The sequence below is a fragment of the Phyllobates terribilis genome, unplaced genomic scaffold (genome assembly GCF_046119375.1).
Source record: "Phyllobates terribilis strain yellow unplaced genomic scaffold, ASM4611937v1 Scaffold_7__3_contigs__length_470593459, whole genome shotgun sequence".
Taxonomy (NCBI): Eukaryota; Metazoa; Chordata; class Amphibia; order Anura; family Dendrobatidae; genus Phyllobates; species Phyllobates terribilis.
Genome location: NW_027362767.1, coordinates 193,540,138 through 193,612,226, shown reverse-complemented (window position 1 = coordinate 193,612,226; position 72,089 = coordinate 193,540,138).

The following is a 72,089-nucleotide window of genomic DNA, read 5'->3' as shown; positions in this document are numbered from 1 at the left end:
TCCCAGGGGTGCGGACGGGCGAGTCGCCACCGCACGCCCGAATCCACCTGCGTGGAGGGGTCAGGCCAAAGGGGGAGACCGGTCCCCGAACTAGTGGAGGCAGGAAACGACCCTCAGCTAGAAACCGGAGGCTCTGACATTTTATGTGGCGCAGCCCCTCGCTACACCCGCTAGGAAGGCACCACATAGGGTCAGGGAAACTGGCGCCAAGTTTACCAAGAGGAGGCCCGAGGCAGCCGGACAGAAGTGTTGGTAAGAAAGGCCAGACAAAGGACACACAAAGGGGGTCCTGTGAAGTGCTCCAAAGTTATCTGGGAGTTGTCTGAGCCCCTCACCTGGTGAGCACAGTACGACGTGGGCAGCCGTTACCTGCAGACGTGGTCTGGATAATAAGAACTGTGAGTAAAGGCCCTGAACTGCATCACTGACTCCGTGTCGTTACTGCTGCTGCCCTGCACCATCACCCCCATCCTCCGCATACACTGCCCTGAGGCTATACTCCTCCCGTGGGGAGTTATGCTACGCTCTGCTGCACCCACAACACCAGCCTCAGTGGTCTGCCCTGTAGCGGCGGTTCACTCTGACCGCAATCCACGGGTGGCGTAGTCGGACATTTAAACATGAAAACCACATAAATAGTTCCGCCACTGGTTTGACCGCCCTGAGCCACGGAACCGGGTCGCCGCCACGAAGACTACAACCACCAGCATCCACCAAAAAGGGTCCGGCTCCGGGTGTCCCAAGGCCCAGGGGGTGCGTCAGAACATTTTCATCACCTTTCACAATCACCAATGGGACAAGGCAGTGATGTCCTCTGTCCCCTCTCTTATACATCCTAGTGACGGAGCACCTGCTCTCATCAATTTGCCATAACCCCAATATTAGGTGGATTGAGGTGGGAGGCACCGAGTACAAGTGCTCTCTATTTGCTGATGATGTCCTAGTATATATCACTCAATCACATATATCCATCCATGCTGTTATGGCTGAAATAGATCACTTTGTTACATGGTAAAATTTTAAAATCAATGCAGCGAAGTCTGAGGCCCTCGATGTCTCCCTCCCCAAATCCATATAGGATTCCATCCAGTCCAACTTTCCCTTTGCCTGGCCCTCACAGGATATCAAATACTTAGGAATTCCTATTCATAGAGACCTCTCCCATCTATGTTATCTTAATTTTGGGCCCTTTATTGAACAACTCCATACAGACCACGGTTGGCAAGTTAGAACTGTAAGATTCACTACGTGAACCACTGGTGTTTTGTGGAAAAGCACATGTACACTGCGTTCCAAATTATTATACAAAAAGTGTTTAGGAGTGATAAGGGAAGAATTTGTTTGTTTGTCAGATAAACTCATTGATGGTGATGTGTGTCAGGGCTCTTTATATCACTGTAAGCAATTGCAGACACCTGTGCTAATTAGTTTGGCAGGTGTGTCCAATGAAAGGCAAGACTACTTAAGAAGGCTCTCTCACATTATTAAGCAGCCTACATTTTCTGCCAAAATGGGAAAGAAAAAGGATGTGTCGGCTGCTGAGAAGCAACAAATTGTGGAGTGTTTAGGTCAAGGCATGACTACAATCAACATTGTGCGATGATCAGGATGAAGTGTCTTGGCAATCAAGAAGTATGTAGCTGATTCACAGTACACACGTGTGCGTGCTGATAAGGGCAAATTGAGGACTCTTTCCTACAGGCAATTACGTCAGGTTGAAAGAGCAGCGGCAAAAAAGCCTTGTCATAGCAGCAGACAAGTTTTTGAAGCTGCTTGTGCCTCCAACGTCCCCCGAACAACAAGATGCAGGGTCCTTCAGAGGTTTGCAGCTGTGCATGCGCCATCCTGTCGACCTCCTCTATCCACTTCACACAAGCAGAAACGGCTCCAGTGGGCCAAACATTACATGAAGACTGATTTCAAAACTGTTTTGTTCACGGATGAGTGCCGTGCAGCGCTCGATGGTCCAGATGGATGGAGTGGAGGATGGCTGGTTGATGGACACCCCACGCAAACACGGCTACAGCGCCAACAAGGAGGAGGTGGAGTAATGTTTTGGGCTGGAATCATGGGGAGAGAGATTGTCGGCCCCTTTAGGATCCCTGAAGGCGCTAAAGATGAACTCCATAATGTATGTGGATTTTCTCAAACAGCACTTCCTGCCATGGTTCAAGAAGAAGAACCGTGTATTTCACAGCAAGATCATTTTTCTGCATGATAATGCACCATCTCATGCTGCACATAAAACATCTGCATCTCTGGCTGATATGGGCATAAAAGGGGACAAACTTATGGTGTGACCCCCATGCTCCCCTGACCTCTACCCCATTCAGAACCTTTGGAGCATCATTAAAAGGAGTGTCTATGATGGCGGGAGGCAGTTCACATCTAAGCAACAGCTCTGGGAGGGTATTCTGTCCTCATGCAAAACAATTGAAGCAGAAACCATCCAAAACCTGACAAATTCAATGGACGAGAGAGTTCAGAAGCTCCTTTCGAACAAGGGGTCCTATGTGAAAATGTAACATCACCTAGAATAAAGTTTTGAGTTGAAAACTGTTTGATTTCAGTTTCTAACAACCTGCTAATGCTTATAATTTCAAAAATGACCATTTCTTTGGTCTTTATTAAAATGAAAAGGTTGATCGAAAAGTTTGGGGGATCTAAGAGTGTGGCAACCCAGTAGTCATGATTACTTCGAATTCTGACAATATGAGGGTCATGCTGCAGGTAGTGCAGCAAGAAGGCACTTATGTGCCTTGCGCATCTCGGAGCCCCAAAATTATTTTCCGGGCTAGATGCAGCTAAAAATTATTTTTAATTTTAAATCTGGTGAAGCTTTAGTATAGATGGCCTAATAGGATCAGTGCTGCACACTGCTACAAAGCCCAAATTATTTTCCAGTCAAGATACAGATAAACATGATTAGTAATTTGAAAGCTTAAAACGGTTGGTAGGGTGATTTTAACCAATCATCAAGCTTTTACTCTCCCCAGGATGACACAGGGGTAGAAAAGTCGTTTCGGATCCATGATTTGTTCATCTTTATGAACGTGACTCTGTCTACATTATCAGTGGAGAGCCGCATGCGCTTATCTGTCAGCACACCACCAGCAGCGCTGAACACACGTTCAGACAGAACGCTGGCTGCGGGGCATGACAAGATCTCCAAGGCGTAAGTGGCTAGCTCCGGCCATTTATCCAGATTGGAAGCCCAAAAAGAGCAAGGGTCCAGTGACACAGTCGTGGCTTCAATGTTTACTTGGAGATACTCCTGTACCATCGTCTCTAGGCGTTGACTATGTGTCTGACTTCTTGTCTCCTGTGGCCTTGCAAAGGATGGGCTAAAAAAGTGGTGAAATGATTCCGCAAAATTGATGTTACCAGCAGATACTGTGGTTCTGTTACGGTTTGAGTGCTGAACACTTGACGGTCCCACGGTTGGCAAGTTGGAACTGTGAGATTCACTACGTGCACCACTGGTATTTTGTGGAAAAGCACATGTAAGATTCTGCAACAGTCTCTGCTGATACTCCTGCATGCGTGCATCCCTTTCTATGGCAGGAATAATTTCTGCAAATTTACTTTTGTACCGGGGATCTAACAGTGTGGCAACCCAGTAGTCAGGATTATTTCTAATTCTCACAATTCGAGGGTCATGTTGCAGGTAGTGCAGCAAGAAGGCACTCATGTGTGTTGCGCATCCAGGAGCACCAAGTCCCTGTTGTGTTGGTGGCGAGGTAACAATCATGCTTCCTTCCTCTGTCCTCTCCCCCCAACCTCGCACAACAGAAATGTGATCAAGGTCTCCCTCATCTGATGAGTCTTCCATCAGTTCGTCCTCCACTTCTTCCTGGGCTCCTGCACCTTCCTCACTAGTTTGGCTGCTACCATGCGCCCTGGTAAAACCATCTCCCCCACCCTCACATGCCTGCCGCCTTGGTGCTGCCGACCGTCTGGACCTTGCAGATGTTAGCCCTTCCGCATACAACTCCTCCTCCTCTACTTCCTCCACCTCCTCTTGTGCCACCACCTGACTCCGAATTCTGTTTAACATGTGCTCCAGCATGTAAATCACCGGAATAGTCATGCTGATAATGGCATCGTCAGCACTAAACATCTTCGTCGCCATTTCAAAACTGTGCAGAAGGGTGCATAGGTCCCTGATCTGAGACCACTCCTCCAGCGTGATTTGCCCCACCTCTGAATCTCGTTGGCCCAGGCTATACGTCAGAACGTATTGCACCAGGGCTTGTCGGTGCTGCCACAGTCGCTGCAACATGTGCAGAGTTGAATTCCACCGGGTAGGCACATCGCATTTTAGCCGGTGAAGTGGCAGGTCCAACGACTTCTGTAGAGATGTAAGTCGCTGAGCTGCGGGATTCGAACGGCGGAAGTGAGCACACAGCGACCGTGCCCTCTGCAGAAGGCCATCTAGTCTGGGATAGTGGGCTAAAAATTGCTGGACAACCAGGTTCAACACGTGAGCCATACAAGGCACGTGTGTGACATTGCCCCGGCGAAGGGCCGCACCCAGGTTTGCAGCATTGTCGCACACGGCCTTCCCTGGTTTCAGGTCCAGTGGAGACAACCATTCATGAAATTGGTTCTCCAGAGCTGACCACAACTCCTCAGCTGTGTGACTCACATTTCCCAGACATTTCAATGTAAAAACCGCCTGATGACGTTGAGCCCTACTGCCAGCATAGTAAGGAGGTGTGCAGGATCCCTTCTGCGCAGTTAGAAAGCTTGTGGCATGACCAGACAGGCTTTGGGTGCAGGTGGAAGACCGAGAGGAGGTTGAGGAGGCAGAAGCAGTGGAGGAACTTTGACATAAAGAGGATTGACGCACAACTCGTGGGGACGGCAAGACTTGGACAGCAGCCCCTTGTCCTGCTGTCACCATAGTTACCCAGTGCCCAGTCAGCGACATGTAACGCCCCTGTCCATGCCTACTCGTCCAAGTGTCTGTGGTGAAATGCACCCTGTCACACACAGAGTTTCTCAAAGAAGCGGTGATGTTGTGTGCGACATGCTGGTGGAGCGCAGGCACACCTTTCTTTGAGAAGTAGTGCCGACTGGGCATCTGGTACTGGGGCACTGCGACGGACATAAGGTCTCGAAAATCCTCTGTGTCCACCAGGCGGAAAGGCAGCATTTCTGTAGCCAAGAGCTTGCAGATGGTGAAATTCAACCTCTTAGCTTTCTCATGGCTAGGAGGAAATGGTCTTTTACTTGTCCACATCTGAGGGACCGAGGGCTGGCTATTGTGCTTAGACGGGGTTGATAAGGGTGTCCCCGGCAAACTGCCGGTCTGTGAGGAAGATGCAGGCGGACATGTTAGGTTGCCTTGATCCAAAGGTGGTGCTATCGATGTCGGACAGCGCTCAACACCAGCTGGTGTTACCACCTCCAAAGAAAATGATGACCTGCCAATCACGCTGGCTGTTGCGGGTAAAGAGGTGGCAGGTCTGCGCCCCAAAACAGGTGTGACTGCTGTCCCCCCAGTCACAGAGGATGAAGAGGCCGCGGATGCACAAGATATGGCAGACGGTGATTGGCCCGGCCGGCTAGGCCGCATTGTAGCACACTGAGCTTCCCACTGCAACTTATGCTTCATGTCCATGTGCCGGTTCATGCATGAAGTACTCAAACTATGTATTTTTTGGCCTCTACTTAGCTTTTGCTGACAAATGTTACAGATAACACGAGTTGGGTCATCTTTATCGATCTGAAAAAATGCCCAGGCTATGCAAGGCTTAGCACCCATGCGACCTGAAGAGCCACCACGACTTGTGGTGAGAGGCAGAGTTGTGTTTGAGGATGCAGTTGTTGACGTGCTTCCAGTACTATGTCTCTGTCCAGGAAGGCGCAACCTGACCTCGTCGTCACTAGCATCTTCCTCCACCTCCTCTGCTGACCTCATCTCTTGGCTGACTGTGGGTTGACAGTAAGTGGGATCTCCGACCTCATCATCATCACCCTGTGCGTTATCACACCCGTCGTCCTCAGAGCCAACCTGTTCCTGCCCTGACAAAAAACTAAAGTTGTCGCTCCAATCAGGTATTTGAGTCTTATCATCGTCTTCCTCATTGTCTCCACCAACAGGAGTTACAGTTTTGATTGAGGGTCTACATTATGGTCAGAACCTTCTGCGTCTGGTCCTGGATCCGACTCATAAAGATTCTGGGCATCAGTGCAGATCATTTCCTCGTCTGGATTCACAGAAGCGCTGGAGTCGACCTCTGATTCCCAGGCTATAGTATGAGTAAACAGCTCTGCAGACTCAACCATCTGTTCTACCTCATACTCAGACGGGCAGCTGGAGATTTGGGAGCTGTGAGGAAGCAAGTGCGATTTGGGTGACACCTTTGAGGACTGGAGTATTTGTGATGTTGAAGTTGATGTGGAGGAGAGCCCACTTAAAGGAGCACTTGATATCCGTTGAAGCACCTGCTGTTTTTGTGCCTCATCTGGAATTTGTAGCGATTGGCGTGGCCGTAAGAAAGGGATCTTATCACATTGTCCGCTAAAAGAAGTAGACATTTTAGTTTGGCTGGAAGATGGTCTTTCTTCTGCAGATGTTACTGTTGCTTTAACACCTACCCCACGGACACAACCTTTTTTCCCCTTCCCAACACGCCTATTCCCCTTTCCACCAGCAGCAGGCCTTTTTCCACTCATTTTGGTGCTTAACTAATTCACAACTCTGGAGTTGTTTGCACAAAAAAACAATGGATGGTAACCGAGCAGAGCTGAGTGGCCAAACTGTGGTATTAGGCCAAAACTATTGGCTGGGTTAGATGCAGAAAAAAATTATTTTGAATTTGCAACCTGATGGAGGTCAGTATAGATGGACTAATAGACCAAGTCCCACACACTACTAGAAGGCCAAATATTTTTTCAGAGGTAGATGCAGAAAAAAATTATTTTTAATTTGCAACCTGATGGAGGTCAGTATAGATGGACTAATAGACCAAGTCCCACACACCGCTAGAAGCCCAACTATTTTTTCAGAGCTAGATGCAGAAAAAAATTATATTCAATTTGCAACCTGCTGGAGGTCAGTATAGAAGGACTAATAGACCAAGTCCCACACACTGCTAGAAGCCCAAATATTTTTTCAGAGCTAGATGCAGAAAAAAAATATTTTTAATTTGCAACCTGATGGAGGTCAGTATAGATGGACTAATAGACCAAGTCCCACACACTGCTAGAAGCCCAAATATTTTTTCAGAGCTAGATGCAGAAAAAAATTATTTTTAATTTGCAACCTGATGGAGGTCAGTATAGATGGACTAATAGACCAAGTCCCACACACTGCTAGAAGCCCAAATATTTTTTCAGAGCTAGATGCAGAAAAAAATTATTTTTAATTTGCAACCTGCTGGAGGTCAGTATAGATGGACTAATAGACCAAGTCCCACACACCGCTAGAAGCCCAACTATTTTTTCAGAGCTAGATGCAGAAAAAAATTATATTCAATTTGCAACCTGCTGGAGGTCAGTATAGATGAACTAATAGAACAAGTCCCACACACTGCTAGAAGCCCAAATATTTTTTCAGAGCTAAATGAAGAAAAAAATTATTTTTAATTTGCAACCTGATGGAGGTCAGTATAGATGGACTAATAGACCAAGTCCCACACACTGCTAGAAGCCCAAATATTTTTTCAGAGCTAGATGCAGAAAAAAATTATATTCAGTTTGCAACCTGATGGAGGTCAGTATAGATGGACTAATAGAATGATGCTATGCCCAAAAGATTTTACTTCACTAGGTGCAGTAAAAAAATTGGTATTCTATACACAGGTGGTATATCTTGCAACACAGATAGGCTACTCCACTGACTAACACACTCTGCAATAGGCCAAAAAGGATTAGCTTTGCTAGATTCAGCCAAATGCTGTGAAAAAAACTTGCACAGCACTGGCACAGACCTGCCTGGCAAAAACTGATAGGAACTGATGTAACCTAGTCCTGAAAAGGACTGCAATTACAATTAGTCTTTACTCCCATAACCTATCTATTTAAGAGCACAGACCTGCCTGATAAAAGTCGTAGGAAATGCTGTAACCTAGTCCTTAAAAGGACTGCAATCACAACTATTCCCTACTCCCAAGCTATCTGTAGATTTGTGCGAAAATTGGCTTGAAATTAACAAGGTATAGCGCACACAGCAACAGCGGTGCCGTCTAACACGCAGCTGCAGCAGTGAGAAAATGGTGGCGACGGGGAAAATGGCTTGGTCTTATAGGGCAAGGACATGTGACATACACTGCCAATGACACATGCCCTTGCTTGTGTGAAAAAAAGCACTTCGCTCCGTGTGTGCGCTGCTGATAGGCTGATAGACTGCACCTCCCCACTGCAAATGCGGGAAAGAGAAAAAAAAATGGAGATCTTCATTGTTCCTGCAGAGATCCATCCCCTGCCCCTCCCCCCGCCCCGCTGTACACTCAAACTGCGGATTAACATTAATTTTCATCATTACTGAGAAAAAATCCAGTTATGATTTTGGTGCACGAACAGTTATCGAACATAACCTCGAACAGCCGAATTTTTCTCAAATTGTTCGTGTTCGCCGAACGGCTCGAACACCGCCCAAAACAGCTCGAATTTGAGATTGGCGAACAGTTCGAGTAGAACAACGCTCATCTCTACTTCTAACCTGCTGTCTTCATTTTCAGCTTGCTGAATTCTAACTCATTTACTGTCATTCGAGACGATGCCTTTGCTGGTCTCTTTCACCTTGAATACCTGTAAGTGCTCCACTTAATGTCATATTTTTGATTCTGTTCTTCTTCATCTTTTGGCATGTGCAATTGTATGAGCAAGTATTCATATGAATTTATGACCTACTTAAACCTTCGAGGACCTTAAATTTTATTCAGTCAAATTTTTTTCCAGTTTAAAACTATGGGACATATATGTGCCTTGGTCCTCAAAGGGTTTTTAAAGGGGCTGCAAACATAAATACGAAAAAAATAATTCAATTAGTGCTTTTTGTGTTCATTTAATTTTTATTTGAAGTCCATTTTTTTTATATACCTTGAAATTAAGCCCTACCCCATGGAATGAAGCCCTACCTACACGACATCTGAGAGCTACATGGATCCCGCTTGTGAGGTGCCTGTCCGTCACTACTATTCAGTTTTAGGGTCCACTCACTAAGCCATATATTCTCTCATGCAAGAGAATAGGGCCAATTATGCTAATGACACTCGACTCAAACTCTGTCAGAGCTTCAACTGAGTGTGATCCGATTCTCTCGCAGCACAGATATGGAGAAGATGGAGAACTTAATTTCTCCATCTTCTCCATAGTCTCTGTGAGTGTTCATCGGACTGCACTTGGATGACATCCGAGTGCAGTCCAATGTTTTACGTGCACCCATAGACTTGTATGGGTGCACATGGTCTGAATATCGAATGAGATTATTTTCTCATGCCAATAATCGCAGATCTGCACTGTCCCATAGTATAACATAGGGCCGAGTCCTATCCGATAAAACATCACATAGCATTCGGCCGTGTTATACGACAGTGTGAGCGAGCCCTTAGAGTCAAGGAATATTTACATGCAGATGATGATATTACTCTCCAAGTGTATATTTTTTTAGGCGAGTTCATAGTAAATGCTTTGCCTTTTTGACATGTGATCAACTAAAGAACAAGAAAGATTTAGGACCTCCCCTATAGAGAAACGGAAAATAGTTTGGAGGACTTGCATGTCCTTTTTTATTTATTATGAGAAAATCATAAAAGATCCCATTTTTTAACCAAGCTGTGACTTTCTGCTGAGGGAGAGGGAGAGAGCTGCCCTATTCAGAGTCTGTAATAAGACCTGCTGACAAAAGTGTTGAAGATACAGTCTAATGTGAATTAACAATGAAAAAAAGTTAATTTCACAAATGGCTTGTATTTTTTTTAATACAAACTTTTTTGTGTTTACAGCTCCTTTAAAGGGAATCTGTCATCAGGTTTTTGCCACCTAATCTGAGAGCAGCATAATGTAGGGTTAGAGGCACTGATTCCAGTAATGTGTCACTTACTGGGCTGCTTAGTGTTGTTTTGATAAAATCATTGATTTGTCAGAAAGTAATTATCGCTAGATGACTAGTAAGTTCTGTAGGACCCCACCCCCATCACTGATCAGTAGATTTCTGTGTACACTGAGCATGGGCAGAAAGCTGCCAATCAGTGGTGTGGGTGGGGCTATACAGAGCGCAGCATTCAGAGAGCTGCTAGATCTGCAGCAGATAAAACGGTGATTTTCTCAAAATGACAACAAGCAGCTGAAAAAGTGACACATCGCTGGAATCAGGGTATCTGCCCCTATATTGTGCTGCTCTCAGATGAGGCTGCACAATTAATATTGTGCCAAATTAACTTCCCGTGAACTATCACATGATCTATCACAGGGGATCATGTGACATGTCACGTGATAAATCGGGTGTGGGGGGGGGGCCCGCGCCTTCTAAACTGCCCGGGGCCCTTGCTACTCTTAATCCACCCCTGATTCTAGGACACAGTGGGGTGCAGTCTTCAAGGTTTACTCACAGTTGTTGCACTCCAGGTTACCAGCTCCAGGGTAACCTCCCACACTGTCCTGTGTTTACCAAGGCAGGGGTTCAGCAACTCCCAGGTGTTTCAAGAGTAGGTAACGGGACCCCAGTCTGTGTGCCTTCCTCAGTCGTCTTCCTGCGCTGGCTCTCACCCTCCTGCCCTGCTTCTCGCAACCTGTGTCCCAAGCCAGTAACCTCGGATTTTGACGTGCAACCTTAAGTCCCCTGAATCCTGTGTGGCTACCTTTTTAGCAATGTAGTTGCGGTTGTCAGCAGCTGCAGCCTGAAAGTACAGAAGTCTCCAGTTTCTAGCTGAGCCTTGTAGTTCTCCACTAGTTAGGGGCTGGTCCCCTTTGCGGCCTGATCCCTCCACGTTCCTGCAGACTCGGGCACACAGGTGGCTTCCGTACTTGCCATGCCCCTGGGATCCGCTCACTCCTGGAGCCTCCCTCTGCTACCTTCCTCTTCAGCCAGTCCTCCTATCCTTCTCACACTAGTCCCGCTTCTCTGAGTAGAGCTCCTACAGAGCTCCTGCTCCCACTACTTCTCCTCTCTGACTGTCCTGACCACTCCCAAGATGGCTCCCCTTTTTATACTCCTGCTGAAGTGCTCCCCATGTGCTTCTTCCTCCACCCACACCCACTACATGGTTCCACCCTCCAGCTAGGGACCAGGGACTGTGCTCTCCCTTTGGAGCAATCTCGCCCTTCCCTCCTGAAGTGTAATGGATGCAAATGTGTGGGTCCCAGGTAGTACTCTATCCTTACTTGAGAGCGGGGTACCACACCTCTGGGTGAGATGCAGTACCTCTGTGGCGACTGAGCCCGCAGGGGTGCCACAGCAGCAAAGCACCCGAATTTGTGGGCTGAACCCCAGGGTTCAGAAATAGTGTCTGCGGGTAACAACAGGGTAACAACACTGCTTCTTCCGCTGTTGTGCGTGCAAGCCAATCCCCTGTTCATAGTGCATGCGAAGATGCCTCCTGCCCTGCACCTGTCATTGCACTCTCTCAACTAGCACCATCAGCAAAGACGGAAGCTTTCCGCAACCTGATGGCGGCGGCCGTCCCTCGGTACTCGGTCCCCAGGCGCCACTATTTCTCCCGGTGACATTCCCCGCATTACACAAGCACGTGTCCCACAACATTAGCCGTGCCCTCAACAATGCAGTTACTGGGAAGCTTCACCTAACCACAGACATGTGGACAAGTGCTTGTGGGCAGGGACAGTACATCTTGCTGAAAGCACACTGGGTTAAGATAGTGGAAACCGGGACCCAGTCGGACCTTGGGATGGAACACATCCTCCAGATGCTGAGGATTTCGGGCCCTAGGTCAATCAGGGCTTCCCCTGCAACAGCTCCTGCACCTCATCAACCTCATCCTCCTCCTGTTCAGCCTCAGAAATAACCACATCAGTCACAAGCTGGAAGCACTGCAGCACTGCCTCGGCCAAGCGCCAACAGGCTGTGCTGAAACTAATATGCTTAGGTGACAAACCGCACAATGCTGAAGAGTTGTGGACAGCTCTGAAAGAGCAGGCAGATCTGTGACTCACACCGCTGAACCTACAGCCAGGCATGGTCGTCTGTAACAATGGCCGGAACCTGGTGGCTGCTCTGAGGTGAGCTCACACATGTACCATGCCTGGCCTATGTGCTTAACCTCGTGGTTCAGCGGTTTCTCACAACCTACCCGGAGCTGCCGGATCTGCTTGTCAAAGTAGCCGCCTGTGTGCCCATTTTAGAAAGTCTAATACAGCTTCCGTCGCCCTTGCCATGTTTCAGCAGCGTTTGCAGCTTCCGGCTCACCGACTGGTGTGTGATGTCCCCACGCATTGGAACTCTACACTGCAGATGTTGGGAAGGATTTGAGAGCAGAAGAGGGCAGTTGTTGACTACCAGTATCAACAAGGCCATCGGTATTCAGGTCAGACTCCACAGATAAGACCTCAGGAGTGGACATGGATGTCAGACATATGTACCATCCTCCAAAACTTTGAGGACTCCACCAAGATGGTGAGAGGCGATGATGCCATAATTAGTGTCACCATCCCACTTCTCTGTCTTCTGAAATGGTCTGTGCTCACAATCAAAGAGGATGCATTGCAGGCGGAGCACGATGAGATGGAGCAAGGAATCATACAGGGTGATTACACACAGCCCAGCCTCATCTCATCCCAACGTGGATTGGGTGACAATGAGGAAGAGGAGGAGTAGGAGGAGGAAGAAAAGGAGCTAGTTTCATGCGCTATAGACGGTACTACCTGCACAACTGTCATACCGTCTGTTCAGCGTGGATGGGCTGAGGGCAGGGAGGAGGAGGAATAATAATAGCGTAAAAATAGGCTTTGTGACTTTCAGAGTCTCTCCTTCATAAATGAAACAGGATGTGTCTGATGATATCTCACACACCACATGGCCAGATAAGGTTGTAAAATGTTAAAATAACATTTCTTGGTGAATGTATTTGTCTCGGTTGAAAGCAATGCAAAAGTGAAAAAACACCTCAAAAACGCTACACATGAATATAGCCCAAGGTGTGGAGGAGCATTTTTGTTTTTGGTTACTTATTTTGCCTTCTTTACAAGTCATTACCCTGGAAAGGATGTTCCTTAACATATTTCCCAGGAAAATCCATTTAGGTTTCGTTTTTGTATGTTTTATTGTGAGTACGTAAAAGTGGCGTAATACCTCTGACAACGTTGTTGACAGCAGTGACTTGGGAGTCAGAAATTCTTCCAGGGGTCTTCCCCATGCTATTCACATGTCATTTGAGCATTGTTTTCATTGATTTGGGCAATTTTTAGGCCCTCTGTAGACCGCCGGGGGGAGCCGCCTGAGAAATGCTCGAGTTTCCCCTAGACTTAAATTGGGCTCGTTACTAGGGTCGAGCACCCGAGCATTTCAATTTGCTCAACCCGGGCAACGAGTACCCGAGCATCGAGCACCCGAGCACTTTAGTGCTTGCCCATCACTATTATTTATCAGTCAAATTAAAGGCCTGGCTTGTGGGGTCCTCTCTCTTTGTTGCAGGACTTCGCCCACATGATGTATCCTCGCGACCTCCCAGAGAAAAAAACATTGAGCTAGCTGCTGCTGGAGCTCTTAACCCCTGTAGGTCACTCCCCCTCCTGCCTCCTGGCTGAACTTAAATCTCCACCCCTGGTCTCTCTCAACTAAAAAACGCCAAAAACTAAAATGGGCTATACTTCCTTAAGGGACGGTTCTACGGAGCCGGTTCTGGTGTCATCTGATCCAGCCGGGCCCCTGCTTCACTTGGAGAACATAGTAACATAGTTTATAAGGTTGAAGGAAGACTAAGTCCATCTAGTTCACCCCATAGCCTAACATGTTGATCCAGAGGAAGGCAAAAAAAACACATGTGGCAAACACTAAGCTCCACATTGGAGAAAAAAAATCCTTCCTGACTCCACTAACAGCAATCAGACTAGTTCCCTGGATCAACGCCCTATCAAGGAATCTAGAATATATAACCTGTAATATTATACTTTTCAAGAAAGGCATCCAGGCCCTTCTTAAATGTTAGTAGTGAATCCCTCATTACAACATCTTGCGGCAGAGAGCTCCAGAGTCTCACTGCTCTTACAGTAAAGAATCCACGTCTGTGATTATGATTAAACTTTCTTTCCTCCAGACGTAGAAGATGCCCCCTTGTCCCCGTCTCAGGCCTCACAGTAAAAAGATCTGTGTCACCCTGGCCTGGATGCCACAAGTGTAATAAAGCTGTGTCTGAGAGCAAGGGGGAGGTTCTCTGGTCAGGGGAACATTAGCATGCAATACCTCCTGTCTCAGGCCAGTAGGGGGAGCAGGCTGCCCCTATAAAAGCTGGTACTGGGGGCAGGGTTAGGGAGAACTGGATGACCTGTCTCAGCACTGAGACATGTCCCGGAGCAGAGCAGGGACAGAAAGTTGTATTGCACCTAAGAGGACGTGTGGCAGGAGGAGAGCCACAAGCCAGAGACAAGAAGCGAAGTGAGCCTGTCTTGGCAGATAAAGGACTTAATTTACCAGACTTTGGTGTCTGAGGCTGGGAGGATTCCACATTCTCCAGCAGATAACCAGTCCGCAGGGGACTGTATATTCCTTGGCCTAAGAAGCCTGAAGGCCCTGCCACAACAGAAGGACCCAGGAAAGCCGTACCAGGCCGGGAGCAGAAAGGAACCCACGTTGCAGGCCATACAGGCGAGAGTACATGGAGAGCTCGGAAATGTGGGCTGTTACCCTATAAGGAGGAGATAGCCAGAAGGAGCGCAGAAAGCACGGTAGGCCTACACCCTCACCCTGACCAGGGCCAATCTCCCAATTGCTCTCAGACATCCAGGTCCCCTCCTAGCCGGGACTGTTTATGGGTCAGTTTACCTGTTTTAGTAAAGACCCTGGACTGCAACCTGTTGTCTGTGTGCTCCTTTGCGCCTCCAGCACTACTGGTACTGGGACTCTCACCACCATCACTCCCACCATCCATTATACTGCCCTGGGGCCGCACTCTTCCCGTGGGGAGTCACACTACCCTAGCTGCACACCTCATCAGCCCCAGCGGTCTGCATGCAGCGGCGGTTCCTAATAACCGCAATCCACGGGTGGCGTAGTCGGACATTATCAATAGTGCATAGCAGACTACCATTGGTCTGACCACCCTGAGCCACGGAACCGGGTTGCCACTACTACCCCCATCATTTCCCTACTGCCCGGATCCGAGTGCCCCACGGCCCAGGGGGCGAGTCAGATCGGTAGAAAGGTCTTTGTGCTGCCCCCTCATATACTTGTACATAGTAATAAGATCACCCCTAAGCCTTAGTTTTTCCACAGTAAATAACCCCAAGTGTAATAACCTGTCTTGGTATTGCAGACCCCCAGTCCTCTAATAACCTGTCTTGGTATTGCAGACCCCCCAGTCCTCTAATAACCTGTCTTGGTATTGCAGACCCCCCAGTCCTCTAATAACCTGTCTTGGTATTGCAGACCCCCCAGTCCTCTAATAACCTTGGTCGCTCTTCCCTGCACCCGCTCTAGTTCAGCTATGTCTTTCTTATACACCGGAGACCAGAACTGTACACAGTATTCTAAGTGTGGTCGTACTAGTGACTAGTATAGAGGTAAAATTATCTTCTCCTCATGAGCATCTCTGCCTCTTTTAATGCATCCCATTATTTTATTTGCCTTTACAGCAGCTGCCTGACACTGGTCACTAAACGTGAGCTTGTCGTCCACCAATACACCCAGGTATTTTTCAGTGACAGTTTTACCCAGGGTTTTACAATTAAGCATATAATCATACATTTTATTTCCTCTGCCCAAGTGCATTACCTTACATTTATCCCCATTAAAGCTCATTTGCCATTTATCAGCCCAAGCTTCTAGTTTACATAGATCCTCCTGTACTATAAAATTGTCCTCCTCTGTATTGATTACCCTGCAGAGTTTAGTGTCATCTGTAAATATTGAAATATTACTCTGTATGCCCCCTACAAGGTCATTAATAAATATGCTAAAAAGAAGCGGGCCCAATACTGACCCCTGTGGTACCCCACTGTTAACTGAGACCCAGTCTGAGTGTGTTCCATTAATAACCACCCTTTGTTTCCTATCACTGAGCCAGTTCTTAACCCACATACATATATTTTCCCCTATCCCCATTGTTCTCATTTTATGTATCAACCTTTTGTGTGGAACCGTATCAAAAGCTTTTGAAAAGTCCATATACACAACATCCACTGCATTTCCTTGGTCCAGTCCAGAACTTGCCTCCTCATAAAACCTGATCAGATTAGTTTGACAGGAACGGTCCCTCGTAAACCCATGTTGATATTGGGTCATGAGGTTCTTCTTCTTCAGATACTCTAGTATAGCATCTCTTAGGAAACCCTCCAGGATTTTACCCACAGTAGAGGTTAAGCTTACTGGCCTAGAATTTCCAAGTTCGGTTTTTGTCCCCTTTTTGAATATTGGCACCACATTTGCTATACGCCAGTCCTGGGGCACAGACCCTGCTATTATGGAATCTTTAAAGATTAAAAATAATGGTCTATCTATGACGTTACTTAATTCCTGCAGTACTCGCGGGTGTATCCCATCCGGGCCCGGGGATTTGTCACCTTTAGTGATTTTTAGACGCCGCCGTACTTCCTGCTGGGTGAAGCAAGTGACATTTAATGGAGAATTTTTGTTATCGCTAATCATGTTTCTGTCATGCGATTTTCTTGTGTAAATACGGTTGAAAAAAAATCATTTAGCATATTGCCTTTTTTTTCCTCATCCACCATTTCACCCAGACTATTTTTAAGGGGGCCAACACTATCATTTTTAGTTTTTTACTATTTATGTAGTTAAAGAATATTTTGGGGTTATTTTTACTTTCTCTGACAATGATTCTCTCTGCCTCAATCTTTGCTGCCTTGATTTGGTTTTTACAGAATTGATGTAATCTTCTATATTTATTTAATGCCTCATCACTACCTACTTGCTTTAGTTCTCTAAATACTTTCTTTTTGTCACTTATTGCGCCCCTTACAGCTCTATTTAGCCATAGTGGTTTCCTCATATTTCTAGCATGTTTATTCCCATAAGGTATATATTGTGCACAGGTCCTATTCAGGATGATAATAAATGTCTCCCATTTGCTTTGTGTAGTTTTATGTCTGAGGATATCGTCCCAGTTTATTGCACTAAGATCATCTCTCAACCGTTGGAAATTTGCCTTCCTGAAGTTTAGTATCCTTGTAACCCCTCTACTACACATCTTATTAAAGGATACATGAAAGCTTATTATTTTGTGATCACTATTACCCAAGTGACCCCCTACTCGTATATTTGATATGCGGTCTGGCCTGTTGGTTAGTATTAGGTCTAGCAGTGCCCCCCTTCTTGTTGGGTCCTGATCCAGGTGTGAAAGGCAATTGTCTCTCATAGTTGTCAAAAACCTATTACCTTTGCTTAAACTACAGGTTTCTGTCCCCCAATGTATTTCAGGGTAGATGAAGTCTCCCATTATAATGACTTCTCCTTGAGTCGTTGCTTCATCTATTTGCTTTATGAGGATATTCTCCACTGCTTCCATTATTTTTGGAGACTTATAACAAACCCCTATCAGTAATTTATTATTTTTCCCCCTCCCCTCATCTCCAGCCACAGGGACTCTATATTTTCATTAGATTCACATATATCCTCCCGCAAGATGGGTTTTAAGGATGATTTTACATATAAACACCCCCCCTCGCTTGTTTGTACGGTCATTTCTGAACAGACTATTGCCCTGTAAATGAACTGCCCAGTCATGGCTTTCATCCAGCCATGTTTCAGATATCCCCACCATGTCATAATTATTTTCCAACAAAATTAATTCTAATTCCTCCATTTTGTTGGGGGGCTTCTGGCATTAGTGTACATACATTTTATGTATCGCTCTGTACCTCTATTCCTTCTTACTATATTGACTGTTCTAACCCCACCCCCAATTTCTTTATTTGCGCCCAGGTCACTATCTGCGCTATCATCCCCACCTATAAAATGAATACCCTGTGGCCTGCTGTATCACATTAGTAACAGAAGAAATTATTATTTTTTTATTGTGGACGAATTCTGGATATAGCTGAATTTCACTGCAAAAAAATACAAGCTGAGATGTGGTCTGCTGTATGTATCACGGTAGTAAAAGAAAAAATTAAAGTTTCAAAGTTGTACTCCTGCATGGAGAACAATATCAGCAGTGCACAACAAAGTTCTCTGCTGAAATGTGGCCTGCTGTCTCTGTCTGGACATCACTAATTCAGAGGATTGAACAAAAAGGAGGCCATCAACAGCCATTATTCTGAACTATGAAAGAACATCAAGAAATAAAAAAAATCCTTATACTCACCTTACCAATCATTTCCCCATTCCTTCTGCTCCTCACCATCACCCATCTATTCCTCATCGCACATTCAGATTGCCACCGCTCATGTTAAATTTCCCAGGCTTCTGAAGCTGGGCCGAGGCTTCTAGTTTTAATTCCGTAGGGTTCTGCCCATGTGCGAGGTCATTTCACCATATCCTTTGGCGCACATTGGCCTAGAGCCCTCCTGTCCGGACTTTATGAGTCCCAGAAGTCCATGCTCACATGAGAGGCCCGAGTAATTCAACAAGAGCAGCAGCAATCCGAAGATGAACCAAACAGATGATGAGCAACCCAGGGGCCAAAGAGGTGAGTGGTTAGTATAACTAGTTTTCCTATTTTTGGCATATTACGTTTATTATGCTCTTGAGTATGTGTGAGGAGAATGTTACACATTATGAAGGAAATATTTAAGATATGTACCCGCTATTTACTCTATCTAACCCTTCCTAAGTTATTATTCAGTAAAAAGATTACTTTGAACTTGTAGTCTCCCTCATTGAACTGTCAAACATCTGGTCTTGGCCAACCGGTGACATTGGTTACATATGTCCTGCAAGGGGGTAACGCTCTCACAGCACATGTACATACACCCAGCTAGAACCCCTTTCTTCATGTAACATGCTGGGGCATAAGAGATGAGTACGTCGGCCATGAATACGGCCCCGCGCCATGTTACAATCTATCACAGTAAAGTGTAATTCCACACTTGACTTGATATCAGTCAAAGGCTTGTGCAATGGTATCTTAATCCTCTTAAAGGGAATTTGTCACCAGGTTTGTGCCACCTAATCTGACATCTGTACAATGTAGAAACAAAGACACTGATTCAAGTGATGTGTCACTTACTAGGCTCCTCACTGTAGTTTTGATAAAATCAGTTTTAACTGCAGGAGATTATCACTAGAGGACTAGTAAACCTGTTTTCATGTAAGTCCTCCATTTTCAGGAGCTCTGTATAACCCTGCCCCCACCACTGCAGATTTCCGCCTATGCACAATGTACACAAAAAGCAGCCAATCAGTGGTGTGGGCGGGGTTATACAGAGCTCAGCATTCAGATAACTTCTAGATTTACAGCAGAGAAAATAGGGATTTTATCAAAACTACAGAGAACAGCCTAGAAGTGATACATCGTTGGAATCAGGGTCAATGCAACTACATTATTCTGCTCTCAGATGGGTGGCAAAAACCTGGTGATGGACTCCCTTTAGGTGAGATAACAGGATTATATAGATTAATAATGAAAAATTGCAACATAATTGAAATTTTTATGCAGAAAGTTATCCAAGAGGTAACATTTCTCCTTGCGGAGAGTGACATGTTAAGCATGTCAAGATGAGAAGACTTTTAAGCCACAATGCTCCTCTGTGAAATATGCAAATTGTCTATTCAGAGAGAAAGAGGACGCTACCCCTTGGATACCGGTCTGACGCCTCTCACTCAGCCAACCAAGATCTCACACTTTGCACTGACGAGGGTCACTACCCCGAAACACAGTGTCTGCAAATTAAGGTTCTGGTTGTCATGTGACAAGAATCGTTAAAGGGTCGATATTGACTTTTAGGATTGCTACTTCTTATAGGTGGCGCTAGAGTTCTAGTTCTCTTCCTCTCTGAGGAGACAGGGTGCATATGCAGAAAATTAAATTGCACCTTCAATGAGAGACATAAGGAACATAATTATTTTCTATATGTCTTAAAAACTGTTATAAAGTCAATAGAGTAAGACAGAACACAGCTTACTAATAAAAAAACTGTACTGTAAGAGGAATGAGGGAGAAAGGGGAAAGATAGTACAATTATAAACCTTCCAGAACTAATTCTTCACAAGATACAGTTGAAACCAGCAGTTTCCATCCACAATATATAAAGACACATCTGCATCTTTTTCTCAATATCTGACATGAAATCAGAATAAACCTTTCCTGTTTTAGGACAATTAGGATTACCATCATTTTTAATGTTTGCCAAATGCCAGAATAATGAGAGAGAGAGAATGGTTTAAGGCATTTTTATTACTTACTGCAAAGTCAAAAGTTTACATACACTAAGATTACTCTCATTATTCTGGCATTTGGCAAATATTAAACATTATGGTAATCCTAATTGTCCTAAAACAGGAAAGGTCTATTCTGATCTCATGTCACATATTGAGAAATACAAGCATATGTGTCTTTATTAGTGTTGAGCCACCCCGTAGTGTTCGAGTTCGGTTCGGTTCGGTTCGTCGAACACCCGTGTGTTCGCCGAACTGTTCGTCGAACTGTTCGTCGAACACCTTCGAACACCGTTAAAACCAATGGCAGGCAAACAAAAACACATAGAAACACATAGAAAACACCTTCAAAGGTGTCAAAAGCTGACAAACTGCTCTGAAGACACAACTAACACATGGAAAAGTGACAAGTACATATAGTCATGCGAAAAGAAAAGAGGTGGAGGAGTAAAAGGAGGGGGAGACACAGATATAGGCATGTCATGCCCTTCTAAAATCCAAAAAGTGAGAAGCCGACACGTTCAGTCCGCTCCTGCCCGTGCCACCTCCGTGTCGCCGGGTTTGTGCCAGAGCCGCGGTGAACCCTGACGGCCAGCCCCCCTCTCCCAATACTGGTGCCTGTCCGCTGGTAGGTCGAGCGAGCCCCCCTGTGGTGGAGGCAGCTCTAAGCTTTTTAATTTAAATTGTCTCTCTAATTTGAATGAATACACTTTAAATCCATTTACAAGGATCTATTGGAGGGCAAGTCTCATGCCAGCAGCCGCGTAATTCCAGCTCCAGTAGCGTCCACTAAAGCCTCTGACCGCAATCCACGGGTGGCGTAGTCGGACATTTAAACATCAAAACCACATAAATAGTTCCGCCACTGGTTTGTCCGCCCTGAGCCACGGAACCGGGTCGCCGCCACGGAGACTACAACCACCAACATCCACCAAAAAGGGTCCGGCTCCGGGTGTCCCAAGGCCCAGGGGGCGCGTCAGAACATTTTCATCACCTTTCACAATCACCAATGGGACAAGGCAGGGATGTTCTCTGTCCCCTCTCTTATACATCCTAGTGACGGAGCACCTGCTCTCATCAATTCGCCATAACCCCAATATTAGGTGGATTGAGGTGGGAGGCACCGAGTACAAGTGCTCTCTATTTGCTGATGATGTCCTAGTATATATCACTCAATCACATATATCCATCCATGCTGTTATGGCTGAAATAGATCACTTTGTTACATGGTCAAATTTTAAAATCAATGCAGCGAAGTCTGAGGCCCTCGATGTCTCCCTCCCCAAATCCATATAGGATTCCATCCAGTCCAACTTTCCCTTTGCCTGGCCCTCACAGGGTATCAAATACTTAGGAATTCCTATTCATAGTGACCTCTCCCATCTATGTTATCTTAATTTTGGGCCCTTTATTGAACAACTCCATACAGACCACGGTTGGCAAGTTAGAACTGTAAGATTCACTACGTGAACCACTGGTGTTTTGTGGAAAAGCACATGTACACTGTGTTCCAAATTATTATGCAAAAAGTGTTTAGGAGTGATAAGGGAAGAATTTGTTTGTTTGTCAGTTAAACTCATTGATGGTGATGTGTGTCAGGGCTCTTTATATCACTGTAAGCAATTGCAGACACCTGTGCTAATTAGTTTGGCTGGTGAGTCCAATGAAAGGCAAGACTACTTAAGAAGGCTGTCTCACATTATTAAGCAGCCTACATTTTCTGCCAAAATGGGAAAGAAAAAGGATGTGTCGGCTGCTGAGAAGCAACAAATTGTGGAGCGTTTAGGTCAAGGCATGACTATAATCAACATTGTGCGATGATCAGGATGAAGTGTCTTGGCAATCAAGAAGTATGTAGCTGATTCACAGTACACACGTGTGCGTGCTGATAAGGGCAAATTGAGGACTCTTTCCTACAGGCAATTACGTCAGGTTAAAAGAGCAGCGGCAAAAAAGCCTTGTCATAGCAGTAGACAAGTTTTTGAAGCTGCTGGTGCCTCCAACGTCCCCCGAACAACAAGATGCAGGGTCCTTCAGAGGTTTGCAGCTGTGCATACGCCATCCTGTCGACCTCCTCTATCCACTTCACACAAGCAGAAACGGCTCCAGTGGGCCAAACATTACATGAAGACTGATTTCAAAACTGTTTTGTTCACGGATGAGTGCCGTGCAGCGCTTGATGGTCCAGATGGATGGAGTGGAGGATGGCTGGTTGATGGACACCCCACGCAAACACGGCTACAGCGCCAACAAGGAGGAGGTGGAGTAATGTTTTGGGCTGGAATCATGGGGAGAGAGATTGTCGGCCCCTTTAGGATCCCTGAAGGCGCTAAAGATGAACTCCATAATGTATGTGGATTTTCTCAAACAGCACTTCCTGCCATGGTTCAAGAAGAAGAACCGTGTATTTCACAGCAAGATCATTTTTTTGCATGATAATGCACCATCTCATGCTGCACATAAAACATCTGTATCTCTGGCTGATATGGGCATAAAAGGGGACAAACTTATGGTGTGACCCCCATGCTCCCCTGACCTCTACCCCATTCAGAACCTCTGGAGCATCATCAAAAGGAGTGTCTATGATGGCGGGAGGCAGTTCACATCTAAGCAACAGCTCTGGGAGGGTATTATGTCCTCATGCAAAACAATTGAAGCAGAAACCATCCAAAACCTGACAAATTCAATGGACGAGAGAGTTCAGAAGCTCCTTTCGAACAAGGGGTCCTATGTGAAAATGTAACATCACCTAGAATAAAGTTTTGAATTGAAAACTGTTTGATTTCAGTTTCTAATAACCTGCTAATGCTTATAATTTCAAAAATGACCATTTTTTTGGTCTTTATTAAAATGAAAAGGTTGATCGAAAAGTTTGGCGGATCTAAGAGTGTGGCAACCCAGTAGTCATGATTACTTCGAATTCTGACAATATGAGGGTCATGTTGCAGGTAGTGCAGCAAGAAGGCACTTATGTGTCTTGCGCATCTCGGAGCCCCAAAATTATTTTCCGGGCTAGATGCAGCTAAAAATTATTATTAATTTTAAATCTGGTGGAGCTTAGTATAGATGGCCTAATAGGATCAGTGCTGCACACTGCTACAAAGCCCAAATTATTTTCCAGCCAAGATACAGATTAACATAATTAGTAATTTTAAATCTGGTGGAGCTTATTATAGATGGCCTAATAGAATCAGTGCTGCACACTGCTACAAAGCCCAAATTATTTTCCAGCCAAGATACAGATAAACATGATTAGTAATTTGAAAGCTTAAAACGGTTGGTAGGGTGATTTTAACCAATCATCCATCTTTTACTCTCACCAGGATGACACAGGGGTAGAAAAGTCGTTTCGGATCCATGATTTGTTCATCTTTATGAACGTGAGTCTGTCTACATTATCAGTGGAGAGCCGCGTGCGCTTATCTGTCAGCACACCACCAGCAGCGCTGAACACACGTTCAGACAGAACTCTGGCTGCGGGGCATGACAAGATCTCCAAGGCGTAAGTGGCTAGCTCCGGCCATTTATCCAGATTGGAAGCCCAAAAAGAGCAAGGGTCCAGTGACACAGTCATGGCTTCAATGTTTACTTGGAGATACTCCTGTACCATCGTCTCTAGGCGTTGACTATGTGTCAGACTTCTTGTCTCCTGTGGCCTTGCAAAGGATGGGCTAAAAAAGTGGTGAAATGATTGCGCAAAATTGATGTTACCAGCAGATACTGTGGTTCTGTTATGGTTTGAGTGCTGAACACTTGACGGTCCCATGGTTGGCAAGTTGGAACTGTGAGATTCACTACGTGCACCACTGGTGTTTTGTGGAAAAGCACATGTAAGATTCTGCAACAGTCTCTGCTGATACTCCTGCATGCGTGCATCCCTTTCTATGGCAGGAATAATTTCTGCAAATTTACTTTTGTACCGGGGATCTAACAGTGTGGCAACCCAGTAGTCAGGATTATTTCTAATTCTCCCAATTCGAGGGTCATGTTGCAGGTAGTGCAGCAAGAAGGCACTCATGTGTGTTGCGCATCCAGGAGCACCAAGTCCCTGTTGTGTTGGTGGCGAGGTAACAATCATGCTTCCTTCCTCTGTCCTCTCCCCCCAACCTCGCACAACAGAAATGTGATCAAGGTCTCCCTCATCTGATGAGTCTTCCATCAGTTCGTCCTCCACTTCTTCCTGGGCTCCTGCACCTTCCTCACTAGTTTGGCTGCTACCATGCGCCCTGGTAAAACCATCTCCCCCACCCTCACATGCCTGCCGCCTTGGTGCTGCCGACCGTCTGGACCTTGCAGATGTTAGCCCTTCCGCATACAACTCCTCCTCCTCTACTTTCTCCACCTCCTCTTGTGCCACCACCTGACTCCGAATTCTGTTTAACATGTGCTCCAGCATGTAAATCACCGGAATAGTTATGCTGATAATGGCATCGTCAGCACTAACATCTTCGTCGCCATTTCAAAACTGTGCAGAAGGGTGCATAGGTCCCTGATCTGAGACCACTCCTCCAGCGTGATTTGCCCCACCTCTGGATCTCGTTGGCCCAGGCTATACGTCAGAACGTATTGCACCAGGGCTTGTCGGTGCTGCCACAGTCGCTGCAACATGTGCAGAGTTGAATTCCACCAGGTAGGCACATCGCATTTTAGCCGGTGAAGTGGCAGGCCCAACGACTTCTGTAGAGATGTAAGTCGCTGAGCTGCGGGATGCGAACGGCGGAAGTGAGCACACAGCGACCGTGCCCTCTGCAGAAGGCCATCTAGTCTGGGATAGTGGGCTAAAAATTGCTGGACAACCAGGTTCAACACGTGAGCCATACAAGGCACGTGTGTGACATTGCCCCGGCGAAGGGCCGCACCCAGGTTTGCAGCATTGTCGCACACGGCCTTCCCTGGTTTCAGGTCCAGTGGAGACAACCATTCATGAAATTGGTTCTCCAGAGCTGACCACAACTCCTCAGCTGTGTGACTCACATTTCCCAGACATTTCAAAGTAAAAACCGCCTGATGACGTTGAGCCCTACTGCCAGCATAGTAAGGAGGTGTGCAGGATCCCTTCTGCGCAGTTAGAAAGCTTGTGGCATGACCAGACAGGCTTTGGGTGCAGGTGGAAGACCGAGAGGAGGTTGAGGAGGCAGAAGCAGTGGAGGAACTTTGACATAAAGAGGATTGACGCACAACTCGTGGGGACGGCAAGACTTGGACAGCAGCCCCTTGTCCTGCTGTCACCATAGTTACCCAGTGCCCAGTCAGCGACATGTAACGCCCCTGTCCATGCCTACTCGTCCAAGTGTCTGTGGTGAAATGCACCCTGTCACACACAGAGTTTCTCAAAGAAGCGGTGATGTTGTGTGCGACATGCTGGTGGAGCGCAGGCACACCTTTCTTTGAGAAGTAGTGCCGACTGGGCATCTGGTACTGGGGCACTGCGACGGACATAAGGTCTCGAAAATCCTCTGTGTCCACCAGGCGGAAAGGCAGCATTTCTGTAGCCAAGAGCTTGCAGATGGTGAAATTCAACCTCTTAGCTTCTCATGGCTAGGAGGAAATGGTCTTTTACTTGTCCACATCTGAGGGACCGAGGGCTGGCTAGTGTGCTTAGACGGGGTTGATAAGGGTGTCCCCGGCAAACTGCCGGTCTGTGAGGAAGATGCAGGCGGACATGTTAGGTTGCCTTGATCCAAAGGTGGTGCTATCGATGTCGGACAGCGCTCAACACCAGCTGGTGTTACCACCTCCAAAGAAAATGATGACCTGCCAATCACGCTGGCTGTTGCGGGTAAAGAGGTGGCAGGTCTGTGCCCCAAAACAGGTGTGACTGCTGTCCCCCCAGTCACAGAGGATGAAGAGGCCGCGGATGCACAAGATATGGCAGACGGTGGTTGGCCCGGCCGGCTAGGCCGCATTGTAGCACACTGAGCTTCCCACTGCAACTTATGCTTCATGTCCATGTGCCGGTTCATGCATGAAGTACTCAAACTATGTATTTTTTGGCCTCTACTTAGCTTTTGCTGACAAATGTTACAGATAACATGAGTTGGGTCATCTTTATCGATCTGAAAAAATGCCCAGGCTATGCAAGGCTTAGCACCCATGCGACCTGAAGAGCCACCACGACTTGTGGTGAGAGGCAGAGTTGTGTTTGAGGATGCAGTTGTTGACGTGCTTCCAGTACTATGTCTCTGTCCAGGAAGGCGCAACCTGACCTCGTCGTCACTAGCATCTTCCTCCACCTCCTCTGCTGACCTCATCTCTTGGCTGACTGTGGGTTGACAGTAAGTGGGATCTCCAACCTCATCATCATCACTCTGTGCGTTATCACACCCGTCGTCCTCAGAGCCAACCTGTTCCTGCCCTGACAAAAAACTAAAGTTGTCGCTCCAATCAGGTATTTGAGTCTCATCATCGTCTTCCTCATCGTCTCCACCAACAGGAGTTACAGTTTGGGAATGAGGGTCTACATTATGGTCAGAACCTTCTGCGTCTGGTCCTGGATCCGACTCATAAAGATTCTGGGCATCAGTGCAGATCATTTCCTCGTCTGGATTCACAGAAGCGCTGGAGTCGACCTCTGATTCCCAGGCTATAGTATGAGTAAACAGCTCTGCAGACTCAACCATCTGTTCTACCTCATACTCAGACGGGCAGCTGGAGATTTGGGAGCTGTGAGGAAGCAAGTGCGATTGGGGTGACACCTTTGAGGACTGGAGTATTTGTGATGTTGAAGTTGATGTGGAGGAGAGCCCACTTAAAGGAGCACTTGATAACCGTTGAAGCACCTACTGTTTTTGTGCCTCATCTGGAATTTGTAGCGATTGGCGTGGCCGTAAGAAAGGGATCTTATCACATTGTCCACTAAAAGAAGTAGACATTTTAGTTTGGCTGGAAGATGGTCTTTCTTCTGCAGATGTTACTGTTGCTTTAACACCTACCCCACGGACACAACCTTTTTTCCCCTTCCCAACACGCCTATTCCCCTTTCCACCAGCAGCAGGCCTTTTTCCACTCATTTTGGTGGTTAACTAATTCACAACTCTGGAGTTGTTTGCACAAAAAAACAATGGATGGGAACCGAGCAGAGCTGAGTGGCCAAACTGTGGTATTAGGCCAAAACTATTGGCTGGGTTAGATGCAGAAAAACATTATATTCAATTTGCAACCTGATGGAGGTCAGTATAGATGGACTAATAGAACAAGTCCCACACACAGCTAGAAGCCCAAATATTTTTTCAGAGGTAGATGCAGAAAAAAAAATATTCAGTTTGCAACCTGATGGAGGTCAGTATAGATGGACGAATAGAGAAAGTCCCACATAATGCTAGAAGGCCAAATATTTTTTCAGAGCTAGATGCAGACAAAAAATTATTTTTAATTTGCAACCTGATGGAGGTCAGTATAGATGGACTAATAGAGAAAGTCCCACACACTGCTAGAAGGCCAAATATTTTTTCAGAGCTAGATGCAGAAAAAATTATATTCAGTTTGCAACCTGATGGAGGTCTGTATAGATGGATTAATAGAACAAGTCCCACACACAGCTAGAAGCCCAATATTTTTTCAGAGGTAGATGCAGAAAAAAATATATTCAGTTTGCAACCTGATGGAGGTCAGTATAGATGGACTAATACAACAAGTCCCACACACAGCTAGAAGCCCAATATTTTTTCAGAGCTAGATGCAGAAAAAAATTATATTCAATTTGCAACCTGATGGAGGTCAGTATAGATGGAGTAATAGAACAAGTCCCACACACAGCTAGAAGCCCAAATATTTTTTCAGAGCTAGATGCAGATAAAAAATATTTTTAATTTGCAACCTGATGGAGGTCAGTATAGATGGACTAATAGAGAAAGTCCCACACACTGCTAGAAGGCCAAATATTTTTTCAGAGCTAGATGCAGAAAAAAATTATATTCAGTTTGCAACCTGATGGAGGTCAGTATAGATGGATTAATAGAACAAGTCCCACACACAGCTAGAAGCCCAAATATTTTTTCAGAGCTAGATGCATATAAAAATTATTTTTAATTTGCAACCTGATGGAGGTCAGTATAGATGGACTAATAGAGAAAGTCCCACACACTGCTAGAAGGCCAAATATTTTTTCAGAGCTAGATGCAGAAAAAAATTATATTCAGTTTGCAACCTGATGGAGGTCAGTATAGATGGAGTAATAGAACAAGTCCCACATACAGCTAGAAGCCCAAATATTTTTTCAGAGCTAGATGCAGATAAAAATTATTTTTAATTTGCAACCTGATGGAGGTCAGAATAGATGGACTAATAGAGAAAGTCCCACACACTGCTAGAAGGCCAAATATTTTTTCAGAGCTAGATGCAGAAAAAAATTATATTCAGTTTGCAACCTGATGGAGGTCAGTATAGATGGACTAATACAACAAGTCCCACACACAGCTAGAAGCCCAATATTTTTTCAGAGCTAGATGCAGAAAAAAATTATATTCAATTTGCAACCTGATGGAGGTCAGTATAGATGGAGTAATAGAACAAGTCCCACACACAGCTAGAAGCCCAAATATTTTTTCAGAGGTAGATGCAGAAAAAAATTATATTCAGTTTGCAACCTGATGGAGGTCAGTATAGATGGACTAATAGAACAAGTCCCACACACAGCTACAAGCCCAATATTTTTTCAGAGGTAGATGCAGAAAAAAATATATTCAGTTTGCAACCTGATGGAGGTCAGTATAGATGGACTAATAGAGAAAGTCCCACACACTGCTAGAAGGCCAAATATTTTTTCAGAGCTAGATGCAGAAAAAAATTATAGTCAATTTGCAACCTGATGGAGGTCAGTATAGATGGACTAATAGAATGATGCTATGCCCAAAAGGTTTTACTTCACTAGGTGCAGTAAAAAAATTGGTATTCTATACACAGGTGGTATATCTTGCAACACAGATAGGCTACTCCACTGACTAACACACTCTGCAATAGGCCAAAAAGGATTAGCTTTGCTAGATTCAGCCAAATGCTGTGAAAAAAACTTGCACAGCACTGGCACAGACCTGCCTGGCAAAAACTGATAGGAACTGATGTAACCTAGTCCTGAAAAGGACTGCAATTACAATTAGTCTTTACTCCCACAACCTATCTATTTAAGAGCACAGACCTGCCTGATAAAAGTCGTAGGAAATGCTGTAACCTAGTCCTTAAAAGGACTGCAATCACAACTATTCCCTACTCCCAAGCTATCTGTAGATTTGTGCGAAAATTGGCTTGAAATTAACAAGGTATAGCGCACACAGCAACAGCGGTGCCGTCTAACACGCAGCTGCAGCAGTGAGATAACGGTGGCGACGGGGAAAATGGCTTGGTCTTATAGGGCAAGGACATGTGACATACACTGCCAATCACACATGCCCTTGCTTGTGTGAAAAAAAGCACTTCGCTCCGTGTGTGCGCTGCTGATAGGCTGACAGATTGCACCTCCCCACTGCAAATGCGGGAAAGAGAAAAAAAAATGGAGATCTTCATTATTCCTGCAGAGATCCATCCCCTGCCCCTCCCCCCGCCCCGCTGTACACTCAAACTGCGTATTAACATTAATTTTCATCATTACTGAGAAAAAATTCAGTTATGATTTTGGGGCACGAACAGTTATCGAACATAACCTCGAACAGACGAATTTTTCTCAAATTGTTCGTGTTCGCCGAACGGCTCGAACACCGCCCAAAGCAGCTCGAATTTGAGATTGGCGAACAGTTCGAGTAGAACAACGCTCATCTCTAGTCTTTATATATAGTGGATGGAAACTTTTGGTTTCAACTGTAGTTATAGTGTGAAGAATTTGCAATGTCATGTTCATAAGGGTAATCCGGGTTATACGCATCAGCCTGAAGTGGCAGACAGAAGATCACAAACTAATAAAGGTTGGCTTGTGCCAAATTATATTAGGGAACAGCTAAATACATAAACAAATAATGCATGGAGGGCTCCTTTTTACCTGAAAGCATTACACGATATGTAAAATCTTGATACTAGACAAACAGATATTTTATCACCAATGTGAATAAGGTTAAACATAAGTAATTAAAGAGTTGATCAATTTAAAAAAAGTGGTAATGTGGTCTCCATACTGGAACTTACATGTAAGCTAAGAACTGGGGGGTAGTTTGCACATGTGACCTGTGTATGTCCTGAGGTCAGTAAGTGCATTGTGGGTGGTCTCAGGACTCACCCGAACTGTAAGTAGTGTCAGCATTGAGCCTCTTGGGTGTGTGGACTGGTTGGGGTATGTAGCCTGAGAGAGGGGCGACTATAAGATTTAGCTGTAGAGTGACGTGAACCTCGTATAGTCACGCCTCACACCACTGAGGACCCTGTCCGAGACGGATTGGTGGTATGCCTTCATTTTATAAACAAATAGATTAAAAAAAAAGAACTAAAACTATTGCGACCAATGTGACTTTGTAAGAAATATCAGTTTATCAATACATTTACGGTAATAGTCCACAAAAATATATTAGGAAGGTGTTAATGAAATATTGGCCAGTTATCAAAAATGATCAGATTTTTGGTAAAATCAATCTTTCTAGTTCACAAATCAGAAGTGGAAAAAAAAATACAGAATTATTTAGCTACCAGCAAATTGAAACCACTCAAAACTGGTAAAAATATCAATCATTTATCCATATTTCCATAATTTAGGAAGATGTTTTCGATGCAATAAAATGAAGTGCTTGTGTTGTAATGTGATTGTGCATGGTAGAAAGGAATTTTATTTATTTTGTCTATTACAAAGGAGCCTATCTCTATCAAACAATTTTTATATTGTGCCACAAATTATGCAATATATCTCCTCGAGTTTAGCTGCACTTTGTAATATATAGGGAGAACAACACAGACGATGAGGAAATGCTGGAATAAGCATCGATCTAATAAGCACAAAGGGATTCGGAGACGTAGCACATCCAGAAACTTTTGTTTAGAACATAATAAGGCCCTACAAGTATTATCTTACCATTTTAGAACAGATTCCAGAAGATATTCCATATCACTTTAGGAAACACGGAATCCTTCTGGTTATTTAAGATGTGCACATTAACACCGGAGATAATTCACCATCAGATCTTTAGTGTCCTTAACCCCATTTTCATTTTTTCGTTTTCTCCTCCCCTTATTCCAAGAGCTCAAACTTTTTTTTACTTTTCCGTCTACATAAATTTGAAAAAAAAATTCTTTCCAAATCAGACAATGTGATTTTCAGGATTTGTTTTCTCATTTCATCTCTCATAGTTGAGGTCGACCTATGATGTCAATTACAGGCCGACCTCATCTTTGTAAGTGGGAGAACTTGCACAATTGTGGGCTGACTAAATACTTTTTTCCCCACTGTACATACACTCTTCCTTTCCATATCCCTGGGTGGGGGAGGGGGCAGATAAGAGCTGTTTCAGGAGTACAGCAAGGGCCCTAGCATCCTCACAATCAGAAGTAATCTGGTGAGCAGGGATAGCTAGGGTGCCCCTAGCTTTAAGGATAGGGTAGTTGCCCCTGGTTCTGACTTGTCAGATAACAGCATTGTGACACTCTTCTTGGCTGGGGTCTGCAAGATACAACCAAGGGATATTTAACAATGTTTCACTTACACATGGGCCTGAGTACCTTAAGTATAACATAGAATAGCGCCTTCAGGGGGTCCTAAATGCTGCCAAAACAGCTTAAATTAGGGTCAGACACCAGGAAAAATGGCATCAATTGACTAACAATAGAAATTTTATAATGGCACAGCAGCAGACAGCCATGGGCCATGCGTGAGGCATCAGGGTCTGGGCCAGCATTTACAGCTTTGAATTTAATTTCAAATTAAGATGAGGTGGGCGAGGGACCAGTGTAGGCCCGCTGTGATGGGACCCCTGATACCTCATGCAATACCTCAAACTGCTTTTCTGCTCAGACACACGCAGGTGGCACAAACATCAGTTTGGTTGACTGAAAGTAAGTGGAGGGCTGCCGGTCTGGGAGCCCTACTGCTACAGGCAACACACATAAAGAAGACCCAACTTGAAGTCTCCACATTTCAAAAAATTATTGCCACACACCACTAAAGTGGCATAAATTTCACCAGAGTAGAAATAGTATAATGGGGCTCTGACACCCCTTCCACTACAGCCAACCCACCAGATGGACACCCTACTTGGAGCCTCTACATTTCCAAAAAATTGTCAGTAACATCAGCAGCCGTAGCAACAGCAGGCACAGAAGCCACCACAAAGGTGTCACAGACTGCAATAACACAAGATCAATGCAGCACACTAAAAACTACACCTCCTAGTCTACATCGCCTAGTCTGCCCAGTCTGTGACTGGGGTGCAAAAGTCATTGGAGAGCCATAACTTGTATATCATGAGAGAACTCTGCCTGCCAGGCATGACAAATTTTCCAAGGCATGACAGGCGAGCTCTGGCCACTCTTCCATTTTTTAAGTCCTAAATGCAAAAGGTTCCAAAATCCCCCTGATGGCATTAATTTTGAGCTCGAGATACTCCTTCACCATCCTCTCCAGTCGTTCACTACATGTCAGACTTGTACTCTGTTCTGCTATTGCACGGGCTGGTCTAAAAAATGTGTGAAACGACTCACAGAAATTGCTTCTGCCACTTACACTGTTACTGCTGCTAATGTTTTTGTGTTGATGACTTGATGTTCCCAGGGTTGGAAGTCTAGAACTGCAAAGCACACTGTGTGCTTCACTGTTGTGTTGAGGAAAACCGTTTCAAAGATTGTCTATAAGCGTGTTTCAATACTCCAGCATGCCCACATCCGTTTCCAGGGGGGGGAAGCATTTGGCAAAATTTACTCTTGTACTGTGGATTTAACAGAGTGGCAACCCAGTAGTCAGCACTATTTCTAATCATAGCAAAACAGACATCATGTTGCAGATAGTGCAGCAAGAAGGCGCTCATGTGTCGAGCGCTTCCATGAGGCCGAAGTCCATGGTGTGTTGGTGGCGAGGGTAACGCTCAAACTTGCTTCCTCCGTTTCCTCCAGCCAACCACGGACAACAGAGAGGGGATCATTATCCTCTTCATCTCCTGACTGTTGCGTGCCTATCATCCTCCTCCATTTGTTCCCCAGCTCCCGCACCTTCACTTACAGTTTGTCTTGTACCATGCGCCCCACTTGATCGCTGTAATCCACCCTCCCTTGGCACCCGCTTGTGCGTCAACAGTTTGGTACTTAGAAATATTGTTATTCTGCATCCTCCTCTGCTTCCTCTTATTCATCTGAGACCACCATCTCGTCCCGCAGACTATTCAATGTGTGCTGCACCATGTAAATGAACGGAATAGTGATGTTGATGATGGCATTTTCAGTTCTAACCATCTTAATAGCCATTTCAAAACTGTGCAGAAGGGTGCAGAGGTCCTTCATCTGAGCCCACTCCGCAAGCGTGATTTTCACCATGTCCGTATTACATTGGCTCAGACTATGCAAAATGACATACTGCACTAGGGCTTGTTATTGCTGACACAGTCGCTGCAACATGTTCTGAGTGGAATGCCACCATGTTGGCACATCCCATATCAACCGGTTAACTAGTAGGCTTAAAGACCTCTGTAGCGATGCAAGCTGATGTCTCGCGGGGTGCGAACGGTGGAAGTGAGCACATAGCAACGGTGCTTTCTGCAGCAGTGCATCCAGGCTGGGAAAATAGCTGAGAAACCGCTGTACCACCAGGTTAAGGACGTGAGCCATGCAAGGCACGTGTGTGAGCTTGCCCTGATGTAGGGCCGCCACAAGGTTCGCACCTTTATTGCACATGGCCTTCCCTGGCTTCTGGTTCAGTGGAAACAGTCATTGCTCAAACTCAGAGAAACCTACAAGCTAGCCATATAATATATGGTCTATGATCCCTAAAAAACTGGAAGAACTAATAAATAGCCTATTTTGGAGACGAGGAGGTAAAATGGAAGGGAAGAATCTCCCCTATAAGTTATATCTCAATCCACATATTAGTAGACCCCAAAATGACAAGAAAGGGGTTTTAATCCAAAAGTATAAATTTTATTCGAAAATATAGAAATTACATAGCAATATGAATAAAAAGGAGGGAAGGAAGGGAGATGGTAGGACAACCATGAAGGCAGGATTAAAGAGATAAACCCTGCAGAGAGACTAACATCCCTGAACCAGCATAAGAAGTAAACCAGGTGTACGTATAAGCTGCAAATCAAAGAGTGATAGAGTAAAGGCAGGCATAAGTCAAGTCAGTCTGTGTCTAGAAATGACAATATAATATTCAGAATAATGATGTTAATGTGGCACCCCAGGGGTCTGGTTTTCCACAGTAATGTAATGTTATGTCTGAGAGCAGGTGGGAGGTCCTTTGGTCAGGGATCCTGTGCATGCCACACCTCCTGCCCAGTCTGGGGAGGGGAAGAACTTCCCCTGTATAAACCCTGGGCTGAGGCAGGGTTAGTCAGTCAAGGAGAGTAAAGACAAGAAACAGTCACAGGAAGAAACAGCAGAAGCTCAGTGGGAGCAATACTACTACAAGTCAGGGGCTGGCAGCTGCAGAGCTCGCCCTGACTGAGAAGCTTTCTTACCGGACCCGGCGTCCGAGGCTGTGGGGACTAACTCTTACCCAGCAGCAGAAGCCGATCGGCAGGGGATTTCAGGTCCTCAGGCCCAGAAACCCGAAGGCACGGTCACACGCGTGGGACCAGCACCGCCATCGTGGAGCGGAAGCCATTAGAAGGCCCCGAGTCACCGGCCATACGGGTGAGCACCACACGGTACACTCAGGGACGTGGGCTACTTATATCCGCTTCTAGCAAGGTAGCCAGAAGAGTACAGTCAGTTTGGGAGGCCTACAACTCCGCCTGGCCAGGGGAGATCCCATCTGCTCAAGGACTGACCAGGCCCCGTTCACTAGCAAGTACTCCGGGAGGGTCTATCGTTGTTACCAGTAAAGACCCTGAATTACACCGCACCGTCTCTGAGTGGTTCCTGCTACCCCCATCATCCACATCTGCTGCCCTGAGGCCATACCCCTCCCGTTGGGGGTTATACCATCTACGCTGCACTATCCATCCACCGGCCTCAGCGGACTGTCTTGCAGCGGCAGCTCCATAGCTGCATTCAACGGGTGGCGTAGTCGTCCTACATCTACCGCTGTTACATCGCCGCTCAGTTTGACTCCTTGGGCACGGACCGGGTCACCGCCACGAGACTACAACCCTCAAGAGATCCGGCTCCGGGTAAGCTCCCGCGTGCGCAACGCAGCGCGACACAGGCCCAGGGGCGCGTCAACTTTGGCGTAGTCGGCAGGATTTCGTGCCCGCAACCACCGGGTACTGCGTGCCTGAAAAAGAGACTTTTCAAATTTACCTGTGGTGAAGATTCCCGCCATCCGGCGCCATCTTCAGCCTTCTTCCCGCCATCGGTGAAGTTTCCCGCCATCCGGCGCCATCTTCTGCCTTCTTCCCGCCATCCGTGGAGTTTTCCCGCCATTGGACGCCATCTTGAGGACGCCGCGCGGGAAGAAGAGGGGCGTGGACTCCGAAAGCGCGCGAGGACTGAAGCCCCGCCTCACGTCCGGACGTTGCGTAAGGTCCTGGAAGGAGCCCAGCAGACGCCGACGTCACAGGAGCGCGACGGAAGGTCCTCAACCCTGAAGATCCACTGCGGAGCCGCGGCCTACGGAACAGGATCATCGCAAGGTAGGCCACGGTCCACTAGGGGGTTGGAAGATGTCAGATACGGAGGAGAGCTTCACTGCCTCAACCCCCGCCAGCGCTACCGCTGCTGCAGTTATGCCCTTCACCATGCCCTATATCCCGGGAGCAGCTTGGCTACCCCAGTACTCAGGGGAGTCACATACCCTGCATGACTTTAGAGAAAAGCTGGATAGCCTCTTCCAGGTGTACCCCCTCACAGAAGAGCAAAAAGTGAGCATCCTGGTGGCCCAACTAACCGGGGCAGCCAAAAGGGAAGTAAAATCCTGGCCACCTAGGAGGAAGACTGTCGCAGGGATACTAACCCGGCTGAAGGACACCTTTGATACCCGCACCTCAGCCGAGATTAAGCTTAGATTCTACGGGTGCAAGCAGCGAGTGCATGAGAGTATAAGGGACTATGCACTAAACCTACAAGAGGCCCTGAGGGCCATTAAGCAGACCGACCCTGATGGAGTGGGAAACGAGGACAGGCTGTTGACCGAACAGTTTATAGAGGGACTGTATTGTAATACCCACCGAACCCAGTTGCGGGCAATGGCCTTACAGGATCCCCATCTGGGCTTTGCACAGTTCAAGGACAGAGCCATCCGGGTGCTCCGAGAACCGGCACCGGGTGGCGTTGTGACCCACAAGCGCCCTGCTATCACTTACCACCAGGAGGCGGCGCCCTTGTCGGCAGGGCCTGTGGGAGCTGATGCGCAGGCTTTGGACAATGACCCGGCTCCAGACCTACATCATCAGGTCCAAGAGCTAGCTAAGAGCGTTGCTGCGCTAACCCGAACTGTGCAGTCTTTACAGGCTTCCACCCCAGGGAAGATCCAGCTGGCATCCGGACCGGAGGACATCCCGTGGCGTCGACCAAGGAGGACCCCACCGGCCAGAGGAAGACCCAGTGACCGATACAGCGAGGACGGACGACCCATCTGCCGCCGCTGCAATCAACCTGGACATATGGCAAGGTACTGTTCTTTAAACGGGCACAACCTGGGGTAGAGGGCCAACCCCCAGGAAAAAGATCACCAGGCCCATCGAACTGGCGCGACAGATATGTGGGAGGACGTCCAGTCTTGCCTGTGGTACTGGATGGCATTCCCATGAGTGCCCTACTGGACACCGGGTCACAGGTCACCACCATCCCGTACGTGCTCTTTAAGCAGTACTGGAATGACTCGGATATTACCCGCTACCCTGACGACGACTTGAGTATCATCGCCAGCAATGGCCAGCCCGTGCCACAGATCGGATTTAAAGAGGTGACCATCAAAATCGGTAGAGTCGAACTGGCAGCACAGGGACTGATCATTGTAGATATTGACAAACATGAGAGTCACCCAAAGATAACTCTAGGAACTAATGTAATTGAAAATTGTCTTGCAGAGGTGATTTTCCTTTTACAGCAGGTTGCCAAGAACGCCAGCTCCGGCGAGCAGCGGGTGCTCCAGAAAGAGATCCGGTCACTGATGCGACGGCAACAGGTGGAACTCTCCGGCGGTGAGATTGGTAGCGTAAGAATGTGTGACCCTTTTCCTATTGCCATGCCCCCAAAAAGTGAAATGATGATTTGGTGCCGGGCAGCTATTGGTCTGAGAGGTAGAGATTACCAGGCAATGGTAGAACCAGTTTACTCAGACAGTAGGCCCACCATTTTGACAGCACGGGGGGTGGTCAATGTACGCCATGGGAGGGTGCCCGTTCGCATAATCAATATCGGGGAGAGGGAAGTGTACCTGCCCCGGTATGCCACGCTAGCCAAATTATATACCATCAACCAAAACTCTATACAGTCTGTGGAACCCTTGCCTCCATCTCACCCGGAGGAAGGTAACGGCTCTAAGAAAGTAATGGAGGATTGGTGTCAGCAACTACACTTGGGAACTGACTCCACTCCCTCCCACCAGAAACAGGGAGTCTACCGGGTGGTTCAAGAGTATGAGAGAGTGTTTAGTAAACACCCGTTAGACTTCGGGCGAGTCAAGGGGGTAGAACACCGCATCCCCACGGGAGATCATCCTCCCATAAAAGAGAGGTATCGACCCGTACCCCCTGCACATTACCAACACGCCAAGGGGATGCTTAGAGACATGAAGGAGGCTGGGGTAATCCGGGATAGCTGTAGCCCCTGGGCAGCCCCACTAGTTTTAGTCAAAAAGAAAGACAACACTATGAGGATGTGTGTAGATTACCGGAAAATCAACCGTATCACACACAAGGATGCGTACCCTTTACCAAGGATAGAGGAGTCTTTGGCTGCTTTAAGATCTGCTAACTTCTTCTCCACCTTGGATCTCACTAGCGGGTACTGGCAGGTTCCTGTAGCAGAGGCGGACCGGGAGAAGACCGCATTCACCACCCCGATGGGACTTAGCGAGTTCACCTGCATGCCGTTCGGACTCTGCAACGCTCCGGGAACCTTCCAACGACTAATGGAGTGTTGTCTGGGCCACAGAAACTTCGAGACGGTCCTGTTGTACCTGGACGATGTCATCGTATATTCCAAGACGTATGAGGACCACCTGAAACACCTGGCGGAAGTGTTCGAAGCTCTGGCAAGTTACGGCCTAAAGGTGAAACCCTCCAAGTGTCACCTCCTGAAACCAAAGGTGCAGTACCTGGGACACGTGGTGAGCGCTGACGGAGTGGCTCCCGACCCTGATAAGATCACCGCAATTAAGGAATGGCCAAGCCCCTCCAGCGTAAAAGAAGTGCGGCAGTTCCTCGGGTTGGTAGGCTACTACCGAAGGTTTATTCCCGGTTTCACCAAAAAGGCAGCACCTATGCAGGACCTCCTGATAGGCCAGTCCCGGAAGGCCAAGAACCAGAAGCCGCCCTTCAAATGGGAGGAGCTGGAAGAAGAGTCCTTCCGCCAGCTGAAGATGGCCCTCACGGGGGACGAAATCCTGGCGTACCCGGATTATAGCCAGCCCTTTATTCTCTACACCGACGCCAGTAACATCGGGCTAGGAGCCGTACTGTCCCAGATCCAGCAGGGGAAGGAACGAGTAATCGCCTACGCCAGCCGAAAACTGCGACCCACCGAAAGGAACCCCGAGAATTACAGCTCATTTAAGTTAGAGTTCCTGGCCGTAGTATGGGCAGTCACAGAGCGCTTTAAGCATTACCTCGCTTCTTCCCGGTTCACCGTGTACACGGATAACAACCCGTTGACACACCTGGACACGGCAAGACTCGGTGCCCTGGAGCAGAGGTGGATGGCCCGTCTGTCCAACTACGAGTTCACAATCAAATACCGGGCAGGACGCTCCAATACCAACGCGGACGCCCTGTCCAGGATGCCCAACCTGCCGGACGGAGGAGAAGATCCGGAGGGACTGGAAGAAGTTGAACTCCCTGCGTTCCACCGTCATGGGACTATCCAGTATTCCCACCGGGTAAGGAGTAAGCAGGCTGCTACGTTGAACCCCTTACCCCACTACAACTGGGCGGAAACGCAAGACAGCGACCCTGCCGTCCGACTGGTGAAGGAGATGCTGACTCGGCCGGAGGCTCGCCTTGAACCAGACGCTCCGGAGGAAGCCAAACAACTATGGGCAGAGAAGAGTCGACTGTTCCTTTACAAAGGGAAGTTGTGCCGCAGAATGGTTAACTCCCGGACGCATGAATTACTCTGGCAAGTAGTGGTGCCACGAAGAGACGTAGCCATGGTGATGGAGGCATACCACGACGGAGCTGGACACTTCGGGTGGAAGAAGCTGGAGTTCCTGCTGCGCGAGCGGTTCCACTGGGTAGGCATGAGGGGAACCATCGAGAAGTGGTGCAGAGACTGTGGCCCGTGCAATCTGAGAAGGAAGGACCGTGCCAGCCAGAAGACTCCCTTGCAGTCCATCGTCACCCGGCAACCGTTGGAACTGGTAGCCTTGGATCATGTAAAACTGACCCCAAGCAGAAGTGGCTACGTCTACGCGTTAACCATCGTGGATCATTACTCCCGGTTTCTGGTTGTCGTCCCCGTCAAGGACTTAACGGCTCAAACAGCAGCTAGAGCCTTCCAGCAGCACTTTTGCCGTCCACACGGGTACCCGGACCAAGTGCTGATGGACCAGGGACCTGCCTTTGAAGCGGAGGTCTTCCAGGAATTCTGCAATCTGTATGGCTGCCGGAAGATAAGGACGACACCCTACCATCCGCAAACTAATGGACTTTGTGAGAAAATGAACCAGGTGGTAATGGATCTTCTAAAAACGTTGCCCCTGGAAGAACGCAGTCTGTGGCCTGAGAAGTTGCCCGATCTGGTGGACCTATACAACCACATCCCGGTAGGTTCCACCAACTGTACCCCGGCTTACCTAATGAGGGCAAGACCTGGTAAGTTACCTGTTGACCTGGAAATGGGAGTCCTGACACCCGAGGACACTTCACCAGAAACAGACTGGGACACAGAGAGGCAGCAGCAGTACCGGAGAGTACAGGAGAGCGTGGAGCGAAGTCTCTGTCAGGCTAGGGAAAGACAAGAGAAAACTTACAACCAGTATGCTCCCGCTGTTCCCCTGGTACCCGGAGAGCAGGTCTTGAAGAGAAAGAGACGGCTCCACAAGTTGGATGACCAGTGGGAGAAGGACCCGTACACCGTACTGCCCTCAAGCCACGAGAACCCGAAGGTTTGTACCATCAGTAAAGACGGAGGGGAAACCACAGCCATTGTATCCCGGGACCACCTGAAGAAGTGTCCCGAACAACTGAGGAACCCTGAAGAGGAACAAGAAGACCATCGACCCGTAGAGGAAAGGGAAGATATGGTTAGTACTGTGCTCGGGGACTTCCCTCGGTCTTGGACTCAAGTCAATGGTGCAGTTGTGGTACCCGTACTCACCTTCCTCCAACCAGCATCCCAAGCACCTACGGAGCAACAGGTAGATCTGGAAGAACAGCCGGTCCAGGAGGCAGAAGACTCCACACAAGCAGGACAGGAGGATCAACCCTCTGCTTATAGTGAGCCTGCCGTACCCCTAGTGAGACAAAGAGCCGGTAGACAGCTGCCCAGTTTACCCTTGACAGCTCCTACACCCTGTAGTTCAGGGCCAGACAGTCAGCTCCGTAGGTCCACTAGGGCCACTAGAGGCCAGTTACCCGCACGCTGGAGGATTTGAAGTGTATAAATTGTTTTATTTATGTTTATCTGTGTATTGTTGCTTGTGTATAATTTTGTGTTTCCAGTTATTTTTAGGAATCCTTGGTAGATTTACCGGGAATCCTTGTACATAGTTGGAGCGTAACCCAGGATGGACTAGAGACTGTTAAGGACTCGGGGTAGGACAGACCCCTACCTGGTTACGTCTCCCTGTTTTGGTGAAATGGACACCTTGCTTTCTTCAAAGACTACACCCGGTTACGGACATGCCGTGACCACCTTTATGTGTTTCTTCTTATTGTACTATTATTGTTGTTATATCTTGTTATGTTTTTTCTAAAATATGTTTAGTCCCGGAGTACTAAATTTCACTAGGGGGGAATGTGGCACCCCAGGGGTCTGGTTTTCCACAGTAATGTAATGTTATGTCTGAGAGCAGGTGGGAGGTCCTTTGGTCAGGGATCCTGTGCATGCCACACCTCCTGCCCAGTCTGGGGAGGGGAAGAACTTCCCCTGTATAAACCCTGGGCTGAGGCAGGGTTAGTCAGTCAAGGAGAGTAGAGACAAGAAACAGTCACAGGAAGAAACAGCAGAAGCTCAGTGGGAGCAATACTACTACAAGTCAGGGGCTGGCAGTTGCAGAGCTCGCCCTGACTGAGAAGCTTTCTTACCGGACCCGGCGTCCGAGGCTGTGGGGACTAACTCTTACCCAGCAGCAGAAGCCGATCGGCAGGGGATTTCAGGTCCTCAGGCCCAGAAACCCGAAGGCACGGTCACACGCGTGGGACCAGCACCGCCATCGTGGAGCGGAAGCCATTAGAAGGCCCCGAGTCACCGGCCATACGGGTGAGCACCACACGGTACACTCAGGGACGTGGGCTACTTATATCCGCTTCTAGCAAGGTAGCCAGAAGAGTACAGTCAGTTTGGGAGGCCTACAACTCCGCCTGGCCAGGGGAGATCCCATCTGCTCAAGGACTGACCAGGCCCCGTTCACTAGCAAGTACTCCGGGAGGGTCTATCGTTGTTACCAGTAAAGACCCTGAATTACACCGCACCGTCTCTGAGTGGTTCCTGCTACCCCCATCATCCACATCTGCTGCCCTGAGGCCATACCCCTCCCGTTGGGGGTTATACCATCTACGCTGCACTATCCATCCACCGGCCTCAGCGGACTGTCTTGCAGCGGCAGCTCCATAGCTGCATTCAACGGGTGGCGTAGTCGTCCTACATCTACCGCTGTTACATCGCCGCTCAGTTTGACTCCTTGGGCACGGACCGGGTCACCGCCACGAGACTACAACCCTCAAGAGATCCGGCTCCGGGTAAGCTCCCGCGTGCGCAACGCAGCGCGACACAGGCCCAGGGGCGCGTCATTAGTATATAGACACATAACAGCATGACAAATCCTAGGATATCAGAACATATAACAATGATATAACAATGATACTTATGTGTACAGATGGATAGATGGCGCTATACAGGTAACGTTATGTACATAACATAAAGGTGTATAACAATGATGCAAAAGTATTGGTAGATCGGTAGCGCTATACATACAGCATGACTATCTGATAAAGAGCAACAGCTCTATAGGTATAGTTTACCTTGTGCCATAAGAAAAGTAATTCAGGCAGCGTGTCCTGGAATGCTGGGGGGATGTGAAGCATCCTCGACGCGCGTTTTGCCCTGGGAGTGGCTTCGTCAGGAGGTATGGCTGTCGTGTGGTAAGGGAACACCCTTTATATAAGAGATGGCCAATCAGAATCGCTCGCGTAATAGAAGCCCCGCCCCCGGTGATGACGCGGTCGGGCATGCACGCTGCACACAGCTGATGAGGGGAATCCTCTCTGTTGCTGCGGTGACGTATCCTGCCCTAGACGCCAACGGGTTGGAGGTTCACGCTAGAGCAATGAATAATACTGGATGAAGGTATGTGAAAAGGAAAACTATATAGAGATCTGAGCTGCTACACACAATGCAGCGCAGCATAGACACACGGAGTGGCCATCTCACTGTGTCATGAAGCGCTGAAAAACAGAAGCAGGAGAATATAAAGATAAGGAATGGCAAAAAAAGGGAATTGTAGTGTGAGTATGGGAAAGAAAGATAAATGAATATATAGCGTGCTGAATGTAAAGATATATATCTTGCATAGACAAAATAGTTGTATAAGTTATAAGCATCGTGCATCAAAAACGCATATAAATACATCCAGTTTCATACATATATAAGTGTCCATAGTGAACAGGGTTAAATGGAAAATATATCCATAAATGCATATACAGAGCCACAAATAAGTGGCTGATGATAAAAGATGAAAGGGAAAAGGGGGAGAAGAGAGTGGGGGGGGGAGAGGGGAAAAGGAGGGGAGTGAATGAAAAGAGGGGGGGGCAGGGGGGAGGGGGGAGTAAAAGGGAGGAAGGGAAAAAAGGGGAAAAAAAAGGAAAGAAAGAGAGGAAGGGAAGGGGGGAGAGAAAAAGAGGGGAGAAGGGAAAGAGGGGGGAGGGGGATGAAAGGGGACGAAAGGGAGGAGGGGAAGGGGAAAAAGAAGAAAGTGAGGATAAAACAGAAAAAAGAGAAACAAGAGTCAGAGTATGGTTGTATAGGAGAAAAAGCAAACAAAAAAAAAACCAAAACACACACATATGATACAGAATTATTAAGCAGTAGTCTTACATAATAAATAAGGCAAGTGTGCAAAAACCAAAAATATATATTGAATTTTTACATTATAGCACTTGCAAGAGACCAGACAGAAGCGGATCCAAGTATATGAAAAATAGTTCTCCTTCACAGTCATGGGTTTCAATCTAACATTTCAGGATGCCAAACATCATCCAAAGAACTAGACGATTTCTAGGCTTTTCCTTAAGGAGTAGATAGGCCATATTAGTTGTTCATTATGATTTCTCCCCGACTTATGGATCCCGTTAGATGGACATGCAAATATATCTCCATGTGGTAACAGCAAAACAGATCTAAATAGGATAAACAGTCAAAAAGAAAAAGTGAGATAAAAATATAGAACTAAGGGATAGACTGTGCCATGGGGATATTAAAAAGAGAGTAAGGGGTGACCCGTTAAAAACAGCGCAACATATTACAAAAAAGACTTGAAACTAACCATATCATTTAGTCCTTTCGGGGAAACAGTGTCTAATGTTATAATCCACCGAGTCTCTCTCTGGAGTAGTTTCTTTTTGACATTCCCTCCCCTGATGCCCATGTGTATATGGTCAATACCCCGAACAGTTAGGCCTCGTGGGTTGCCTTTATGTTTTTCCAGGAAATGTCTGGGTATTGTGTTGAGAGATGCTGGATCGGTACATACCGAGGCATTATTAATGTCTCTAATATGTTCCTGAATCCGTACTTTGAGAGCTCTAGTGGTCATGCCTATGTAAATAAGGCCACATGGGCAGGTAAGATAATAGACGACTGCTTCAGTATTACATGTGATATGATGAACAATGCAAAATGACTTTTCTCCACTAGAATTAAGGAAGTGTGATGTTTTAGGGACAAATTTACATATCGAGCATCTGCCACATGAGGAGCTTCCCCACGGGGGGCCTTTCTGTCCGGTCAAAGAAGTATTTTTAGGTGGTATGTAGTGACTGTTAGTTAGCAGATCACCTAGCGTATTTGACTTCCGCCAGGTGATGGCTGGGCGGATGGGGAGCTGACTTTTTAAATCATTGTCGGTCAATAATATTGACCAGTGTTTAGTGAGTATGTTCCTAATATCCATCCAGTTGCTATTAAATGTACTGATAAATCTAGGATACGTATTTTCTAATGGCTTTCTTTCCTTGTTAGAATTTCTGGTCAGGAGGCTTTGTCTGTTCAAGTTTTTTGCTCTCATATATGCCTTATTAATGTCATTGATTTTATAGCCTCTATTAAGAAATCTTTTGGAGAGATCTTGTGCCTGAAAATCAAAACGATCTTCACTCGAACAAATACGACGAGCTCTTAAGTATTGTCCACTGGGAATAGAACTTTTGAGTTTTGGAGGATGAGCTGACGTAAAATGTAAAAGGGAGTTTGTGGAGGTTTCTTTTCGGAAAATGTCTGTACCTATTCCACCATTCTCTGTTCTGGTGATGGATAGGTCCAAGAAGTCTATATGAGACTGACTGTATTTATAAGTCAGTCTGATATTAAGTTTATTGTCATTGAGATGGTAAAGGAATTTGTCAAGTTGCGACGTGGAGCCCTGCCAAATGAAAAGAACATCATCTATATAACGTGACCAAGAAATGACTGATTCATGACCGGGTGTTTCAAGGACCGTATCCCTTTCCCACAGCCCCAGGAAGAGATTAGCGTATGAGGGTGCACAAGACGCCCCCATCGCTGTCCCCTGGAGCTGTAGGTAGGGGCGGTCCTTGAACACAAAAAAATTATGTGTTAAAATAAATTCTAAAAGTCCCAAAATAAATTCAATGAGTGCTGGTTCAAGATTAGTCAGTTCCAGAAAATACCTGGCAGCTTTGATGCCATCAGAATGTTGTATAGAAGTGTACAGGGACTCCACGTCGCAAGTAACAAACCACATATCGTGTCTAAAGTAATCCCGTCTAGCTTCCTGAGGACGTCAGATGTATCTTGTACAAATGATGGAATTGTCTCAACACATTGTTTGAGAAAATAATCAACAAATTGACATATAGGTTCACAAAGACCCCCCATGCCGGAGACGATGGGTCTTCCCGGTGGGCAGAGGGGGTCCTTGTGAACCTTAGGGAGCAGGTAGAAAGTGGGGACCAATGGAAATTCGGGTAACAGAGCCCCCTTCATTTTTTCAGATATAGCGGTTGATTCTACTCCTTCATCTAGTAGATTAATCATCTCTCTCTGGAAAACCAAGAGGGGAATACTATCCAGTCTTTTATAGCAGGTTTTATTATTGAGTTGTTTAAAGGCCTCTTTTTCATATTCCTGTGAAGGCCAGATCACTACATTGCCTCCCTTGTCCGATCTTTTGATGACCACGTCCTTAAGTTGGCGTAGTTCCCGTACTGCTTTTCTTTGTGGGTAGGACAGGTTGTCTCGTGTTTTTTTCCCCTTTTCTAAGTGTGAGAGATCTTTTCTCACTAATTTAACGAATATCTCAACCTGTGGACTGGCAGACAAAGGAGGGAATGTAGTTGATCGTGGGTATAAATGTTTAGGCATTACCATTGGCTGGGCAATTTCACTCTCCCGTGCAAGATCTTCCAGATCTTGCAAGGCTTGTTTTTCAGTGGTTGTAGAGAATTGTTCAGATGAGGGTTTGAAATATTTTTTAAAGATTAATTTACGGGCAAACAATTCTAAGTCTTTAATAGTCGTGAAATGATCATATTTATCAACAGGAGAAAAGGAGAGTCCATTAGAAAGGGACTCCCTTGCTCAAACTCAGCCTGGATAGCTGTCCACAACTCTTGAGCTGTGTGACTGCGATTTCCAAGGCATATTAATTGAAACACTGCCTGATTGCTATCAACCCTAGCTGCACAGTATGGACGTGGTGGGAATTCTCTCTGCACTGTTGGAATGTGTGTTTCATTAAGGCAGAGGTTGAGGATGCAGGTGGAGGCCCTAGAGGTGGTGGAGGCGGCAGAGGCATAAGAGTTCGATACAGAGGATTGTCCCGCAAGCCTTGGAGATTTCCAGACTTGTGGAGCAGCCCCTTTCTCGCCTGCCCCACAGCCACCAGAGTCACCCAGTGCCCAGTAGAGAGATGAAATGCCCCTGGCCATGCTTGCTCGTCTAGGTGTCAGTGGTGAAAAGCACCCTAGCAGACATAATTTTTTTCAAGAAACGGGTGATATTGTCTGCGACATGCTGGTGTAGCACAGACACAGCTTTCTTAGAGAAGTAATGGCGACTGGGCAACTGGTACTGGGGGACTGCGATGGCCATTAGCTTTCAGAAACCATCTGTATCCATCAGATGGAAAGGCAGCATTTCCGTGGCCAACAGATTGGAGATGGTAAATGTGATGAAACAGCTTCTAATCTTAATCAGACGTCTAAATTTATTAAGCCAAGAGAAATACACTATTGTGTTTGTGTTGACTTGTGAATGTACAGTACAGACCAAAAGTTTGGGCACACCTTCTCATTTAATGATTTTTCTGTATTTTCATGACTATAAAAATTGTACATTCACACTGAAGGCAACAAAACTATGAATTAACACATGTGGAATTATATACTTAACAAAAAAGTGTGAAACAACTGAAAATATGTCTTAGGCTATGTGCCCACGATGCAGAAATGAAGCAGAAAATTTCTGCAGCATTTCTGCATCTCCCTGGCAGAAAAAAACGCATGCAGATTGTGCATGCATTTTTCCTGCAGAATACATGCGGATCCACATGCGGGTTCACATGCGTTTCCGCATGCAGATTGACAAGCACTTTCCAGGCGATAGCATCACTTGGAAAGTGCTTGACAACTAGGTCACACTGTATAAATCCATGCAAACAGCATGGATTTATACAGTGTGAACCGTAAAAATTAAAACAAATAAAGCTATACTCACCCCCGAGGCCCCGGCGCGGCTGCAGCGCTGCTTCCTGGCTGGTTCCCGGCTGCCGGCATTTCGCGAGACAGAGCGGTGAAGGGCCTGCGGTCACATGACTGTGACGTCACCGAAGGTCCTTCAGCGCTGCTGGCATTCAGAGAGAAGCCTCCGGACAGGTGAGTATAAACTTTATTTGTTATTTTATACTTTTTTTACAGGTACAATGGTACCCAGGTCTGGATGAGAGTCTCCTCTCCTCCAGAACTGGGTACCATCCGCACATAGAGACGCATAGAAGCCGCTTGTAAAAATGTACAGTCGCGGTTTCTGTGCGTCTCAATGCAAGTCAATGGCGGGAGTTCCGCTGCACTTCCGCAAAATTAAATGACATGCTGCGGATTTTTGTACGTAGCATAAACGCTGCGGAAAAATCCGCAGCATGTGCATAGAACATGCGGAATCCTCTTGGGGACCATGGGGTGCGGATTACCTAGCGTTTTACAAGCGTTTCCGCTGCGGAAATTCCGCAGCATAAACGCTTGAAAAAGGCTACGTGGGCACACAGCCTTATATTCTAGGTTCTTCAAAGTAGCCACCTTTTGCTTTGATGACTGCTTTGCACACTCTTAGCATTCTCTTGATGAGCTTCAAGAGGTAGTCACCGGAAATGGTCTTCCAACAATCTTGAAGGAGTTCCCAGAGATGCTTAGCACTTGTTGGCTGTTTTGCCTTCACTATGAGGTCCAGCTTACCCCAAACCATCTCGATTGGGTTCAGGTCTGGTGACTGTGGAGGCCAGGTCATCTGGCATAGCACCCCATCACTCTCCTTCTTGGTCAAATAGCCCTTACACAGCCTGGAGGTGTGTTTGGGGTCATTGTACTGTTGAAAAATAAATGATGGTCCAAATAAATGCAAACCAGATGGTATAGCATGCCGCTGCAAGATGCTGTGGTAGCCATGCTGGTTCAGTATGCCTTCGATTTTAAATAAATCCCCAACAGTGTCACCATCAAAGCTCCCCCATACCATCACACCTCCTCCTCCATGCTTCACAGTGAGAACCAGGCATGTAGAGTCCATCAGTTCACCTTTTCTGCGTCGCACAAAGACACGGTGGTTGGAACCAAAGATCTCAAATTTTTTACTCATCAGACCAAAGCACAGATTTCCACTGGTCTAATGTCCATTCCTTGTGTTCTTTAGCCCAAACAAGTCTCTTCTGCTTGTTGCCTGTCCTTAGCAATGGTTTCCTAGCAGCTATTTTACCATGAAGGCCTGATGCACAAAGTCTCCTCTTAACAGTTGTTGTAGAGATGTGTCTGCTGATAGAACTCTGTGTGGCATTGACCTGGTCTCTAATCTGAGCTGCTGTTAACCTGCGATTTCTGAGGCTGGTAACTCGGATAAACTTATCCTCAGAAGCAGAGGTGACTCTCGGTCTTCCTTTCCTGGGGAGATTCTCATGTGAGCCAGTTTCTTTGTAGCGCTTGATGTTTTTTGCAACTGCACTTGGGGACACTTTCAAAGTTTGCCCAATTTTTCGCACTGACTGACCTTCATTTCTTAAAGTAATGATGGCCACTCGTTTTTCTTTACTTAGCTGCTTTTTTCTTGCCATAATACAAATTCTAACAGTCTATTCAGTAGGACTATCAGCTGTGTATCCACCAGACTTCTGCACAACACAACTGATGGTCCCAACCCATTTATAAGGCAAGAAATCCCACTTATTAAACCTGACAGGGCACACCTGTGAAGTGAAAACCATTTCCGGTGACTACCTCTTGAAGCTCATCAAGAGAATGCCAAGAGTGTGCAAAGCAGTCATCAAAGCAAAAGGTGGCTACTTTGAAGAACCTAGAATATAAGACATATTTTCAGTTGTTTCACACTTTTTTGTTAAGTATATAATTCCACATGTGTTAATTCATAGTTTTGATGCCTTCAGTGTGAATGTACAATTTTCATAGTCATGAAAATACAGAAAAATCTTTAAATGAGAAGGTGTGTTCAAACTTTTTGTCTGTACTGTATGTGATTTTCTTTGGCTGATCAAGAAGGACATACTATTATGTGTATAAACCTGAATGTTGATGTCTCTTGGTTTGGAAACAACGTTTGTTAATATGCTAATTACATATTGTACAAAAGCCAGCTAGTTGTTGATTTAAAGACCCCCCCCAGCTATACCCACTATGTAAATTGATTAAATGCACAAACAATGAGCCCTGTGGAATAATATTATCCCTAATTCTTGACCTGTGGATGTGTACTTGAAAGGACAACTGTAACTATTTAAGCGACATATGCTTCTGTAGCCGAGAGAATTGAAAGAGAGACTTTACAAGGAGAATCAAAGATCAAACTGACTCTTTATGACATCAGCTTGGTAGCATGTCTTTATCCAGAGAGGCACAGATTTGTATTCTACACGATTCCGGCCTAAGGGTACACGGCCCTGACTGGAAGGATATGGATCTGCTCCACTGACCATCAGAGAACCCTTGGATACATTTGGGGAGACCAGGTTGGGACGATGAAGTCACCTGGCCCCATGGATATGTTGTTTATGGTTGCCTGGTGGGACCCTCTGATCGCCTGGAACCCATGGAGACAATTGGAGAGGCCAGGGTGGGACCCTCAGGTCTCCTTGCCTTGTAACTCAATGGACTGTCAGCTGTCTAAGCGTGACGCTACCTCCTAGCTGTGGGGGCCTTCCAAAAGTGGGGGGCCACTGGTTGAGGTAGTTGGCCCTGGAAGTCCCAAAGTCGCAGCTGCTCTATTCTTGGCTGGCCAGCGGAAGGGTGAGACTGTGTAATGTTGTACCATCTTGGGTATTAGCTGGGACTGTTCTATGTGTTTACTGTCCATTTGGTGGTTCAATAAAATATTGCCACACTGTTTTAACCTAACTCTGTGTTGTCTCAGTGGTATTATGCCCACGGAAGACCCCGGGTCTTCACTGTGAAGTTCAAGCTCGTAGCTTTGGCATGTGTAGGAGGAAACAATATTTTACATGATCACAACTTCGAGACTGAAGGCTAGCTGCTGTGCTGAGAGAGCGTGGAGTAGGGTAAACAGGTCAAACTGCTGGATTGTGAGTGAGGTGCAGGCGGAGATGTTATGGTGGATTGAGAAAGATGTGGCATGCTCAGTGAAAAAAAAAGGAAACATGTCCACTTCCATAACAGCTGATGGGCTCACCCCGACTGTAGCGGGTAAACAAGTGGAAGTTCTGCGGCCAGAGACCTGTGTGGGAACACTTGCCACAGTGATGGAGGAGGAAAAAGCAGCAAATGCGGTTGATGGGGTGGCCGGTGGTTGGCGAAGCAAGCTAGTCCACATTTTAGCACAGTGAAATTCCCAGACTAATGCATGTTGATAATGCATGTGCCATGGTTATGCCGACTGGGGTACTTGGTAGCCTGGCAGGCTGTCCGACAGCGGTATCACGGTGGTGATTGCCCAGTTCCGTGGCACTGACCGAGCAAGTGAAAAGGGGGGATTATTTATAGGGGATTATAGTTTATGGATGATCCATGACGCCAGCTGAGGTATCTGGCCAGGGATGGCCAATGCTGCATATGGGGTCCCCAGGGGATAGATGGTAGTGCAGCAAGGTAGATCACTCCCCTCAGCCGGAGCGGGCCCCTGGGGTGATGATGGGGGTTGTGATGATCAATGCAGCAGAAAGAAGCAAAGAGGCAAATTAATTCAGTCTTTACCTTTACTGATGATGGATGGCAAGTTGATTCCAGGGGGTACTGCTCACTAGGCCCAAGGTCCAGCCTGCCTGGAAGCAGCTGGAGTCTACTCCACCAGGTGGGATCAGTATGCCTTCCTTCTGCCTTTATATTTAGATTCTCAGATGCTGCGAGCTGATCTGTTCCTCTTTGTGCTCCCTTCTCTCTGTAGTTTTCTCAATCAGCAGGCAGTGCGAGCCTATCAGGGGTGTTGTCCTGTTTCTTACAGCTCCAGGCTCTCTATACTGCGGTGCTTTTGAGTCTACTCGTGTGACCAGCAGACTTGTAATCTTCTGGTCTCCAGACTTGGCTGCCGGGGCTTGCAATTCCCTTAATAGTTCAGGACTCTGGTGTCCTCCTCTCAGCATGAGCCTGGGGTCAGCCTACCGAAAAACCCCGACCCCCCCCGGAGCTCTTGTCTCCTCATGCTTCTTCTCCCTTCCCTTCCTCACACACTACTCCCTCTCTTCCCTCCCCCCAGCCAGAAGGGGATGTAACTCCCCAAAACTAGGAGCTTGTGCTCCTCCTTCTGGTCAGGGATCAGGCCTTTGTGTGGATGTGTGGTTACCTGATGCAGGGAGCTCCATTCACCTCCAGACATGATACCACCCCCAGTTAGGGAGGCGATCCCATTGTGGCTGCCGGACAGCAGGGATGCCACACATGTGCTGATTCATGCACGTAGTACACAAATTATTGCAAAATTTGCCTCTACTGAGCCGTTATTTACAAAGTTGGCAGATAACGTGAGTTGGGTCATCCTTTGTGGTCTCAAAAAAGGCCCAGGCTAGACAATCCTTGCCACCCCAGCGTACTGCAGACCCTCTGCTGCTGCTGGTCACAGCCAGAGGTGTTGCTGAGGATGCAGTGCTTGCCATGATTGCATCACTCAGTGTCTGTGCGGGAGGCCGCAACTTAACCTCCTCATCTTCCTCCTCCACCTCCTATGCTGAGCTGCCTCTGGGTTCACACAAAGTAGGATCTACAACCTCATAGTCATCCTCTCTGTTTTCCCACTCCTCACCCCGAGAGTCACCCTCCTCCTCTTCATGCCCTGACAGCACAGTGCAGTCCACGTGCACCTCAGGAATTTGAGCCTCATCAGGATCAGCTCCACCTCCAGGGGTTAACGTCTTGTGACAAGGGTCTGGATTCTACTCGGACCTTACTTTGTCCGGCCTCAGATCCAACTGCAAAAAATTTTGGGCATCCATGCAGAATCTTTCCTCCACTTAGGTCTGTCAATCTTTGGAGAAGACCTCTGATGTCCATGGAACAGAATGTGTGAACATCTCTGCAGACTCAACCATCTGTGGTTCCCCACAGTTAGTTGGGTGGTCGAAGAGTTGTGACACGAAGGGAAACAAGGGTAATTTGGGTGCCACCTCTTAGGACTGTACTGTGCGTGATGTTCAGATGGAGGAAGAGAAGGAGAGGACACTTGATGCAGCGCTTGCCATCCACTGGAGCACAAGGGAGTGCAGTAGCCTGTCCAATAACAGAAGTTGTCAGTTGTCTTTGGATAGGATGAGACGGTGTTTGTTCAGTAGAGCTTTCAGTTACATTACCACCTACCTCATATACACCTTGAACACCAAGCTTACTCCCCCCTTCCACCATGACATCATTTTTTCCCCACTCATGATGGATGCATCCTTACCCTCTTTTAACCAGGTGTTTCACAACCCTAGGCCCAGACCTGTCAGTCACATGTCATTAAATGAACAATCAGTATTTATTTGCTGAGATAGTGTGGCTGGACCACGCTGTTAGCACAAAGAATTTAGATTCTGAAATGTGGACTCCTGGCTGTACAAAAATATTAGCACAAAAGATTTTTATGCTTAAATGTGGCCTGGTTTCTGGACCATGTTAGTAGCACAAAGAATTTAGATTCTGAAATGTGGACTTCTAGCTGGACAAAAATATTAGCACAAGATTTAGATGCTGAAATGTGGACTGGTTTATGGATCGCTCTATTAGCACAAAGAATTTAGATTCTGAAATGTATACTCCTGGCTGGAGTACAATATTAGCACAAAAGATTTATATGCTGAAATGTGTCCCGGTTTCTGGACCACGCTGTTAGAGTAAAGAATTTAGATTCTGAAATGTTGACTCCTGACTGGAGCACAATATTAGTACAAAAGATTTATATGTAGTGATGAGCGAGCACTAACATGCTCAGGTACTCATTGCTCGGGTTGAGCAAATTGGAATACTCGGGTGCTCGACCCGTGCAACAAGCCCAATGTAAGTCTATGGGAAACTCGAGCATTTTTCAGGTGGCTCCTCCTCCTGTCCCTGCTGAAGAAAAGCAGGCCGAAACCATGATGCTGCCACCACCATGTTTGACAGTGGGGATGGTGTGGGGGTGGTGTTTTGAGGATGATAAGATGTGTTGCTTTTATGCCAAACATATTGTTTTGCATTGTGGCCAAAAAGTTTGATTTTGGTTTCATCTGACCAGAGCACCTTATTCCACATGTTTGGACTGTCTTCCAGGTGGCTTGTGGCAAACTTCAAACAAGACTTTTTATGGATATCTTTGAGAAATGGCTTTCTTCTTGTCACTCTTCCTTAAAGGCCTGATTCGTGCAGTGTACGACTGATGTTGTCCTATGGACAGACTCTCCCACCTCAGCTGTAGATCTTTGCAGTTCATCCAGAGTGATCACGGGCTGTGAGCTGCTTAAAAAATATATATCTATAAAATATATATATATTCCCTATTGATAACGCTGTTAGCTGCTTTTAAAATAGGGACAGGTGCTAGATGGTATTATCAGGTAGAAATGAATGTTTATTCTGGATGCATACATCTCTACAGCAATCCATAACTTGATAGATTTCTTCCATGCCCTCAGTTACCGATAAATAATTTTTAACTGTGATCTGTAATTGGAAATTGGAATTGGAAATTGATGAAAGCAGGCAGGGTTGCTTGCGTTCCTTCACAGTTTGGTGGTGCAACACACCGAAAAAACCTCTTCGGAACTTTATTTTTTATTGTACTATAGTACCTCTCTTATCGGAGATTCATATATATAAGTGACCTATGGCAGTTGGGATAGCGTTTTACAAGCATCTAGTCAGGGATTATTGTATTATACTCCATTCTGAAAAAAAATTATATTCTCTATTTGCTGTTAGCTGCTTTTAAAATAGGGACAGGTGCTAGATGGTTGTAGCGTCGGCGTCCCTGCCTCCTGCTAGGCAGGGACGCTGTTCCCCTCACCTCTCCGCTCCGTGCCCGGCATCTTCCTCCCGCTCTGCTGGCAGCGCGCGCTCCTCCCCGGTCACTGTGCTTAGGGCGCTCGCGCGCTCCCCCTCTCTTAAAGGGGCCGCGCGCGCCGTCCTAAGGAGTCCCCGGCCAATGGCCGGAGGACCTCTCCATATATAAGGCACCTCCTCCAAAATGGAGGTGCCCGAGCAATGTTGTAGCATAGTTCATCACTCTGCTTCAGCCCTCAGGTCCCGTTTCCAGTTACCTGCCAGTTTCCTGCCAGTTTCCTGTCTGATACCTGCCTGACTCGTGTCTATCTGCTGTTATTCCTGCGGTCCGACAGTCTGCCTTCCAGCCCTGCCAGTCTGTCTATGGATCCGTCTGCCCGCTCACCTGGGAGCGCTCACCTGCTACCTGCCTGCTAGCCTACCTGGAGGCTCTGCCGTCACGTGCTGTGACCACCTGCCCGTCCAGTGTCTCTTGCCCGCTCACCTGGGAGCGCTCACCTGCTACCTGCCTGCTAGCCTACCTGGAGGCTCTGCCGTCACGTGCTGTAACCACCTGCCCGTCCAGAGAATCTTGCCCGCTCACCTGGGAGCATCGACCTGCTACTTGCCTGCTAGCCTACCTGGAGGCTCTGCCGTCACGTGCTGTAACCACCTGCCCGTCCAGAGACTCTTACCCGCTCACCTGGGAGCGTCCACCTGTTACCTGCCTGTTAGCCTACCTGGAGGCTCAGCCGTCACTTGCTGTGACCACCCGCTTGTCCAGAGACTCTCGCCCGCTCACCTGGGAGCGTCTGCCCGCTACCTGCCTGCTTGCCTACCTGAAGGCTTAGCCATCACTTGCCGTGACCACCCGCCTGTCGAGAGACTGTCCCCGTCACTTGCCGTGACCTCCTGCCCCCTTACCCAGAGACTGTCCCCGTCACTTGCCGTGACCTCCTGCCCTCTTACCCAGAGACTGTCCCCGTCACTAGCCGTGACTGCCTGCCTGCCTTCCCTGGGTGTCACCCGCTTCCTTACAAGGACTGCCCCTTTGTATAGTTGCTCTGTGGTTCCACCTCCCAGACCCGTTACAATGGTATTATCAGCTGGAAATGAGTGTTCATTCTGTACGTGTCTGATCATGTCTAACACACCGCATGGCCAGAAAAAGTAGTAAAATGTTACAATTACATTTACAGGTGAATTTATTTTTCACCGTTGAAAGAAATGCAAAAGTGCAAAAACGCATCAGAAATACTATGTGTGAACAATGTTCCCATTATTAGGAAGTAGGTCTCCCATTGTGTTTGCCTATGTAGTGAATGCAAGGCTTGCCAAAAACTTGCAGGCACTCCAGTGCCCCTTGGAAGAGACGTGGAGGTCAGAGGGCCTCTTGAAAACAATGTTCCGATTATTAGGAAGTGGGTCTCCCATTATGTTTGCATATGCAGTGAATGCAAGGGATGCCAAAAATTTGGAGCCACTCCAATGCCCATTGGAAGAGACGTGGAGGAGGGCCTCATAAAAAATGTTCCCATTAGAAAGGAGCGGGTCTCCTATACTTGTAGTGCCCATGCACTAAGTATATAGGCTGACAAACATTTACCCCTGGGGGGTATACATGAACATACTGTATAAATTTTTTTTTTAAGGGCATCATAAACATCCTTTAAAAAAATTATGTGGGTGTTGCATCACTGACCACAGTCACCCTGGTGATATGGTGATGGAAAATGAGGATGAGAAGAAGGAGGAGGACAAGAGCAAATAGCCAAAATCAGGAAGCGTATACCCATGTGTGGGTGTGAAGAGGTGCATGGGAATACACTTCCCAAAAAGACACTGGATTTGAGTTTGTTACACTGCTATCATTCGGTGGTGTTGAGTAGTCTGGCTCAAGCCAGCCCTTGTTCATTTTTAAAAGAGTCAGCCTGTCAGCGTTTTCAGTTGACAGGCGGATGCGCTTATCAGTTATAATTCCACCAGCGGCACTAAAAACCTGCTCTGAAGAAAGGCTGGCAGCAGGGCAGGCCAGGACCTCCAAGGCATAGAGAGGCAGTTCATTCCACGTATTCAGCTTGGATACCCAATAATTATAAGGCATAGAGGAATCACAGAGGACGTTGTTATGTTCGGCAAGGTTCAGCATCTTCCCAAACTTTGCACTCCTTGTGAGAGTACCCCACGCCTCAGGGCTTGTGCGATGGGAGGGGCTGAGAAAATTCTCCCAGAACTTTGACAGTGTTCCCCTGCCTCTGCTGGATTGAAGTTGTGTCTCTCTCGCCTGTACTCCTTGGTTGTCCAACGAACTGTGACCTCTGTTGCCAGCGTTTTCAGATGGGATTTTTTTTAACAGTTCCGCAACAAGGGCCTTCTGGTACAGCCTCATTTTTGTAGATCTGTCCGCCTCAGGAATAATAGATATAAAGCTCTCCTTGTAGCGTTGGTCTAGAAGGGTCACCAACCAGTAATGACTGTCACCCAAAATTTTGAGATTGCGAGGGTCATGGGAAAGGCAGTGTAACATAAACTCAGCCATGCGTGCCAGACTGCTAACAGGCAAAACTTCCATGTCCTCACCAAGAGGATGACTGACCATGCTCTCCTCCTCCTCCTCCTCTCTATCCTCTGGCTATCCATGCTGAACAGATGGTATGACAGTTGTGCGGGTAGTACCGTCTATAGCGCATGAAACTAGCTCCTGTTCTTCCTCCTCCTCTTCCTCATTGTCACCCAATCAACGTTGGGATGAGATGAGGCTGGGCTCTGTGTAATCACCCTGTATGGTTCCTTGCTCCATCTCATCGTGCTCCGCCTGCAATGCATCCTCTTTCATCGTGAGCAGAGAGTGTTTCAGAAGACAGAGAAGCAGGATGGTGACGCTAATCATGGCGTCATCGCCGCTCACCATCTTGGTGGAGTCCTCAAAGTTTTGGAGGATGGTACATATGTCTGACATCCATGTCCACTCCTGAGGTCTTATGTGTGGAGTCTGTCCTGAATACCGATGGCCTTGTTGATGCTGGTATTCAACAACTGCCCTCTTCTGCTCACAAATCCTTCCCAACATCTGCAGTGTAGAGTTCCAACATGTGGCGACATCACACACCAGTCTATGAGCCGGAAGCTGCAAAAGCTGCTGAAGCAAGGCAAGGGCGGCGGAAGCTGTAGGTGACTTTCTAAAATGGGCACACAGGCGGCGTACTTTAACAAGCAGATCTGGCAGCTCCGGGTAGGATTTGAGAAACTGCTGAACCACGAGGTTAAGCACATAGGCCAGGCATGTTACGTGTGTGAGCTCGCCTCGCCTCAGAGCCACCACCAGGTTCCGGCCATTGTCACACTCGACCATGCCTGGCTGTAGGTTCAGCGGTATGAGCCACAGATCAGCCTGCTCTTTCAGAACTGTCGACAACTCTTCAGCATTGTGCGGTTTGTCACTTAAGCATATTAGCTTCAGCACAGCCTGTTGCCACTTGGCCGAGGCAGTGCTGCAGTGCTTTCAGATTGTGACTGATGTGGTCATTTCAGAGATGGAGGCTGAGGAGGATGAGGTGCAGGAGCTGTAGACTGTGTGGGCAACCCTGATTGACATGGGGTCCGCAATCCTTGGCGTCGGGAGGATGTGTTCCTTCCAAGATCCGACTGGGTCCCGGCTTCCACTATGTTAACCCAGTGTGCCGCCAGCAAGATGTACCATCCCTGCCTACAAGCACTTGTCCATGTGTCCGTGGTTAGGTGGACTTTCCCGGTAAGTGCGTTGTTGAGGGCACGGCTAATGTTTTGTGACACGTGCTTTTGTAATGCTGGAACGGCACACCGGGAGAAATAGTGTCGGCTGGGGACTGAGTACCGAGGGACGGCCGCCATCAGGTTGCGGAATGCTTCCGTCTCCACAAGCCTAAAAGGCAACATTTCAAATGCAAGCAGTTGTGAAATGTGGGAATTTAGTAGTGTGGCCTGTGGCTTGTTGGCTGCGTATTTGCGCTTGCGTTCCAAGGATTGGGGAATGGACAACTGAATGCTGCGCTGGGACAATGATGTGGACGTGCTTCTTGATGCTGCTACTTGAGAGTGTGCAACGACAGGTGCAGGGCAGGAGGCATCTTCGCATGCACCATGGACAGGGGATTGGCTTACATGCACAACAGCGGAAGAAGCAATGGTGCCTTCTGCAGACACTGTTCCTGGACCCTGGGGTTCGGCCCACAAAGTCGTGTGCTTTGCTGCCATGTGCCTGATCATGCTGGTGGTGGTCAGGCTGCTAGTTTTGCCACCCCTGCTGATGCTGGCCTGGCAAGTGGTGTGACGTGCCCCCTGGACCATTGGGTACTCAGTAGCCGGGCCGGTCGTTTCTAGGGGAGATGTCACAGTGGCAGTGACCCGGTCCGTGACCCAGGGCGGCCAATAAAAGGGGATTTTATAGAAAAGGATTATAGTTTTATGTTTAATGTTCGTGACGCTACCTGTGGTATGCGGCTATATGGAGCCGCCTCTGCGGAGCAGGTCTTCTGGAGCCGTTGGTAATGCAGCAAAGTTGGTTCAGCTCTCCACAGATAGAGCTAAGCTCCAGGGCGTTGCTGTGGTGATTATAGATGAGGTAGATGTTGTTGTGCAGTGCGGTGAAGGAATGATGGCGCAGAAATAATTCACAGAGACAGTGGGGTGCAGTCTTCAGGGTTTACTCACGATTATCACGTTGCTCCTGGTTACGACTGCAGATTATAACCACCCACGTTGTCCTGCATTCACCATGGGAGGGGTTCAGCAATCCCTCAGGTAATTCAAGAGCACTTAACGGGACCCCTTTCTGTGTGCCTTTCTCAGTTGTCTTCCTGTTCTGGCTCTCACCCTCGTGCCCTGCACCTCGCAAATAGTATTCCAAGCCGGTAACCTCAGATCTTGGCGGGCAACCTGGAGTTCCCTGGATCCTGTGTGGGTACCTTTTTGGCGAGTAATTGCGGCTGTGGCAACTACACCCTGGAAATGTACAAGCTTCCGGTTTCTAGCTGAATATTGCGATTCCCACTAGTTAGGGGCCGATCCCCTCTGCAGCTTGATCCCTCCACATCCTGTTAGATTCGGGCGTTCGGGTGGCCTTCAGCACTTCCCGTACCCCTAGGATCCCCTCTTTCCTTCTTGGAACCTTCCTTCCTGCTCCTCTTCTCTCTTCAGTCAGTCTCACCTCCTGGGCCTCTCTCACTCAGGCCCGCTCCTCCTGAGCAGAGCTCCGGCAGAGCTCATGCTCCCACTACTTCTACTCTCAGACTGTCTTCCTCTGACTGGACCCTTCTAGATGGTTCCATCCCTTCTTATACTCCCACTGAAGTGCTCCCCTAAACTCCTTCCTCCACCCACACCCACTACATGGTTCTGCCCTCCAGCTAGGGACTAGGGACTGTGCTCTCCCTTAGGAGCAATCTCGCCCTGCCCTCTGAAGTGGAATGTAATGTATGCAAGTGGTTGGGTCCCGGGCAGTACTCCATCCTTACCTGAGAGTGAGATGCCACACCTCTGGGTGAGATGCAGTACCTCTGTGGCGACTGAACCCGCAGGGGAGCCACATGTGCAAATGGCCTTTTTGGGGTTATCGGCAGAGTCTTTAAAAAACAACCAGACTCGGGAAGACCTAACAGTTGTACTGGCAATTTCCTTCATGTTGGTGTTACGGGGAATGGTTACCACCACACTGCTTCTTCCTGCCTGTGGGGGTGCTCTGCCTCCCTCCCCCTGTGTGCTGCTGTCCTCGCTATGCATGTCCTCCGGTCAGGTTGGGTCAGTTACAATATCATTCACCACCTCGTCTTCCACTTCTGCACCCTGGTCCTCCGCCTGACTTTCTGGCTATTGTGTCTCATCGTCCATCTCTTGTGACACTTTCCCACTGTTGCCTTCATGTGACCATGGCTGCTCAAATATTTGGGCATCGCTACATGCGATTTCCTTTTGCCCCGCTTCAAGTGGACCGGGCGAGAGTCTATAAATGGAAAAGTGAACAGCTCTTCAGAGTGTCCAAGTGTGGGATCAGTTGTCTCCGGGCACTCGGCATGGTGGGAGGAAGGAGGATCAGGGTGAGGAATATGCAGTCCAGACTCACGGTTACTGAGACTTGATCGTGTGACTGGAAGCATTATCCACTATCCAACCAACAACCTTTTGACACTGCTCTGGGTTCAATAGTGGTGTGCTGCTGTCCCCTAGCAATTGGGACAGGAAGGTCAGGCGAGAAGATGTGAGTGTTTGTTGTGGCACAATTTCAGCTTGTCCACGGCCTCTGCCTCTTCATGCACCATCACCATCACGTCCAGTTCCCCATCCCTTGCCATGCGCCTTGCCCATTTTAAATGGAGGACAGTATCTTCCACGCTCACTACAAATGGCTGAATTTGGAGTGAAGTTATATGTAATACGTGTGATGGAGAAACCACAGTTCTAAATACCTGGCCTGTAGGTAACTATTTTGAACAGCAAACCGGGGTTGAAAACTTTGCTGACACACTGAAAAAAATTAGAATGGAGGCTAAAAATGGCAGTATTTTCAGCGCAATTATATGTGATCCGTGTGACGGACAAACCACAGTTTTAAATAGCTGGATTTTTAGCGTTGTAATATGGAAAGAACCTGGCTGTATTGTGCAGTGCTAACAAGCAAATGGCACAGAAAAACGTGTTCTCTGGATTGCTTTATAAGCAAATAATGAGGATTATCAATTATTCCTGGCCCCTGAGACCAGGGCCTTTGTCTAGAACTATCTAACAGCAGCAGCAGACAGAACTGGAATGGAGCCTCTTGTGCTATATGCACTGCACTCTGCTATATACCCTGCCTGCCTGCCTATATACACTGCCTGCCTGATATCTCTGCAGATGGATTAGTCCTCAGAAGGACTGTTTGTTGAGATGGATATGTGTATCCATATAAATGACCCACCCTGTACTTGTTTTCTCCCTACACTACCTAATACACAAGCAAATCTCTCCCTAGCTCAGCAGCAGCTCTCCCTACACTGCCTGATTCTGGAGTAGACTGACGAGCACAGCGGTGCCAGATCTGATATAGACCTGATGATGCTGTGCGGCCAGCCAATCACTGTAATGCCACAACCAACATGGCTACGGCATTACAGTGAGTGGCAGGCAATCCCTGCATGTTGATTGGCTCTCTAAAGAATGCCAAACATACAGGGAGGGGACCCGAGCATCCTCCCGAGCATCTCGCAAGTACTCGGCGAGCTCTGAGCAGTAGCGAGCATGCTCGCTCATCACTAGTGTCTTTTTATGAATTTCAAATCTTATGAGCTGGCATTGAAATTGGATATTATGAATAAAATAATAATTTATGAATAAAATATAATAAAAATAATAAAAGCCTAATCTTGGATAAAGTGTACCTGGATGGTCTGCCCATTGTTTGCTTATCTCTTGAGGTGACTTATATTGGGTGGAAGAAGTTTTACTATCTTGATTCACTGGGACTCCTATTTTCAATTTTACACATAGCAATGCTGCAAGTGTGGTGAGGAGTAGCAAAGAGCGAATATGTTCGAAATCCAATCTCAAATGTTAAGTTTGACATGAATGTGGCACATTCGGATTCGTGATCGGAAAGGCGAGCAAAATTTGTCAAATTCGGGAAAATCGGTAATGTTCGGCGAATTTACGTGGTTACGTGATTGCGGGGCAACTACAGCGTTTTTTATGGTTTTGCTAGCATAGTTCTTGTGTATGATGAGCGGGGAGACGTGGCAGATGAGTGGGGGGGCTGGTGATAGCTCAGAACAGGTCAGATCAGCGGTGTGCTTTTTTTTTTTTTTTTCTTCCTGTAGGCGGTCACTTTAAGTCAGGAAAGCGCGGCTAGCCAATCAGACAGCAGGAACCATCCACAGTGTCCCAGACACAAGGGCCTCTGCAAATGGCTGCTGAAATCACATGTCCTCTCCATATAAAAACCAGCCATGTTCCCTCTGTGCCATTTTATGCATGTCACTGAAGGAGACAGACGCTGCTCAGTGTTTTCCTGTGTAATGAGAGATATTAGCTAGATAGATGGGCGCTTGTGTGGAAGTCAGATAGTGTAGATAAGTCCTGTGCTGTGTACCTGTTCAATTGACCTTGCAGCCTTTTTTTTGTTTGTTTATGTGCAATTACTGAGATTCTGACAGAAAGAGCAGGGTCTATGGCTCAGAACAGTGCTGTGCACCGGTTGGACTGTGCTCCATGCAGACCTTCAATCTATTTTTGCACTTGCTAATGTGATAAAGCGAGCAAGCCCTTGTAGGCCACTTTTTGCGGGGGTGAAATTCAGCTATCTGCAGAGCTTGTCAGTGCAGAGCTTCTGAGTGCAGAGAACAAAAAATTTTTTTTTTCATTTGCTAATGTGATAGTGCTGTGTTAGCCCAGTTTGTCATTTTTTTGGTTGATGAACTTCAGCTTTATGCACAGAAAAACAAGTATATTTTGCTGTTGCTAGCCACAGTCCACCAAAGATTATTTTTGTGACACAGACGTGTTACACTCTGCTATAAACCACCTAATGGTTTTAGTGGCAGTGAAATTCAGCTGTATGCAGAGCTTGTGCAGAGTCAAAAAATCAATTTTTTTGCTGTTGCTAATGTTATACAGCAGGCTAGTTCTGAGTTTTGAAATAGTTTGGAGAATATCTCCTATGTTATACGGGCGTCATCCACAGTAAAAAAAAAACACTTTATTCGGTTAGTAACGTTATACAGCAAGCCGTATGTTGGAACCTCTGTGCTGCGGTGCAAGGAGGGACCCAGAGGGGCGTAACTAAGTATCAACTAGGTCAAACGGCGGCTAACGACTCCGTGACCAGGGAGGGACCAAGCAGAGGGACCAGGTGCTACTCTGGGGATGACCTTGTAAGAGAGCAGGAGACTCCCACAGGTCAAATGGCAGGGACTGACCAATACTGCAAATGGTCACAGCAGGCAGGCTGACGAGAGGTCCGGGTGGATGAACTGGCAGAGACAGCAGGTGACAGGCGGGAGCCTCTAGGTAGGCTGTCAGGTGGTCACGGCAAGTGACGGGAAGGAGCCTCCAGGTAGGCAGACAGGTGGTCATGGCAAGTGACAGGCAGGAGCCTCTAGGTAGGCTGAAAGGTAGTCACGGCAAGTGACAAGCAGGAGCCTCTAGGTAGGCTGACAGGTAACAGGCTGGTACGGCCCCTTTAAGAGGGAGGGCACGCGTGCCCTAAGCACAGTGCCCGGGAGGCTGCGCGCATCGGCAGAAGCAGGAAGAGTAGCGCTGGAGGAAGCCGGGCGGGGAGCACGGCGGTGAGAGAGACGGCGTCTCTGCCTGGCAGGGGGCAGAGACGCCGATGCTACACCGTATCTTAGCTTGTCATTTAGTGCCGCTGAAATTCAAGTGTGTGCAGAGCTGTTGCAGAGGAAAAAAATAAAATTTTGTTTTGCTAATAGCATGCTCCTACTACAGTATCTGAGCAACATGAGTGGGAAATAGAGAGGTCGTGGTGGAAGGGGGAATAGGCTTGGTGTTCAGGGTATATGTGGGGTAGGTGGTAATGTTAGTGAAAGCACTAGTGTACCAACACCGTCATGTCCTATCCAAATACAACTGACAACTTCTGTTACTGGACTGGCTACTCCACTCCCTTTCTTTGGCAGCTGCACAGCGATACGTCTTGTTGATAAGAGCAAGAAAGAGCAGGTGCTCCAGTGGATGGCAAACACTGCTTCAAGTGGCATTTCCTCCTCTTCCTCCACCTCAACATCACACACAGTACAGTCCACAGAGGTGCCACCTCAATTAACCTTGCTTTCCCCGTGTCACAACTGTCCAAGTGCCCAACTGACTGTAGGGAACCACAGATGGGCGAGTCGGTAGAACTGTTCACCCATTCTATACCATGGACATCCAACTGGATTCAAGAAGAGGAGGAATGCATCTGCACCGATGCCCAAATTTTTTTTACGTTGGATTTGGGGCAGGACGGAGTAGGATCTGAGCAGGTTCCTGACCCTCATCACCAGACATTAACCACCGGGGAGGGAGGTGATACTGATTAGACTCAGATACCTGAGTCTCTTGCGGACTGTACTGTGCTGTCAGGGAAGCAAGAGGAGAGGGGTCACTCTGAGGGTGAGGAATTGGATAACATATTGGATGATGACGAGGTTGAAGATCCTACTTGGTGTGGACCCAGAGTCATGCAGCCGAGTAGGTCATCTGAGGAGGTGGAGGAGGAAGACAAGGAGGTTATCTTCCACCCTACGGCACAGACACAGAGTGATGCAAGCATGATCAGCACTGCATCCTTAGCCACAACAGTGGTCGCAGGTCTGCAGCTCGCAGGGGCGGCAGGGGTTGCCTAGCCTGGACCTTTTTTGAGACCGCAAAGGATGAGCCAACTCACATTATCTGCACACTTTGCAAGAAAAAACTCAGTAGAGGGAAAAAGTGCAATCATTTGACTACTACATGCATGAACATTCACATGTGCACACAACATGCATTACGCTGGGAATCTTACTGCGCTAAAATGCAGACGAGCAGACCTCAACAACCCTCGGCTGCCCCATCAACCGCATCCGCTGCTTCTTCCTCCTCCTCTGTTACCATGCCAAGTATTGGCACCCAGGTCTCCCACCGCAAAACTTCTGGTTCTCTATCCACTCCAGTCAGGCTGAGTGAGAGCCTGTCAGCTGTAACGGAAGCGGACATGCCTCCTGTGTTTGTTTCACTGAGCACACCACACGTTTTTCAATCCACCGTAACATCTGCACCTGATTCACAGTCCAGCAGTTTGTCCGTTTCACCGTACTCCACCCTCTCTCAGCACTGCAGGCAGCCCTCGGTCCCGCAGTTGTGGTCACGTAAAAGATTTTCATCCTACACATAACAAAGCTAAGAGGTTGAACTCCACCATCTCAAATCTGTTACCACGATCGCATACTAGATTTGTCCCGTGCATCTCCCCTATTGTGTAACTCTGTACCTGAACACATCAGACTGTCGCCTACTGTGCAAACCTTAAAAAGGAAGCTGAAGACCCACTTCTTGTGACAAGCGTACAATCTGCGGTAACCCTCGCTCCAGCATACCGCTGCACGACTAGATGTACCCTGACATACTGTACCCTCGCCCATCCCTTGTACATTGTTTGTGTGCCCTGGCGGGCAGGGTCCTCTCTCCTCATTTATCACTCGGTGACCCCTTTTCACATGTAACAAGCCAGGGAATAAATGTTGCTGTAATAGTAATAATAATTAAAGTATTTGTACTCTGGGTCAATTGATGGCACTTTCCTGGTGTCTATGACGCACCCCCTGGGCCGTATGTGTGTGGGGATACCCGGAACCGGACCTTTTGTGGATGCTGGGGGTTGTAGTCCTTGTATGGTGGGGACCCAGTCCCATGGCTCAGGGTGGTCAAACAAAATGGCAGTTTATATGCTGAATGTCTGACTACGCCTCCTGTGGATTGTGGTCAGAGTGAACCGCTGCTGCAGGGCAGACCACTGAGGCTGATGTTGTGAGTGCAGCAGAGGATAGTATAACTCCCCACGGGAGGAGTATAGCCTCAGGGCAGCAAGTGTGGATGTTGGTGGTGATGGTGCGCGGGAGCGGCAGTAACCACACGGAGTCTGTCATGCAATTCAGGGTCTTTACTGTTGGTGGTATTAAGGGACCCGTCCAGAATACAGGTTAACAATGGAGGCCTGGTCAGTCTGAGAGCAACTGGGAAATCCTGCTGGGCAGGGGGAGTTTGTATGCCTACCTTACTGACTTCACTCTTTCTTGGCTATCCCGCTGTAGTGTAGTGGCAGCCCATGTCTCTGAGTGTACCGTGTTGTTCTCACCCATATGACTGGCGACTCGGGCCTTCCGTACTTCTCACCCCTCCAGGGCAGTAGTGGTCCCTCTCGTGTGGCTGAGCCTCCAGGCTTCCTTGGGCCAGAGAACTTGAAGTCACCTGCGTGGTGGTTTTCTGCTGCTGGGCTTATAACCCTCACAGCCTCGGACTCCAGTGTCCGGCTTTGTAAGTCTCTGGCCAGGACGAACTCTGCTAGTTCCCCTCCTGGCCTCGTGTTCCTCCTCTGCCTATGTAGAACGAACAAAAAAGCTTATAAAAGAACTTCAACATGACGTTTCAAGGATGGAGCGAGACTGCCATCTACTGGCCAGAGACAGTAAAGCGGAACCAAAATATACAAAGGAAGTTGCAGGGAGGGCAAATTCAGAGGCTGGACCCGATCAGGTGACTTCCAGGAAGGAGTTCAGAGAGATAAGAGGCCAGCGCGCCAAACCTGAGGGGTCTTTGGCGCCAAGCAGCAGAGAGGAGCAGACGTGCTCCCTGCGTCCTGAGAAACCCCGCGTGACAGGCCAAATTCAGAGGCCTGAGAGGTGCTCCAGCCGGGCACCGGTAAAAGAGCTCCGGATCCCTCACAGTTGTGACTCGAGTGCTGTGCCTGCTGAGGATACTAGGAACCTGATCGCGGTGCTGAGTGAGTTCGCGGAACCCGACATCGGCCGGCGACAGACGAGGCCTGGACCCCCCCTATCCAAGGCTCGAGAGACTGCCCCCAACAGCCAAGCAGAGAGGAGCTGCATACGTGAGCAGGGCCGTCACTTCCACTGCTCACCCACGGTACCGGGGACAATTGGGTTTAAGTACTCGGGTTGGGAGGGGGACGGTTGGGGCTAAAGTAGCACAACGTGATTTAATTGAATTCATCCGGAAAGAGACTCACGGCCTAGCGGGAATAACCGGTGACCCCCGCTAGAGCCAAATTCACGGTTAAAGAACTTGTGTGGTGCTTCTCATGCTTGAGGGCATCACCTTACTTTAAGAGACTGCGCCTTATTTTAAGAGACTGCGCCTTACTTTGAGAAATTTCGTATTTTTCTGATATTTCAAACCACTGTTCATTACCCTTGTTGCTAATCCCTTGTTTCAGTATACCTGTTGTATAAAACTGTTTACAAACATCTCTGACTGTTCTTGCCTTGTGTCTCTGTGCGTTGCATTCCGGTACCTGCATTACACCTACAGGGACTCCTCAGCCTGCTGCTGACCTGTCCCTATCTGCAACTTGTCTGGAACTTCTCTGGAATTTCACTCTCTAACCCGGCCCCAGATCCAGTTTATAAAGGGCAGGTTTCTCCCCTCCCTCGACTGAGGCAGGAGGTGCTGCATGCTAATTGTCCCCAACCAGGGAACCTCCCACCTGCTCTCAGACATGACATTGCTGCCACTGTGGCGACCAGACCTGGGGCGCCACATCTACCCTTTATTTGATGTGTTTTGGCAGCTTTAGGGCCAGTTTGAAGGTGTTGTATATGCTTTTTTTTGTCTCCCCACTGAATCCTATGGTGTTCGGTAATGTTCGATGAACATTCGACTAATAAATTCGGTGAATGTGACGCGCCCCCTGGGCCGTGGGGTACCCGGAGCCGGGCCGGTAGATGCTGGGGGCTGTAGTCACTGTGGCGGTGACCCGTTCCGTGACCCAGGGCGGTCAATACAAGGGGTTATTTATATGGGTTTTTATAATGTCCGAATACGCCACCTGTGGAGTGCGGTTAATAGATACCACCGCTGCGGAGCAGTCGTCTGAAGCTGATGGTTTGGCAGCGCGGGTGGTATAACTCCCCACAGGAGGAGTGTAGCTTCAGGGAAGTGTGTGTGGATGATGGTGGTTGTAGTGCAGGGAGTCAGTAATGAACACAGAGTCTGTGTGATGCAGTCCCAAGATTTTTGCTCACAGTTGTTGCAGTTCTTGTTACAGGGACCCATGTAACGGCCCTCGTCGTTCTGTGCTCACTCAGTGAGGGGTTCAGCCGACCCCCAGGTAACTCCGGAGTATTTAGCAGGACCCCCTTCTGTGTGTCCTCTCTCTGGCCTTCTCCCTGCACCTCACACCCAGTGACACTTCTATCCGGTACCCTCGGGCCTTGGCGGGCGACGTGTGTTCCGTCCCCTGGGTCCTATATGGCTACCTTCTTAGTGAGACTGGTGTGGACTTTTGGCTTACAGTACATAAAGTGCTGCAGCCTCCGGTTTCTAGTTGAGCCTTGCTCTTTCTCCGCTAGTTGAGGAACCGGTTCCCCTTATCTGGCCTGACCTCTCTACCTCCTGGTAGCAGCGGGCGTACGGGTGGCCTTCTGCACGGCCCGTACCCCTAGGGTCCCTTCGGTTCCTGGAGTCTTCCTGCTCCCACTCTTCTCTTCTCTCCTTCAGTCCTGGGCCTCACAGGCTAGGCCCGCCTCTGGAGCAGAGCTCAAACAGAGCCTCTGCTCCTTCACTTCTCCTCCTCTGACTGAACTGACTGAACTGAACTCTCCTCCTGACCTAAGATGGTGTCCCTTTTTTATACTGCTCCTACTCAAGTGCTCCCAGGATCTACTTCCTCCACCCCATCCACTACATGTTTCCCCCTCTCTAGGTAGTTCCCCCCCACTCCAGCCAGGGATTAGGGACTGTGCTCTCCCGTAGGATGAACATCAGTACATTTGTCAAGCAAGCCTATTTTGCATATTTCAAAGTAAAACTTGGTGATCAAGATAAGTATTGAGCCCCTCATAAGGTATGCAAGCAGTGTGTCGAGAACTAACGGATGTGGATGAAGGGAACAAGTGATAAGCTGCCATTGGGTATGCCAATGGTTTGGCGAGAGCCAAGAAATCATTCCAATGACTGTTCCTTTGCAAAGAGAAAACTTCTGGATATTACAAGAAAAATAGATATAAAATAGAGTAACCTAGTCTACCATCATCTATATGTCCAGTGCCTCATCAGCTGAATCCTTCAACTACCCTCTTTTCAAGAACAGCATTTTGGTGAAGAGGAAAGCGACAGCAATAATGAAGACTTTGCAATTGAAACTGTCTCAGTTCGTAAGGGTTTTGACCAGCATTGGTTGAACAATTTGATATGAGATTTGGGACTATCAAAAATGGATTCAGAACTCCTAGCATCAAGACTGCATGAGAAAAACATGCTTGAAAAAGAAGTAGAGGTATCCTACTTTTGATACAGAGAAAGTACATTTCTGCAACAATTTAGAAGTAACAGTTGCTTTGTGTATTGCCATAACATACTGTACATGGTTTAATTGAGGAATTGGGAATTCCAGTCTATAACTCCAATGGCGACTGTTCAATGATAGCTCAAAGCGGAGATTATAGTGTGTCTTTCTCCACAATGGTAATTTATTTGGTGCAGTCCCAATTGGCTATTCAATTTCCCTTTGTGAAGAATATGGAGACATAAAGAGAGTCCTTGAATAGTTGCAATATCACAATCACAATTGGATCATCTGTGTTGACCTTAAAAGGGTATGCTTACTTCTTGGTGAGCAACACGGATACACCAAGTATCCTTGTTTTCTGTGCATGTGAGACAGCAGAGCTCATAAGAAGGTGTGGGTGGAGAGAAATTGGCCTCCAAGATCTGACCTCAAACTTGGTGATCTAAACATCGTACATGAGCCACTTGTTGACAGAAAGAACATTATATTCTCACCTCTGCACATGAAACTGGGAATCATGAAGCAATTCATTAAAGCTTTGCCAACTGAAGGAGACTGTTTCAAATACCTCATTTTGGCATTTCCAAGCCTGTCATTTGAAAAAATAAAGGCCAGTGTGTTTGATGCTCCACAGATTTGGAAACTCATCAAAAATGAACATTTTATTGGGGCAATGTCAGAACTCCACAAGAATGCTTCGTTATAAGTCAAAGACCTTGGCTAGGACTTTCATGGAATTACAAGCAAACAATTATACCAAAATTGTCCAGAAACTCTTGGAGAGCTACAAACTGTTTGGTTGCAACATGACTATCAAGGTGCTTTTTTCGGCATAGCCAACTTGCTAACTTCCCTGAAAACCTTGGTGCAGTCAGTGATGAGCAAGATGAACGATTACACCTAGATTTGAAGGGCATGGAGGGATGTTATCAGAGTAGATGCTTTGTATATATAATGGCTGACTATTGTTGGAGCATCAGGCAAGATTGTCCACAGATTGAACATTCCAGGAAAAGCTATAAACTTTTTTTTTTTACATTAACTGCTTCCTGTTGTGAACATGACACGCTCACTCACTAACAAAAATAAGGAAGAGCTATTAAAGTGAAGCTGCTCCCACACCCAACTGGGGTACTGTACTGTACCCTGTACTGGGTACCCAATCCCTAGCCACGCAACTAAAAATGCCACCTTAGACCTGACTTCCTAAATGGCTGTCGAGGGGTTTCTCTGATCTGATGAGCCAGATGGGAGGCTGCTACACACTACTAACAAGGGAAGAGGAAAGTGTGCAGGTGGACACTAAGACCCAGGGTAAAAAAAATTAAAGCATGTTCATAAAAGGGGAGAGAGACAATTGTAAGGAGAACCATTAATAAAGGAAACAAGAATAACCTCCCAGAACCTTAACTGTAGCCAAAGGAAAAGGTACACACTTAACGGGAATACAAAGGGAGTTTGCCATACAGGGAAAATCACGAAACTGAAGGGCAGATACTTCTTAACACAAATCCACTTAGAGGTATAGCCAGCAAGGAAGTGCAGGGAAGGGTGAACATATAAAACCCCACCCAGAATGTGAAAGGGTAAACTAAAATATGATAATAATAAACACCTAGAGATGAGCACACCTCAAAGGAAAAACAAAGACAATAGACAATAGAAATCATCAGCACTTGGACAAGGAAGAAAGAGCAATAGCTCAGCAGACTGGGGAACCGACCACGCTGCAACAGGTTACTGGGTCGAATCCCCAAACCGAGCCATGACACTACTTAACTTTACTACTTGCACACAATTTGACTTACAGTAACAATATATCTTTTGTATGAACAAAATAACTTTAAACAAACATTACATTCAGGCTATTTTTGCATTATTTTCTCTTGGATGTAAATTTTGTAGTATTTTGAAGACAAAGGGAAGATATCCTGTAGTTTAAAAAGTTGTTGTGATAAAGAAAAACTGGGTCACTTTTGGATTCAAAAGCCAAAAGTTAGTCAGAAACAAGTGTCGGATCTAACACAACGAAAATTGTGCTCCCCATTGTAATGCATTATGTTAGGAACTGACCTGGTTGGAGTAGTGGTATTGCAACCACTAGAGGCAGCACTGGGAGGTAGCATAATAAGAAAAAGCCAGGAATCGGTACACAGATAAGCAGTATAATGTTGAAGGATTTAGTAAGTAGCGTAGTCCGAAGAAGCCAGGAATCGGTACACAGGTAAACAGTATAATGTTCAAGGATTTAGTAAGTAGCGTAGTCAGAAGAAGCCAGGAATCGATACACAGGTAAGCAGTATAATGTTTGTATGAAGCAGCAGAAGAAGGGAGTGCTTTACTATAGACTAGG